The sequence below is a fragment of the Lactuca saligna genome, chromosome 9, assembly GCF_052625555.1.
Source record: "Lactuca saligna cultivar CGN05327 chromosome 9, ASM5262555v1, whole genome shotgun sequence".
Taxonomy (NCBI): domain Eukaryota; kingdom Viridiplantae; phylum Streptophyta; class Magnoliopsida; order Asterales; family Asteraceae; genus Lactuca; species Lactuca saligna.
In genome coordinates, this window is record NC_136425.1 from 30,150,861 (window position 1) to 30,222,949 (window position 72,089).

The 72,089-nt window shown below is 32.9% G+C and overlaps 4 protein-coding genes, 2 long non-coding RNA genes and 1 pseudogene across 7 annotated transcripts; 6 read left to right on the plus strand and 1 right to left on the minus strand.

Annotated features, from left to right (window-relative positions):
- Positions 1 to 1,352: 1,352 nt before the first annotated feature.
- Positions 1,353 to 2,647, minus strand: LOC145017916 (uncharacterized). Its single transcript, XR_013666707.1, has 4 exons — positions 2,461 to 2,647; positions 1,968 to 2,010; positions 1,853 to 1,892; positions 1,353 to 1,722 (listed from the first exon to the last, which is right to left on the minus strand). It is a non-coding gene; the product is annotated as an uncharacterized LOC145017916 (long non-coding RNA).
- An 11,640-nt stretch (positions 2,648 to 14,287) lies between these two features.
- On the plus strand, positions 14,288 to 14,656 carry LOC145016150 (zinc finger protein KNUCKLES-like). Its single transcript, XM_078974554.1, has one exon. The coding sequence runs from the start codon at positions 14,288 to 14,290 to the stop codon at positions 14,654 to 14,656; it is 369 nt and encodes a 122-aa protein (XP_078830680.1).
- A 17,491-nt stretch (positions 14,657 to 32,147) lies between these two features.
- On the plus strand, positions 32,148 to 32,534 carry LOC145016151 (luminal-binding protein 3-like). Its single transcript, XM_078974555.1, has one exon. The coding sequence runs from the start codon at positions 32,148 to 32,150 to the stop codon at positions 32,532 to 32,534; it is 387 nt and encodes a 128-aa protein (XP_078830681.1).
- A 6,141-nt stretch (positions 32,535 to 38,675) lies between these two features.
- On the plus strand, positions 38,676 to 41,301 carry LOC145018677 (heat shock 70 kDa protein 1-like; annotated as a pseudogene). Its single transcript, XR_013667116.1, has 2 exons — positions 38,676 to 38,936; positions 39,532 to 41,301. The product of XR_013667116.1 is annotated as a heat shock 70 kDa protein 1-like (transcript).
- Positions 41,302 to 56,474: 15,173 nt separating this feature from the next.
- LOC145015780 (heat shock 70 kDa protein 18-like) lies at positions 56,475 to 59,131 on the plus strand. Its single transcript, XM_078974256.1, has 2 exons — positions 56,475 to 56,712; positions 57,248 to 59,131. Exons 1-2 carry the CDS (start codon positions 56,496 to 56,498, stop codon positions 58,936 to 58,938), a joined length of 1,908 nt encoding a protein of 635 aa, XP_078830382.1. The 5' UTR covers positions 56,475 to 56,495; the 3' UTR covers positions 58,939 to 59,131.
- A 10,564-nt stretch (positions 59,132 to 69,695) lies between these two features.
- LOC145014539 (uncharacterized) lies at positions 69,696 to 70,166 on the plus strand. The gene is made up of 3 exons (XR_013665558.1): positions 69,696 to 69,761; positions 69,885 to 69,978; positions 70,068 to 70,166. It is a non-coding gene; the product is annotated as an uncharacterized LOC145014539 (long non-coding RNA).
- Positions 70,165 to 71,779, plus strand: LOC145016152 (uncharacterized). The gene is made up of 8 exons (XM_078974556.1): positions 70,165 to 70,169; positions 70,278 to 70,283; positions 70,459 to 70,594; positions 70,676 to 70,872; positions 70,963 to 71,083; positions 71,157 to 71,336; positions 71,422 to 71,481; positions 71,570 to 71,779. Exons 1-8 carry the CDS (start codon positions 70,165 to 70,167, stop codon positions 71,777 to 71,779), a joined length of 915 nt encoding a protein of 304 aa, XP_078830682.1.
- Positions 71,780 to 72,089: the final 310 nt, after the last annotated feature.

The window sequence follows — 72,089 nt, forward strand, 5'->3', positions numbered from 1 at the left end:
TTAATTAATCTCGGGAACACCAATTTTTTTTTTCTTCTCCTTTCTACTCATTTCATTACTTTTCTCTCTTTAAGTTGAACTCAGTATAATGATCTAAACTATTGAAATCGAAGAACCATAATGTTCTCTTGTCAAGAACTTCAAAAAAAAAAAAAAAAAAAAAAAAACGGTCTGATTTTACTCTAATAATTTTGTTGTTATTACATGGGTATGTGGAGAGCAGTTCTTGTTATATATATATATATAAAAATTTTTTTTTGTGAGAATAAATTGTATATTGTTTTTTTTGTTGCAACACTATATTTGAATTAAACAATTATAAGTCAATTGTAATTGTTTTTTTTTTTTTTTTTTTTGGGTAGGGTAAGACGGCAGTCCTATCGGAGAAGACAAAGGATGTGGAGATGGTTAGCCGGAAGTGAAGGAGTCGATGAAGAAGGTAATGCGGTGGGAGTGGGATTGTGGATTGAGGGGATGGGGTAATTTCATACCAAACCATACCAAACCACATGTACCATTCATAATTTCATATAGTGTAATTTAGGAGCACGTGTGTGTGTGTATATATATATATATATATATATATATATATATATATATATATATATATATATATATATATATATATATATACTAGTCGTTTGCCCGCGCAATGCGGCGGCGACAAATATTTTCTTTCGGCAATTATTTCCATTAGGGCAATATGGCTGTGACAATTACTTGTGTTTTAGCAAATAGTTATGGAGTTACGATTACTTTTCTGTGGACAGACGGTATATAGTTTCTTTTCGGCTAATAGTTTCATTTTGAAAGGCTGTCAAGATTTAAAAAAATTAATTCATAAGTTGGATTAAAATTAAAATTCATTCTAATGATACGTCAAAGTTCCAATTTCTAGAAATATATGGTAATAAATCAAATACATAACGTAATTCCAAAAAAGTCGACACCTACTCCAAAAGGGCCACTCACTGCAGCATGAGACCTCATATTATAACATCCAAATCCAATATATTTTTCTTATACTCCGAAAGATAGCAATTAAATAGTTGATGAAACTAATACAATTCCATTTTGAAGCTTCAAAAATAATATTCCTTTTGATCACAGTACATCGCGTGAGACACAACAATAAGCTTTTTTGATGGTTATGAGTTAAACGAAAAAAAAAACAAGTAATTTTACTCCAAAATTAGGAGACTTTGTTGTCACAGGAAAAAAGGTATTGAAGGGACCTACTGGCAATACCTTTAATCTCTATTTGGTTTTCTGTGAAACCTATTCAAACCCATTAATATAACCCATTTTGCAGATGATGGGTAAATATTGCCATTTATGACGATATAATTTAATCAACCAACCTGGCAAAAATGGTCATTTAGGCCAATAGGATAATGGGAAAATTGGTCACCATGGCCTATAAAACAAAATCAAACTTCTTACACTTATGATCCTAACTAACGATATCTATATCTTTATATGGGCAAGTATCACACTTGGTCAGTCTTACTGGCACACATACATAGTGACAACCACTTAACACAAACACAACAATACACAATAGAAATAAGTTAAATAATCACACATACACATCAAACACATAACACAGACATCAACTACCAAGCTAATCGTTTTAAATCATCAAGTAACTTCTCATAAATATGATCAGTTAAAAAAACTAAAAAAGGAGGTTGTGAAACAGAAGAGTTAATTGTGTCTTGCCTGCAAAACAAAATGTCAATCATAACAGCATATAGACAAAAATCAGCAACACATGACAAGTTATATGCAAAAATAACATAAAAGAAAAACATAGTGAACATATTTTTAAAGCAAAGGGTTTAATACCAACCTCTTCGTCCATTTTTCTGTTTAAATCTGCTCATATAAACCTAGCCAAAATCAATGGGAAATCAGAAAAAGGAAATGAAATAGAAGACTGATTGAAAAAGAAAAAAGGTACTAACCATCTGTTTTCTGTTTAGATTTAGGTGTTTGTGGATTCGGTCCCTGCACACAAAAAAACATCAAAAAACCATAAGAACTCTTAGTATGAAGACGGAGATAAAGAAGGGAGAGAGAAAGGGAAGCTTTGGGAGAACAAATCTGGAAGTGGTGTTCCAGTAGAGCAAACTGCTGGTGTGGTGATTGTGCGTTTGTGTCAAAGGTGGTGTTTTTAGAGTTTTCTTCATATCTTGAGAGAGATTAAGTGGTGCACGAAATGGAAAGGGTTAAACATCTCTTAAATCTCCTTATTTTCAAAGATCTGGAAGATATTGGTGAAAGAAAAAAGAGGAATAATGAAAGATATATGAGAGAGCGAGTGATGGTGGTGACGAAACAAAAAAATCAACCTGTGAAACCAAAAAAGAAACTATTTGTGTGCCCAATTACTCTCATGTGCCCAATCACCTGAAACAAAAAACTGAAAAATGATCATTTTAATGGTTAAAATCTTACATGCGTTTGTTTCTTTGAGTATTCAGCAAAACGCCGCCTTTAGCCCTTTACATATATTCGATCTACGGTTTGAGGAGAAGATGATACATGTTGAGAGAGAGATAGAGATGATTTTGAATCTCTGTGTGTGTGAGAGAGAGATACAGAGAGGCTAGAGGAAGTCATGCAAGAGATATTTGTTGAAAACGGGGGATTAAAGGGGCTGGGTCAAAACCCAATTAAAGGGTCAAAACCCTGAATTAACTATAAAATCAGCGAATTAAAGGTGCTCGGTCAAAATCAGGCGAGTATTCAAGGGAAGATTGTATTAATTAATTGTACTTTCTGCTTAAATGTTTGCACGTTTTAAATTATATTATTATTATATTTTGAGTTTTGTTATTATTTTATTAATAATTGGTTGTACTTTAAGCTTCCGGACTTGAACGTCTTAAAAAAATAATATTATTATATTAAAGCTATTTTTAGAAATAATAGGATTTCTTTTATAAGGTTATATATATATATATATATATATATATATATATATATATATATATATATATATATATATATATATTGTTTTGTCAAAAATTCAACCTAGTATAATGTAAATTTTTTTGATTCATTGGGGGCACCTCCCCCTTCCCTTGAAGTTACGTGTGTCCCTACTTTTAAGATTGAGTGATCAGACAACTATATATTTTTTTTCTTGTGTATATCCACAATGGAGTTGAAAAAAAGTTGAATGCGTTGTAAGATGTTGATCGGCAATTTGTTGAATAGAGTGTAAGGTAGCGTTTGGTTTGGTTTGTAGGACTCGAGTGGGTAGAATAGAACAACCATTTTGGAGAGGCGTTAGGGCATAGATTGGACTAGATCACAATGAGATATTGACTAGTCAAATGATACTAATTCTTGGTGACATAATTTTAATTATTTAAATTTGAACTGCATCTTTATTCTTTTTTATCTTTTTAATTATATTATTTCATATTTTTCTTATTTATTTTTTGAATTTCTTTCCGTTAATTATATTATTGGTTTATGGGAAGGTAAGTTTTTATGCAGACTTTTTTTTACCATGTTAAAAATGAACAAAATATATGATAGTTGACAATTCATAATCTCAGACGTTTGATTTTAAACATTGTTAATTTCTTACAATTAGTGCCACATCCGACATGAAACTTCCGACTACAACCCGTTTGTTGATGATGTATGTAAATGTTTGTGTGTTTTATGCAATCATAAAACGACATAAGTAACAAGTTGTGTGTTTTTTGCATTCATAAACCAATTTTCTTTATAAACTAATGTAAATATGATAAAATACAACCTAATACTTTTGATTAAGAATAATTGTTGTTTAGTGCATTTATTTCTATCGTTAACTTGGTTAAGTTGCTTTCTGATAAAATGTTATAATTACAAATCTTTGTTGTCTACTAAGTTAAGTACAAATATCTGGTATCATCGGCCCTAAACCGCTTCGACGAAGGCTGCGACTGCGCCATGGCCGGTCTCGGCTCCCTCATCTGCAAATCAATATCAATTCTCATGCCACCTAGTGGCCTCCTGCATCTCCAACAAAGTATCGTAGCACTGGGTAGAAACAAACTGTCTGATCTCAGTCTTGAGCATGCTCAAGTATTAGGTCATCTGAGCCTGCTCATTTGTAACAAATTCAGGACAGAACATAGCTCTCTCCGTAAACATCTTGGTGATCTCCGTCACCAACTTAGAACCCTGCCTCAAATCCAAGTACTTCCGGTCCAACCTCTCTCGCTCCACTAACGACACATATCGGGAGTGGAACATCTCCAAGAATTGCTCCCAAGTCACAACATCTCTCTGTGCAGCAGAATATAAACTAGTGGCAAGCATCCACCAATCCTTCGCTCTGATCCTCGGGAGGTTCAGAACACACCTGACCTTCTGGTGAACTGGGTAAGAACAGGTAAAGAAACATCCCTCCACATCGGATAGCCAGCTCATGGCTACAATCGCATCCTGAATCCAATCGAAGTAGGGGGCTTCGTATTGTCGAAGTCCCGATACTGGAAAGCCCTCCCAACGCTAGTCCCAGCAGTCGCCATAACTGTAGTGGCTGCAACAGCAACAGTCTCAAACAAAGCAACATAACGCTCATTGAAGTACTCAGTCATAGCAGTCTTAATAGACCCAAACATCTCCGAAAACTAGGCTCAGAAGAGAGTAGCAACCTCTTCATGCATGATCGCCCTGATCCTGTTATCCAATGCAGCCGACTCATTCAGACAGCCAGCTTCTGATCCCGAACCGAATCCTGTCTCAACTCGACGCGTAGTCACCATATTGAAAATAAACCAGAAGGATATTATATAACATGCATATTATAATGGGGAACCAACTCCCAACAAAGCCCTAGGGGTTGTGACTTCCTTGTTACACATACGAGTCCTGTGTTTCCGGTATTACGATCCCATACTACCTTCCACACCTACCCGTATTTGTCTCAGAGGGTCATCACAACACCCTAACAATACTCAATAACATAAACATACACTCAATCCTCACATCCTAGAGGAAGGCTAAACATCTCGATACTGGCCAACTGACCCCACATAACACATCCATGAAACTTTCACCAACCCTGCAACACTCGTGTACGCTAGTCATACATAACACCGGACCCTATAGAAAAACGAATATCTGATCCTAACCTAAGCCCTTCATCAAACAATAACATGAAATAAGGCCAAACCAAACATTCCCAGGCTATAGAGTCTTAGTTATGCATAACTATGATGCATACACTAAGCAACTACAGTAATGATGTCAATTCCATAAAAGAAGAACCTTATACTATCAGGCATCATATAAAATCAGACAATTCTATCATGCAAAATCTTAAAGATCCTTAGCCTACCACTAGCATGATGTTCTAACATATCACAATATCAATACTAGTGTGGTATTTTGGGGTCTACTTACTGGCTCCGACTGATCGTCTACATCGATCCTCCTTTATTATTTTTCAAACCATTTTAAGAAAATCATTTTAAAATCTTTTCCTTAGTTTGATACTGGATTCACATGAGTGTTACTCTAATTCAATCAAACCAAGGCTCTGATATCAACTTGTAACATCCATAAAATTCATGAAATTTTTTAAATTCTAAACAACCCAAAAACCATCATTGTTTTCAAAATGAGTTCAATATCAGAGAAATCCCAAAATCATAAACAAAACATGAGGAGGTGCACGATCGTGCATTTGCCTTCTCGCGATCCTCTGAGGTACCTGAAACATAATCCAAAACTGTAAGTCAAAGCTTAGTGAGTTCCCCCAAAATACCAATACATAACAAATAGCATAAACTACAAAACAACATACTATGGGCCAAATCAACCAACGGGTTGGAATACCCCAGACCCCTCAACCATCGGGTTGGAATGCCAACATACTATGAGTCTAATCAACCACCGGGTTGGAATACCTCATGCCCCTCAACCATCGGGTTGGAATACCAATATATCATGGGTCCAATCATTATCGGGATGAAATACCCTAGGCCCTCAACCATCGGGTGGGAATGCCCTAGTATGTTGGCTTACACACAAAGTAGTGAAGACTTAGCCACTAACCAATCATGTGCACATAATACAAATAACCATGTTATTAACCAACTAGCAAACAAATAGATAGATCTTGTATATCACTAAGCATAACCTCATCCTATCTACCAGGATACTGATCTAACAAATCACTATAACATAACATGCACAATAGGATATAAACCCAAGGGTCGACATTGGTGCCTTCGACCCAAAGTACAATGAGGAAAACTCATCTCACAATGTCGAACCACACTGAAAACCTCCTGTTGTTGGCTTACAAAAAATCCTGAAATATCACGGCAAAACAAACATCTAATTTAAGAATTGCATTACCATCCTTGACAAAGGATTCATACTTAGGTAAATGTCCACTTCACTCTTTCCCTAATCGGGCCGAGCCCCAAGTCCAATTTTTGATCCAAAAGGCCGAAATTACTTGAAGGCCCATAATTGTTCCAATTTCCAAATTGGGCCCAAACTTCTTATTGGGTATTATCATAAGGACCAACTCTCCATATTGCCCAAAACGCTCATACACAGATACTCCAATGAGGGCCCAAGCATTCAAGCCCAACATGTGGCCCAAAACTTGAAACCCAACTAAAAAAATCCAACAAACGGTGTATGTTGGGCGTATATCGGAGGTACGCAAGGCTTACGTAAGCCTCACATTCACCACCATCGGGGTGGCTTACCGAGTACTCGGGGCGTACCCTCATAGATCCCAAAAATACATTAAGTGCTTAATAGCTTAAGCACTGAAGCCCAAGTTACAGATCCAATGTCCAAATGCTCCCTAGAGTCATAAAGTCGGAGACTTTGTGACTTTACACATCCATAAGTTCTTAATACAAGGTCTTAATCCATTAAGATCCTTTCCAAATGCATGAGACATTTCTGGCCATTGGGACCTCATTTTTATGACTAAGGACCCTTCCTAGGGTCTAGAAGGACATCCCAAAGCATCTAAAACCAAGCATGCACAACAATAGGACATTTAGGGACAAAAGAACATCATAAAGCTATCAAGATGAGATCTAAGCAAATCAAGCATAAAGGTAGCAACTTTTTACCTTCTGGAGCTTCCTAAGAAGATGATGATCCAAGATCTACAAGCTTGCTTTCCTTCCTAGGCTCCTTGATGCACTTCCTTCTCCTTTAAGCACACAAGTAACACACTTTAAGCTTAAAACACTCTCTTATGGAGTTAGGGTTTGCTAAGAACGACTTAAGGATGTGGAGATTGAAAGAGTGAGGCTAAATGACCCATAAAGGTGATTAAATACTCTTCAAACCCTAAAAATTAGGGTTTTACCCGGACATTAGTACGCCCGGTGCACATATGTGTATGCCCATCATACTTGGGTGTACCATAGTACACTTAGCGTACCCACATGTACACCCAACGTACTACTCCTACTCCCAAAATTACCATTTTGCCAGTAGGGCTTCTTTGGGCTACATCTTTATAATCCAAGGACCCAAAATGACATATTTAAAAACTAATGGAAAGATCTGAAAACCTGAGATGTTACATTTTTTTTCGTTGGTTTTAACTGTAGGTCACCAGAAGCTTTGAGAATCAGTGATGCGAGTCTTGCACTATAAACACGATGATGTGCTCTACTCTTTTTCTACAAAATGTGATCTTTTTTTTTATTACAATTTAGGTTATGTATTTTTTTGATATTGAATGGTTGTGGGAGAAGAGTAATAGTATTTTGTTGATATGGCATTTAATTTTAAAAATGAAGATTGGTTTATGTTTTCTTATAGATTTTGTGTACATTAACTACAAACAATGTTGTAAGTTGTTTTTTAAGCTTCTTGGTTTTGAGATTAACATTTAATAGTATGTGTTTTTGTATTTCCTTTAGTTTTCATCTTCTAAAAAATATGAACAAAAATATCATACTTTCAAAAAAGAAAAAAAAAATCTGAATCTAGATGTTTCATGTTGCTCATGGCATGCCATTAGAAAATAAAAATGATCTATGGTGCATAAATGTTAGCCATGGATCCTACAAGTGATTACTTATGTATGTTAAGTTGCAATAAAACAAAAGGGTAAATTTGTCATTTTTATCATTCAACACAACCGGTGAGAGAAATAATCAAACAACATAAACTCAGTCAGATGTGGACTCAGTCAGAATTTCTAACTCAGTCAGCTTCTAACCCAATCAGCAACTCATAACTCTTTTCGTTAACTTCCTCCTCGTACCAATTTTAATACCAAAAAAAAGCGGAACACAACTCATAACTCTTTTTGTTAACCTCCTCTCCGTCCCAAAATCTTTTGAGTTTCCCCCTATCTTTAAACTCCGAGATTGAGAAATCCCTTCCCTGATCCCGCTTTCCAAATCACAACTTGAAATCGACCATGTCGGAACCTTTTTCATTGCCATAATCGACCATCGCAAACGACTTCATCCTACTCCCACTACCCTTTTCCACCATCTCGCATGCTCCTGATTTCATTGATCTCCCTCTACCCGATTTGAACTTCATCACTCCTGTTCTAGTTTTCTATGAATATGACCGAATAAATGTAGTTGATCATATGGTTTTTACTTTTTAACACGTTACGTATTCATATCCTATCTTAGGAACTTGGACCTAGGTTCACTTGAAACTATATGTTTAAGTTCAAATAATTTTTATGAATGCATTTATAACTTTCGTTCAATATAAACTATAGTGTTTAAATTCAAATATTTTTATAAATATGTTATAATTTTCAGTTGATTGCTTATATATATATATATATATATATATATATATATATATATATATATATATATATATATAACAAACTAGCTCGTAATGGTAAGATTTCGATCGCAATTTGATCATATATATATATATATATATATATATATATATATATATATATATATATATATATATATATATATATATATATATATACTAGTAGTGTACCCGCGCGATGCGGCGGCGCGAGATAATTCGTTATGGCAGATAGTTTTCATGCGACGATTAGTTTACTTTCGTGTCAGATAGTTCTTTTGAGCGAATAGTTTCAAATTCGGTGTAATCTATTGCTCTAGTTTTTATTTTACGATTAGATTAAATGTAAAAGTATATGTAGCGGTCTTCAATGTAGGATCCGTGAATAGGTTTGATCGACATTTAGTTTCCTTTCATTTCAGTGGTGACGACGATTAGTTTTCAGACAAAATTCATTTCGTTTTGGTTTGCTTAATTTCAACGATTTGTTTGTTTCGGCATATTGTACTAAATCGGTGAATACATATGTTTCGTATATTATTTTTATTTATAAACCATATAATATATTGTTTTTAGGTTAAATAGATAAGAATATTGATGATTTTGGTTACATATAATGTTGCTTTTTTGTGTTAAAAATAAATATATTTTGTTGTTTTGGTTAAAGATAAAATTAAATTGTTTATGAACAATTTTAATAAAACCTAGATATAGATTGTTCTTTAATTCAAAAATAACATCTCATTAATCTATATTGCTTTTATAGTACAAACTCACATTTCACAATTCCATTTAATATGAGTTAAAGACTTCAACTTAAAACACAATATATCCATTATTTTTAACAAATTTATTCTTTCTTTTTTGTGTACATTCAACTTTTTTATTCATTATTTTCTTATAATATAAATTAATAACAATAATAAAGAATAAACGCTAAATGAAGGGAAAAGATGGTTACAAATAAATTGTAGACTCGAGTACTTTTCATATTTTCAAGCAAAAATATACACACCATATTTTTTCTTCATTTCCAATTAAGATTTCACAACCTAGATTTTATTTAAACATACCATTATCTTTTTACTTTTCTTTTATTACATTTATTTTACCTTATATAACCAAAACATAATACATTTATAATTTCAAATAATAGTAACATGGAATTAAACTTTAAACACATAAAATTAAATAATTTATAAACTGCTGTGTTGATTATGATCGGGTTCCAAATAAACTTTTGAAGTTAGCCCAAATTGATTAGGTTAAGCCCAAATCCTTGTTGTTACCCTAATCTTTTGTTTGTCCAGCCGACAAAAGAGAACAAATATCCTTCTTGTTTTTTTTCTTTCAACGATAACCAAAGGAACACAAATAATTTCTTTCTTTCTTGTTCTTTCTCCTTGTTCAAGTCGACACAAACAAAAGAAATCAAGAAATCTTTTTTCTTGTTCTTCCTTTCAATCAAGAGTTTGAAATAAATCAAATATTGTTTTTTTTCTTAATCTATCTTTCTTGGTTCGATGGTGTCGTGAAGTTTGGTTTCCAGTTTGGATGTGAAAAACGAAGAAGAAGCTGCAGGATCTTTGAGGTTCTTGGGTTTTACTGATGAAGTCGGGTTGTCGAAGACGGAGGAGCTCGATTGCAGCAGTGGGGTGGTGATGATGTTCTTCAAAAAAATGGCAACCCAGCAGGTGGTTCTGGTCTCGGATTCTCGATGGCAGCAGTAGGCGAAGGTGATCGTTATCAGTGATGTTCGAGAGGGGTTGATATAAGGTGGTGGTTGTTGGTTTGTTGGAACGAAAACGAAATGGAAGGAAAACGAAAGCAGTAGATGTAAGGCTTATCGGAATTTTCTTTGCTGTCCCATTTCAAATAATTGTTATTTCTTCTTATTTCCTTTTCTTTTGTGGGTTGATGCTGGAAAACGAAGATCAATAGTGTTTGCCTTGGTTGTAAGGCGAAAACGAAAGCAATAATTGTTGGCTCTGGTCTCGGTTGTAAGGTGAAAACAAACGAAATCCTCATTACTTAAAACTCTCAACAATTTAATTTTGAATATTTTAAAGTTAATTTTATTTTATGGATCTGGATTTTGGCTCGACTGGATTTTAATTATTAAGGTTGTGCCCATATGTATTCCAGATGCGATGTGTAATGGTGGTTATAGGCTTTTTAAAGAACATATGTGGTTTTGAACCTTGAAACTTTGTATTAAAATCTATATTTGTCTTCAAAATTAATTGAGAAACTGAAGTGAGTTTGTTTATGGACCAGAATTGTTAAAGGAAATAATATAATAGTACCAAGGATTAAACTCATTTCAATTTCTCACATTTTAGATCTGACCCTTGAAAAAAAATCATTGTTTTCTTATATATTTGAAGATTGAAAATAATTAAAATCATAAATAATAAATTGGGAAAGAAATAGGAAGCTAATGTTACCTACAAATCTCAAATCACAAGTACATTATATGTATGGTTATTAAGCTTTAACTGTGAACTATTCTTGTTTGTCAACAGATGAAAGTGAATCCTTTTTAACATGAGACACAAATACACCAAAGCCACCTTCCATGACACCAAACACCAAGTAGTTATCTTGATCAAGATGAGAGATTCATGCAAACCTATTTTTTTAATATGTCACCATCAAAATTCAGCCCCATAAGAAAACTTGATAGGTTTGCTGTAATGATGTTCAATGAAAATGGTTAACATTATGATATCAAATTCCTACCAGTCAAAAATAAGTATTACTGGTTTAGTTTTAAATAAAGTGAAGAATGAACCTTTTGAATGCTTAAAACATGTACAATAACCAAACGATAAATTTATAGAAAGGTATTGATGTTCAATGAAAATGGATAACATTATGCTACTTTTTATTTTGACAGGAAAAGATGAATGTGAAGAAAGTGCTACCTGGTGGTGTATAGAAAGATAATGAGGCTGAACAAAAAAAAGTGTTCAAAAAAACAGAGAAATAAAGAAAGAGAATAGGGGGCTACGTTTGAGAGAGAGAGAGAAAGAGAAAGAGAGAGAGAGAGATAGAGATAGAGAGAGAGAGAGAGTGTGTGTGTGTGTGAGGGTATAATGCTAGTGCTAGAGTTTATATAATGAAGAGTTTGCTTTTTGTAAATGTTAAACATGTAATCCTATTATTTTGATTGGCTGATTCTTATTCTCAAGGATCACCATCTTAGACCATTCAAATTAGATCCAAATCATGTAAATTAGATCCAATGGCCAACATCCACTCTCCTTGTTTTTTAAGACTTAGTCTTAATTTTGATGGGGCCCACATTTATATACTCTTTATAAGATAGTATAGATATATATATATATATATATATATATATATATATATATATATATATATATATATATATATATATATAACAAACTAGCTCATAATGGTAAGATTTCGATTGCAATTTGATCCTATAATTACACAATCTTATATATATATATATATATATATATATATATATATATATATATATATATATATATATATATATATATATATATATATAACAAACTAGCTCATAATGGTAAGATTTCGATCGCAATTTGATCCTATAATTACACAATCTTATGGAGCAAAAAACAATCATAGGTAAGATATTGATCTTAACAACTTATTTTTTACCTTATATAGTTTGAAATCCATAACATAGCAATGATGCTAAAAGAACAACCCTTTTATAGAACATAAAACTTTATGTATTCTTGACCATCCATAAAAGATGGATGGATGGATGGATTGATTGATAGATAAATAGTGATGAATGGATGGACACATGGATAGATAGTGATAAATGGATTGATGGATGGATAACGGATGGCATAAGACTGATGTTGATGAGCTCAAGCTAGCTTGTTAAGTCGACCTAACTTGTTTGGTTAGGGCCGAGTTTAGTTAATTTGGACAATGTTGACTTGGGATGACCGGTCAACTTAAGGCCTAAACTTTTTTGTAAAAGTTTGTGTTACTGTTTCATAACTTATGAAAACCGCAATTTTCATTATCTTTATCCAATATTTGGACAACAAGAGTATAAATACTTATAAATAATACACCTTTGACTTTTAAGATGTTTAAATAATCCTTACACAACTATGGTACTTTCCTCTTAATTTTTGTCTAAAAAACCAAAGTGCCTTTTATGAATTATCTTATACCAAAATAGTTAATGCATATAACTGAATCATCAATTAAAGACAGTGAACATTACAATATATCCACCAATATATAAAAGTACCTAATTGATTATCAAAGTGATCATATTTTCTGTTAGAAATATGGTTTAGTGGCACTTGAAAATCTGAGAATCGTGATAATCATTTTCAAATCAAAGTATTTAGGTGGTACTCCCAAATCCTCAATTAGATAAAACTCAGATAAAATCAGAGAGAAAAGAAAGAGAAAGTGAGATTGTGTAATTTCATGAGTACCAGAAAAGTGACTAAAATTGGTTATAAACTTTCCTTATCTGAAAAACTATCAAAACTGTCATATAACAGTTTTTCTCAACAGTAAAAATTGTCATAAATCCGGGTTTTGTATAAAGATTAATTCAAAGTCAAAACCAGGTCAAATATTCAAAATTTGGATTTTCTTATGCATTTTTAATACAGCTCGACCTAAACCAGGGGCTGCCACCCCTTGGACTTCGTTCCCAGGGGTGTTGCCCCCGGACCCCCGTTCGTTTAGGGGCTTCGTCTCTAAATGACAGTATACTTTAATACTTGATCAAACTTAAACAAGTATGTACTCCACATCTTCCTTACTTGATTAATATTTATCAAGATCATTTTTAGTCAACAAAATAATCCCTATTACACTTAAATAACATTGATGATAATAAATCACCAACATTTTTCTCTACAATTCCCTAACTAAAATTATTATAAATTCGTTGTTTTCCATTAAACTAAACATATTCGAGTTTTGATTACACTCTAGTAACTAATTAATTAGATATTAAATCTTCAAAGAACAAATATTATTCTTAGACGCTTGTCCTTCTCTTACAAGTTACAACCAGCCATTGTGGTTCGTAAAATATAGTGACATTAACTTGATGATCAAATTATGTTCAATAACGAATAATTTATGTTTGGCAAGAATGACCATGTATAATAAATATGATTTGATGTTTCATAAATACTTTTTTTTTAAGATAACACAATAAATTTAAAGGAAGGTAAAATGTATTAATGTAATTACGCAGTGATGTTCCGAAGAAGTGATCAAGGGTAGTGGAAAGGGGTGTAATGCTGTCACTTTGTTAACAGAACCAATCAGCGTTCAGAAAACCTTGTGTAGATAAAGACAAATTTAAAGAGCTTCAACACCATATATTCACCATGTATATATTTACATGTAAATCGCTCGATCCTTCCAAACCGCATTCTCTTTCTCTCTCTCTCTTTCTTTCTCTCACACGCTCTTACTTTCTCTGTGTGTGTTTGAAGATTAATCAATGGCGGAGCAAGGGCTGTATGACTTCTTAAAGCTGCATTCTCCGGCGGCTCAGCCTGATGCTAAGCAACCGAATCAATCTTCCAGACTCTTCCGTTGCCTCTACTGCCCTCGCCAGTTCTATACTTCTCAGGCATTGGGAGGACACCAGAACGCCCACAAGCGTGAGAGAGCCGCTGCCAGCCGTTCTTGCTTGGGCACCGCCGATAACCACCTTCCAAACACAGTTTCCACCTCCACCGCGGCCTATACCAGCTGGTTCGACCACCCACTTCAAGCCGACGCCACCACCTCTCTGGTCTTCCATCATGTCACTCCTCCACCCACAGACAACACCACCGACGTCCTGGACCTTACTCTCCGGTTGTAAACGTACGCGTAGCATCACTTTATTATTAACACATTCTAATCTTCTTCAACTCTGTCTTACATATATGCGGCTAGCTAAACTAGTGTAGTTGTTCATGGAATCAAATGTAGTTGGCTACAACAATGAGTTGATATATGTTTAATTAGTTCTTTTTAAGTTCAGACATATTTGTTTGCACTCACTAAACTTCTTTAATGATCCATGGAGTTGCTAGGTAGTTATTTCAATTGCTCATATAATTACGTAAAACGTCGATACATCCTTCTCCACTTGAACAATTAATGATCTAATATTGTTTCATTTCTTCTTTTGACAATATAAGTATATCCTTTTAATGGAAACGCTTGATTCTTACCGAGTTTTACATTCTAGCTTTTAATTATGAACATCCATATTAAGATAAAAGATGTATCTCAAAAATTAAATTCATTTTTCTATATCTAATTTATCATTAATTTCCCTTAAATTGACTGTTACGTATCGGATAAAAATTATCATTTCCAAGTTATTCTTACAACCTTTTTTTTTTTGTTTCCTTTATCTTTTCTGTTATAAAAAAAAAAAAGGTAACTATATATATATATATATCTTGTTCCTAGCTAGCCAATAAAAGGGAAGAACCGGGAGTTAAGGCCGACAAACAAAAATGTTTATACATACAGATGGTACATGACATACATGATACATGATCGATGCATGCGTAACCTTTTCTGTTAAGAGCTTGCGACGTCGTATGTCCCGTTCCACTTATCACATATGTACGATCTCTCTCTTCTATATATATGCCAAAACAAGGGGAAAAGAAAATAATCCAAAATTGATCCTTTTAGTATGTATATCACGCACATCGGTATACGTACCCTTTCTCAATTTTATTCATCATTTATATGAATTTGTATAAACCAAGTCAAGCATTAGGCAGTAAAATTTAAAGACATGCATGAGAAATGATCATTTTGTCATTGTCTTCTCTATTTTATTTATCTCATTGTGTCAACAAATCCTAATTTAAAACATCATTTAATAAAGCAAACCATAATCAAGATTAAAACATATTGAGCAAAATGAAGGTCAATCAAAATTCACTATGTTATGATTTTTTTTATGATGACACTTTGCAATCTCCATTTTTTTTTTTAATAAAGTTGGCAGGTAAGTGATGAGAATGGAAGGAATATAGGTATACTCAATGTTTCTGAAGTAGTAATCATTTAAGTTGGAGAGCTTGAAATAGAAATTTGAGTTGAAAAGGTTTGACGTTTATTGATAGATTCACAATGCTAGCTGCTTATAATTAGCTCCATATCCAACTCCTCAACGACCATTGTTTTTTAATAAAAATACTTGTTTTCGGAAAAAGATTTCTGATTTAGCTTTTGCTTTAGTTTAATTCTAATTTTGGTTTTATGATATGTTTATACGTTTGAAGTCTCTGGGCTAGCTTGTTCAAAATAAGTTGAAGGAGATTAAGAAAATGGAGAAGACATGGGCGAGATGATCATTTATAATGAAGTTAACATACAGCAAGAGTAAATTTTAGGGACTACTTTTACAACAAATGAAATATTTGAACAAAATTTATAATCTTTTTGACATATAGTAGAGACTAGAGATGTAATTTACTCAATTAATCTATATAAGCCGATTGAATCTCTGTTTAAACACACACACACAAGTTTTTAACTTTTCCTAATGGTACATCTTCAAGAATAGTGAGCTTTTGAAATGTTTTTGTTTTGTCGTACAAAAAGTACGTTATAAAGTCATTTCAATAGTTAGCTTTGTTAAAAAAAAAAAATACTTTTCAAAAATTAACTAATTTATCTTTATTATTTATATATTTTATATAAGCTATCATTGTTATATGATTTTCCAAATTTCCAATCTACGTCATATGTTTAAAAATAATATTAGCTAATATTAATAATTTAAATAAATAAATAACAATTAAATAGTATGATAAAGTTATATCTTTTAGTTTTTAACATTTTTACCATATTAAAAAATTCCAACTATAGAAAAGATATTTGTGATTAACCGAAAATTGTTATTTTAACTGAGAGTGACTAGTACCACCGGTCCAAAATAAGAATTTTATTATGATTTTGATTCAAAAATACTTGAAATTTTTTAAAATAACATATTTACTCTTTTTAATTTTTTTTTTATTTTCCTTTCATTACAACAGTTAAAAAGAAAATAAAAATAAAATACGACTCTTACCCCCTTATATTTCTCTTTTAACACACAACTCTCCAATTGTCTCCCTCTACTATAGCTGAAAAACATCACTGACCATCACACCCATCACGTTGGAAACGCCGTCGGCGACCATATCATTTTTGCCGGAAACAACTTCGACCATCTCTTCTGCCATATAAACATATCAAAAGAAAGAATCGGAACGCCACCACCACCTGGAAACGAGTTTAGAGAGGCGGACATCTTCCTCAGCAAACCTTAGGTCGTCGCCAACATCTTCCTCAACAAACCCTTCACCGGAGTTCATGCGAACAACATCGTCTTCATGTCACCTTCTCATGCAAACATATCTAAACTAGGAACCAACAAACGGATCAACACCACCACCAGAGTACAACAAACACATGTTTGAAGAGGAGACATCAACACATTGATTCGGGTGGAAATGTATAATGGTGACGATTTTGATGACGATGTATAGGACGACGACGTACAACAGTTGCAATGTGGGTGGGTGTTGCAGATCCGCAACAACGGAGGCTACAAGGCAACAATAGTTTCAAGATGAACAGAACATAAGGATGGTGACGAAGTTAGGGTTAGGTTTCAAGATCAGACCGCCTCTGTCAACTTTAATGATGTTGGGGTACAAGATCGACGAAGTTAGGGTTAAGGTTAAGGTTAGGAGCAACGACGGTTTGATGCATCCAATAGGTGGTTAGTTGAATCGATTTTCCGACAAGTGGTTAGGGCAGCGTTTTAATTTTTTTTATCTATGTTTGTATTTGTCTCCTTCCTTCCAGGGGTGGCTTTTTAGATTTGAAAGAGGTTAGAAAAGAGTAGCTTCGCTGCTGTAATCGACAACGACTTACGGTGGTAATGGTGGTTGTGTTGTTGACCAGTGATGGTTGTGGTTGCTCTCAGGTAAAAATATCTAAACTGAGAACCGAAAAACTAATAACACCACCATCGGACTCCAACAAACACAAGTTTGAAGAGGTGGTGACGATACATCGATTCAGGAGATGACGTATAGCGATGACGATTCTAACGACAACATACAGCGGTGACGATCTAGGTGGGTGTTGCAAATCCATAAGGTATGAGACCACGAGGAGACGACAGTTTCAAGATGAATAGAACATAAGGAATTCAATGGTGATGAATCTAGGGTTAGGATTTCAAGATTCGGCCACTTCTGTTAACTTTGATGATGCTGAGGTATAATACCAACGAAACTAAGGTTAGGGTTAAGGTTAGGATCCGACCACTATATTACCACAAAATTTTGATTTTGACACTGAGTTATTTTTTTCGCAATTATGTAACTATATTTATAATTTTGTTATAATATCAACCAAATAATTGGTTCTCCGTGTTCTCCCAGTAACCATTTTCCCGAATTTCAATAAGTCATTAAGTTTATTAAAATGTCGATTTTGACACTGAGTTTTAGTTTGTAGGAAAGTAATTATATTACCATACAATTCGATTTTAACACCAAATTTATTTTTCTCAATTATGTCATTATATTTAGAATTTTGTCGCAATGTCAACGAATTGACTGATTAATGATATATTATTATGTTTTAGAAGCTCGATTTGTACAATAAATAAATGTTTGTAACACCCGATTCCCCACATATTTAAATTTAATTAATTGTATGTTTTACACTGGGACTCGGCGAGTTGGAGGCCCAACTCATCGAGTAGACTAGACACTTGGACGCGGGTTTTAAGTAACCTACTCGACCAGTCGGAGAGCCCGACTTAGCGAGTAGGACTGTTTGGATGAAAACCCAATATTTAGGGTTTGCACCCTATTTAAGCACCTTATCTTGTCCTAACCCAACCCCCATCGTTCCTCCCAGTCTAGAAAAGTACTATATTGAAACCCTAACCTTGATTAAGTGTTCTTGAGCCATTTTTGTGTGTTTGTGGTAGTTGTGAAGCTTGAGAAGGAAGAATGAGTTTGGGAGTTTAAGTGGAAGCTAGTAGATCCAGAGGTTGTGTCCCATTTCCAGCTCATTTGAGGTAAAATGCTTCAACCTTGACCATCTATCTCTTAGATCTCTAGTTAGGGCTCATTTCCACATTTTCTAAGCCTTTTTAGAGTCATACTCGGGAATTTGTGGTTCTAAGAAGGTATGGATTTAGATCTGGAACCATTGAGGGTTCTTATGGCGTAAAGGTGCCAAATTTATTTCCATAAGCACCCCATGCATCTTGATGACTTAATTTTAGGGCATTTTGTGCCAAATACCCCATGCATGGACGTCAAGTTTAGAACTTTACATGTATTATGGACTTTTGAATATACGAGCTAGGAACTGTTGCATTTGTTGTTATGGACTTTTGTGCCACATACCCCATATTTGTTGTTATGGACTTTTGAATATATGAGAAACTTTTTGTACTAAAGTTCCAAACTTTTTGTAATAAAGTTCCTATTCATTATAGCAATGGAAGGCCTTTTTGCTATAAGTCGGGTATAGAATCTGTTGCATTTGGTGAATGCTTCAACTACATGAAAACTTTTGAATCACAATATCTTCAACCAAATGATGACTTTTTGTAAGAAAAATGTACTCATATAACTACATATATAATAAGAGAATGCAAAAAATTATTGGAAAGTTATAAATATTATAAGTGTTATTAATTAAGGAATATAAAAAGTTATGTAGGTTTCAAATTAGTATGGTTTGAGAAAACAAAATATCTCTAAACATATGATTTTGAATGGTTTCATTTATACTACCGGGATAAAAAAAATATAACACAATCAAACTATGAGTAAAAAATGATACATTCATCAACAACCTTGACTTGTAGAACTCTTTTAGGCACTCCATCACTGCTAATACGTTTTAAAAGAATTCTGCCTATTGAAATTTTTTCTTTTCATTTTCTTATGACAATCTATTTATATGTAAGAGTTTATATAGCATGTTTGGTGTTTAATACTAAATCAATTACTTAGAAAACATTTGAAAAATCATTTGAAATATGAAAAGACAAAGAAGTTTCAAATCAATATGGTGCTTAGAAATATAGTCATTTGAGAATTTGAAAAGACAAAAGGAGTTTCAAATCAATTTGGTACTTAGAAAAATGCGTCTTTTATAAGATACTAGGCAAATGTCCGCGCGTTGCGTAGAAACACATATATAGTTAAAGTCTTTATCAATATATGTTTTTTTTAATATAACAATAACGTTGTTATTAAATTTGATATAATAATTTGTATACTAAATTGATATAATATATTGATTATTTTGAATTATATGATAGTATATACATCTATTATAACTTTATAATCTCAATCGATGGAATGACTTCTACCCGCGAGTTATACATAAATAAAATTAAATATAATATATGGTTTAATGTTATTTATATTTGTTATTATTGTTAATTAATTTTTTAAATTTTATTTGCTTAATGTTTTAATTTCTATCATTATAGTTATTGAAAACATTAAACATTATTTTTTGATTTAAAAGGTAACAATATAAAAATTTATATAGAGTTATTTTTAAGTATTGTTATTGTAAGTTATTTTAAGCTACTTATTTGGAAACTTTTAACGATTATAAAAATATCTTTAGGAAATATTTTAGTTAAATTGAGATTACAATTTAGTTTTTGCATTTTATCACTACAATTTATCAGTTTCAACTATTTACAAAATGTTCTTTGGTTTTTTAAGTGGAACTGAGATTTGTATTTAAGTTGATATTGTAATGTGCAAAAACACTTATATAGTTGAAGTCTTTACAAATATATGTTTTTCTAAATATAATAATAACATTGTTGTTAAATTTGATATAATAATTCATATACTAAATTGATATAATATATTGATTATTTTGATTATTTTGATTATATGATAATATATACATCTATTATAACTTCATATTCTCAATAGTTTGAATGACTTCTACCTGCAAGTTACACATGAATAAATGTAAATATAATATATGGTTTAATGTTATTTATATTTGTTGTTATTGTTATTTAATTTTTTAAAATTTATTTGCTTAATGTTTTAATTTCTATCATTATAATTATTTAAAACATCAGACATTATTTTTTGATTTTAAAGGTAACAATATAATCAATTATATAGAGTTATTTTTAATTATTGTTATTTTAAGTTATTTTATGTAACGCCCGTAGATCCGGGCTAGTCAATTTATAGATAATAGGGGTCGAAAATGACTTTACGACAAAAGATTATTTAGAATAAATAATCTTAACGAAGTTGTAGAATATGTCTCAAGGGTTCCGTATATATAAAGAACGCCAGAATTCGAGTTATAATGAAGAAGTTATGGCTCGTCGAAGTTTTTTGGCGAAACCGACACGACACCAGGAGACGTAAATAGTGAACTTACGATGGAGGACTTTTTAGCCTTAGTGATCTAAACAAAAGTTGTAGTATACGTTAAACCGAGAACATACAAAAAAGAACGCCCAAATCTAACTTCGTATGAGGAAATTATGAATTTTCTAAGATTTGGCGTAACAGTGCACGACCCGAAACTCAAATTTTAATTCGAGCGGTTTTTGGCCTACACGACCTAAATGAGAATTGAAAATCTCATTAATAGGAACTCAACGATAAAAAGACACACGAAAACGGAGTCTGTATGTAGAAGTTCTAAATTTTACGCGAACATTTAACAATATAATCTCCTCCTACTGTTAAATTTAAGATCGGTCGAGAACTAGCCAACAGATTCTGAATAACTGTTGTAGATCTTATTTTTACCTACGTGTTGATATAAAGAACGTCGAAAACAGAGCTCGTATGCAAAAGTTACGGGGTTTAGAAGTCGGCAGGGTGCTGCTGCAAAAAGGGTGACGTGGCACAATATAGGTCACCCATGTTTTGCCACCAGAATGGTGACACCTAGCATGGAATCAACGAGTTGGAGGCCAACTCGACAAATTGAGTAGGAATCCAGCCTATAAATAGAGGTGTCGGGTGAAATTCTTTTCTCACACCTTCAAACCCTTCTTTCTCTCTCTAGAAAATCTCTCTAAGCCCTCCAAAACCCCCTAAAGCCTAGGGTAACTCCCTAGCACGAGGTGGAAGCCCCGGAGCACCTGACGGATTCAAAAAGAACAACTTTTGGCTTAGAAACTCTGCTTCGGCGGAGCCCGGTTTTGTGAAAAACCCGTTGTAAGTGAGCTACGCCTACCCTATCTTTAGTATAGCTTATGTTCTAATATAGTAATCTTATTAGGACCTTATAATGAGTATTTGGGTTATTATTATGAGTTATATAAGTGTCGTTATAATATCTTTTTAACCACCCGCGGTACGGGGGAGTATGGTCTAAAGGGCCGCATAGGGTTCTTGAATTTCAGAAGTGCTATATGCAAAAATGGTCCTGCCCTCCGATGTTTTATGTCTGGCCACTGTCTGTCTATAGTGGTTGAGAAATATTGTTTCGTGCTTATATAATAGTAATAATAGTAAGACTATTAATTAGTTTCAGTGAATATTAGACTAAACTCTAGTGGTAATGATACTAGGTTTTGTCAAAGGAAAATTATGTTAAGAGTAACGAAGTGTTGTCCGAATGTCGAGTCACCAACTTATCAAGTGAGTGCATGATCCCTTTCATCTTACACATAGATACGAAGTATTTTATAAAAACTACGTGTTATGTGTGCATATTATCAATATACTTGCTATCTATACTGGATGAATAATTTTAAACAAGTTTTATATGATTTAAATTGTATATGTATTTTTATCTCCATAATATGTTGGGTAAAGCATGGGTAGATGAAATATGAGTTGGATGATGAAGTTGAGAGGTGATATAGACTATGAGGTAAGGGTGAGAGGTGGACGATGTGAGAAGCCTTGTTCCCAAATGTCAGTCCTGTCATCTAGCAGAGTATGGATAACAACCACAGACTATTCTAAACAGTCCAATGGAACACTAGCAGGCTCACAACCTGTAGTGTTGTGAACGATGTGTTCACTGGTGTACTCTAAAAACCCATTAACGTGTATTGCGAGTGGAATCTCGAAAATGATACTGTCAATAAACGAGATAACCCTTGCAGCTGTGCCGAAGGACAATACCGGCAGCTGCGCCTTATAAAGAATGTCATAATTCTGACAGTTGCGCCTAAGTGATAGAACTAGCAGCTGTGCTTGACAATTGTGTCATTGACAACGATGGAATGCGTACCCATTCCTTAGGATAATCCTTAGGAATGAATGAATGAGAAATAGCTGATTCTTAGGGTAGATCCTTAAGAGTAAAGAAGATAATGGGGATGGGTAATTGGGTTAACTGTTTGATGATTAAACATAATAATTATATTGTTGTGGGTTGAAAACCCTATGTACTCATCAAGTTTCCTAACCTGACCCACTCAGTTTATTTATATCACAAGTGTTGATATTAAGTCACATCACACTGAGAGATTAAGGAGATATAAATCACTAGTGATAATGAATGTAAGTTCTGTTTATGCTTATAATTCTGTATTGACGATGACATCCCAAATGTTTTAAATTGAATAAAAATACTTTTCTTTGAAAATGCTTTGATAACGTATTCATCATGTTTTACTGGGAACAAATTCCACAACATTTTTATTAAAAGAGATACTCTGATTTTTATAAAGCATAAACAAAATCAGTCTTTTCTGGCCGTGAAAATGGGATTGTCACGGTTTAAGCTACTTATTTGAAAGCTTTTAATGATTATACAAATATATTTAGGAAATATTTTAGTTAAATTGAGATTACAATTTAGTTTTTGCATTTATCAACACAATTTATCACTTTTAACTATTTATAAAATATTCTTTGATTTTTTAAGTAGAACTGAAATTTATATTTAAGTTGATATTGTAATGTTATATAAGTTAACAATTTTAGTATTTTTTCCAAACTGTTCAAAAGTTGTAGCTTAAACTAATAATGGTTTACATATAACAATATATTAAATCTAATAAATTAACTATAACATGTTAAAAGTTAAAAGACTTATAAGTAGAAGTAAAAATATTATTTTAAAATTGAAATTTAATTTATTTATGATTACACTTTAGGTTTGATATTTATTTAACCTTATTAACCAACGTATAATAATTATTAGAAAGACACTACAATTTATCACTTTTAACTATTTACAAAATATTATTTGGGTTGTTTAAGTTGAACTAAAATTTATATTTAAGTTGACCATCTAAGTTATATTTAAAGTAATCATTTAAATATTTTATACAAATTGTTCTAAACTGTATCTTTAAATTGATAATGGTTTACATTCAACGATCTATTAAAACTAATAAATTAACTATAATATATTAAAATGTAAAAAACATAACTTTATAAGTAGAAGTAAAGATATTTATTTTAATATTGAAATTTAGTTTATATATGATTACACTTTAGGTTTGATATTTATTTAACCTAATTAACCAAATTATAATTATTATTTGAAAGAAATTGAATTGTCATGGTAGTTTCAAATGAATGTGGTGAAAGGAAAAATGCATGAGAGTTTCAAATGAATGTGGTGAATGGAAAAATGTTTCTTTTATAAGTATACTAGTCGAATACGCGCGCGTTGCGCGTGAATATAATTATTTAATTAAGATAATAATATTTAACAAATTATGATTTAATATTTATACATGTAAAACCAATGTCAATAGCAAAACAGACTCTCTAGTTAGCATATTTATTTTAATAAATTTATATCATTAGATATTTCCCTATTAATTTATAATTTTATATACCATTTTATGTTGTGTAAATTATATAGTAGATTGAAAAAAATAATTACTACAACTTTTGATGATTTTATAGAGCATTTTAATTTGTTTAAATTTAATATAAAACGCATGCTGATTTGTATATAAAACAAATAATAAGTAGTTTGAAAAACACTGTAACTTTTAATAAAATAAAAACACTACAATATTATAACATTTACATCAAACAAAACTTATTAAACACTTATAAATCATTCAAAATGAATATATAAAAAACAATATACATTTGATATATAGAAACATTGTTATAAAAAAATTGTGTTGAAATAAATATTGATGCAACAAAACTTTTTTTTTCAACACTTTCATTTTGAATCACAAATCTTTTCAAACATATGATTTTTTAATCAAAACTAAATTATATACTATTAATATTAGCTACAATGTGTATAATAAATAAGTGGAAAATAAAAAAACATTCCACATTAATAATCATAAGTTTAAAACTTTTGAATGTAGTGGAAAATATAAAACCAAATTACATTAAATTTGAAATCATAATTACATTTAAATAAAAAACAATTGAATTATGGTGGGAGTTTTAAACTCTTGATTTGTGCCAAATAATGTAATATAAATATTAACAATTATATATTATAAATACAATATTATAAGTATTTAATATTGAAATAATACTTTTTATACTAAGTTGTAACTAATATCATAATAATTTTCAGTATACAATAAGAAAGATATAAAAAGTTTTGTTTGCATCAAATTTAATTAAGTTTTTTTATTTAAAATAAATTTAAACTATAGATATTTGTAAATGATTTATAAATAATTTATTTGAATATTATTTATTTCCTATATTATTATTATTATTATTATTATTATTATTATTATTATTATTATTATTATTATTATTATTTCAAATAACACTAATTTTTTAATGTAATATAATATATTATTTAGTTTTATGTTATTTTAAATAATTATTACTTTCTACTAATTAAAAACCGCGTATTTGAAAATTTTCATTATTATATTTAGAAAAAACTATCATATTTTTTTATTGTACTTTTATTTTCTTCTTTAAAGCTATGAAATATTGGAAGAGAACGAATGATCCAAATAAAATGATGATTTGAATTTCAAAATTATAATAATTGTTACGTATTGCGACAAATCTTTAAAAATATATATGTTAAGAGTGAGTTAGAGGAGGAGGAGTGCTATATTTGAGGTATAATTTTATCAATTATAGTTTCTTATAAAGATATTAATATTTTATTTATTTTACTTTTCCTTTACGATAAAGAACGAATAGGGAAAAAATTAACAAATGTAATAAGATAAATTATTTTTATTACTATATAAATATTTAATATTTGGTAATCCATATATGTTTTGGTAGAACATAAAGAGTTCATTTTTATAACACACATAATTATTGGTTTTCAACAATAAAATCATATCATATTAAAAATCATTCGTTCTAATTCGTCATTATCACAAACAATTTGGAATAATAATTATAAACTCCTTTCATTGAAATCAATTATAGAAAAACTCCATCGATGTTATTTACATAAAAATAAGCGATTGAAACTAACATAATATATATATATATATATATATATATATATATATATATATATATATATATATATATATATATATATATCACTGTTGTAAAAATTCCGACTACGTCCCGGTTAATCTCTGATTAATCCCTAGGCGTTACTCAACCGATTAGAGTGCGCCTAGCGATTAATCATTGCATACATAATGAGTGAAACATTATAAAACGATGAAATTTTAACATTTTGAAGAAGTTTTATCTCAATGGAAATTATTTGAGGCATGATTAGTGTTGTATTAATCATATTAACCTATTTTGTTATTATATTTGTGGTATTTACGAACTTTGAAAATTAAAGTCATATACATATATATATATATATATATATATATATATATATATATATATATATATAAAGTATTAAATATCATATATACGATATTAAATTGTAATAAATACGTTTTTTTTCCTTTTTATTTTAAAGTTATATATTAAAGAATATTTTTTGTTTACACTTTAATGCTTAATCTTTTTTAAATCAACTCGTGTAATACATGAGTTTCACAACTAGTTCTTAATAAATGAAAGTTTTTTTTGCCACATGTCAATCTCTCATTAGTTTTGATACTTGTCATTTTGTGATATTTTTGAAATAAATATTATTCACTTGTCAATTTTTGATTTGTTTCAATTTTTAAAATTAAAATCATATACTTATATATGTAAAGTATTAAATATAATATATATGATATTAAATTGCAATAAATATGTTTCTTCCTTTATTATTTTAAAAGTTGTACATTAAAAAATATTTTTTGTCTACACTTTAATTTAACGTTTAATCTTTTTTAAATCAACCCGTGTAATACACGAGTCTTACACCTAGTTTTAGAATATAGTAGCTATATATTTAAAGCATTTGTAAGAACTTTATTGTAACAATGAAAGTTATTTTTAAATATTTTAAGACATATGATATGACTTACCAATAATATTTTTTACTTTCTACTTTTTCGGTTTCATTTACATAAAGCATCACATGGTTTTCGGTTCTAGATTCATCACTGGATGCAATGACATTATTTAGTTGTCAACTCAATATTCGGGATGTGTATACTAAAAACAATAATGGATGGACACGGGTAAGTCACTCGGGGTGATAGGTGTTGATTTCTTATTACTATCACTTTATTTGTTTGGTTTTTGTTTTTGACTTAAAGAATTGAATTATGATTTTAGAGGCTCATTGTACTTAAATGGTATTGTCCGGGACAATTTCAAATATTTGGAACAATTTTAAATAAATTTATTTATTTCATTAGCAACTTACAATATTTATGTTTTGTTGTGGATTGTATATTTTCTTTCGTAAGGAAATTTGGTTTATCATGTTTGGTGCAAAAATAGATTAATGATAAAATTGTAAAGTTGTTAGTTTCATTGATAATGGAGCGCCAGGTAAGGCTGGCACGTAAGAGCTGTTTAGACCATGCTAATGGATCATATATCATCAAGTCCCCCCAGTCCAATGTCATTGGTATATATGCAGCCAATGACATTGGACTGGACTCGGTCATATAAATTGTGTGTCATCAGGTGTAAATATAGATTATAGATAAAATTCTAAAGTTGTTTTTTCTCTTTGTATTTTTGTAATCTCGGAAACACAATTTTTTTTCCTTCCATTTCCTTCAAACTTGGAAATGCGAAAGTAGTTACTCTTTTTCTTTTTTTTCTCCATATTTTTCTTTTTATTAAAACTGGGAAACAAAGTGTAAGGTCAATATTGAAGTGTTTTGAGGTATAATTTTAGATGATTAATTTTTCCCCACACCACACTTCTATTAACCATGGACCTAATCAGTGGATTTGTTTAATGGTTTGTTTGTGGTTTTTAGTTTTGTTCCACTCAAATCCACTTTATTTTTATGGAACTAAAAATTGTAAAATCAAACGGACTTGGTCTTTGTGAGTTTGTTCCACTCAGAGATTTTTCATCCATCCATAACATATATTCAGATTAAAAATGTTTTGTTATATTCAGTCAAGTTCTATTCCCCGTACCAAATCGATACCTAAGATAAAATTGATATCGGAATAAAGTTAGTTGGCTTTATTAGCATTTTCGGGTTGTACATAGAGTTTGACATGGTGTAAGTAGCTCTTAAACACAATATACTACTAATTTATAAAATATCAATTTCCTGTAAAATAGATAAGTTAATTAGATTGACCAATGTTATTATCTTATATAAGTTTGGGTGAAAAGTGAAAGCACACAGATTACTATATTTTGAATTTTAATTTGAACGACAGAGGAAACAACACACCGGCAATCGGCATCGACCTCGGAACAACCTACTCATGTGTTGCCGTTTGGAAGCATGATCGCATCCAAATCATTCCCAATGATCAAGGCAACAGAATCACACCTTCTTGTGTTGCTTTCGTTGATGTCGAACGCCTCATCGACGATGGCGCCATGAACAAAGCCGCCATGAACCCTGCTAACACTATATTTGGTAAACTTTTTTTATCTAGTTTTTTTTTATTGAATAATGTTATTCTTATTAAGGAATAGCAAGAAACCGGCCAATATTTCATGAACAAAGGTTTAGCTTTCATTCCGTTCGGATCTACTTCAATTAATGTTTGTTTACGTATTCTACTGCATATATATATATATATATATATATATATATATATATATATATATATATATATATATATATATATATATATATATATATATATATATAATCATGGTTTAAAAAATGACCATTTTACCCTTAGGTTCAATTCTCCAAAGATGGGAACTATCTTTGGAAAATAATGAAAGAGGCAGAGGTAATAAGAAGAGGAAAGGAAGAGATGAGACTCCTTATGACAGTAGAGGTTCAGATCCAGCATCTTGGAAAGTTCCTCAGGTAGTGTCTATTATAGCTTGTAAAACTTGCAACCAGGTTGTGGCTATGTTCAAGAAACATAGGAGTATGAATCAGTTTACAATTCATGATTTGCAGATCAGTAATTGTGAAGTTAAGTAAGCTAAATAGAATAGATATTACAAACTTTTGTCTTACCTGAAGAACTTACATTGTTTCTGACTCTAGATAGAAATTGAAAATTTATGGAAATGAAAATAGAGTCCCTCTGATGTTCTTGACAAGTGTCATTGTCTGGTTGTAGGTCTCTTGAAAAGGGAATACAGGATCGCTAAAACAGCTAACGATCCAGACCCGGCTGCCATTCCATAGAATAGGGACTGCCAATCATTTGATTCTCGGGATTTTGGTGGTAATGATACTGCCACTGAAGTTTTGCAACTTTTATTCAGAGGAAACCCACATAATCCCTTGTTTCCTCCATAGGAATCCCCATCAAAAGTCTGAAACTGGGAGCCTGTTGGGATTCTTCCTTTTAATTGATTGTATGATAGATTAAGAACAGAAAGGAATGGAAGATCGGTGAGCTCTGATGGGATCTTTCCAGTTAGTTTGTTGGAAGACATGTCCACATTCAATACTTTCATATATTTGTTTATTATATCATCCTATTTCCTTTCATTAATGATGATGTTTTACTTTTGAAGCTTTATATTCTTTATTAATGACAATGTTTTCAAATATTCATCTCTAGATTTCATCTTTGTAAGGAAAACAAGGATACACAAGAGGCATTAGGGGTAAATATTCTTTTTGTATCATTTGAGTTTTTACATTTTCTCTCTATCTATGAAGTCTGACTTTATGTGGCACTTGCACAACGTAAGGAAGACAGAAGGGCAAGATTGCAGGTATGTTGAGACTTGAGACATATGTTCTTACTTCTTATGCAATATAAACATTTTTATGACAATTTTGCCCTTTTTGTATATAGGCACAATTCTCACAGATGTGTCCAATTGCAATGGCGCCAGCTGTAGCACCACGTATGCCAATGTATCCACCTGGTGGGCCAGGTTTAGGTCAACATATATTCTATGGTCAAGCTCAGCCTACATTCATTCCTCCACAGGTAATAACATCAGTTAATAAAAATTATTCTTTTTATTATAATCATGTTTCAAGATTTTTCATGGTGTTGAATATTTTGTTCCTGTAAAGATCTTTTCAAAACTAAACAATTTTTTTTTTTTAAAATCATGTACAACCTGGATTTGGGTATCAACAGCAACTCGTGCCAGGTATGCGTCCAGGTGGCGCCCGAATGCCAAACTTCTTCATGCCAATGGTGCAGCAAGGTCAACAAGTTCAACACCCAGGTGGCAGGCGTGCTACTGGTCCAGGTCAGCAAAACCAGCAGCCCATACCCCTAATGCAGCAACAGGTTAGAATTCCAATCTCTTTTAAAAAAATTTCAGTGATATTAATAATTAAATTAATTAATTGAGATTGATTACAACAAACTAATAATAGATGATGTGTTGAGACACTGGAATCACAAATGAATTCCAATCTTTGTGGGAGGATGTACCGTTATCCCCTGGACAGAATGTTCCGGATGGTTCCATGACCGGAATTGGAGGTGGGGGAATGGTTTCTGTTCCGTATGACATGGGTGAATGGCATTGAGAGACACTGGAATCACACAACCCATTCCGATTGGTGCGTTGGCTTCTGCACTTGCTAATGCTTCCCCCACAAAACAGAGAACGGTATATGCTGCAGTTGTGAAACACTTGGAAACTGTCGCAGGGGTAAACCTGTCATTTTATTTACTTGTGGATTAACTTAAACACTGCAAGTGTATATATTGACTCAGAATGTGTTTATATGTGCAGACTGAAGTAACTTCCATTAAGGAAGAAGCAGTGAGCATGATTCTTCATCCAAGGGATGGTGATATTCTTTTAGTTTCTGATATCATCATTTAAATTTATTTTTATAAATTGAGACAGAAATGTCATATGATTATTTGTTTTCTTTAATGTAAGTTTTTTATTACATTATATTTTTAATAATATAAAAGTTATTAATTATATTTGTAATAATGAAGTGTTTTGAGATTGTACCATTTTATCTATTTTGTAAATTTACTCTTTTAGCAATTTTGTGATATGAGAACTGGGAAATTATAGAGAAAAAAGAGCAGCTATATGGGCATACCTATAGAGACGACATGTTGTTTCTATAGGTGGATCTATAGAGATGCATCTACCACCACGACATGTTGGCGCTAAGGGCTAAGGTGAGTCGACTATATCTCTATCTATGGAGACGACATGTTGTGTTTATGCATATACCAATAGAGACGACATGTCGTCTCTATAGCTTCATTTATGGAGACCAACAACGTATAGCGACGAACCAAAACAGGACGACATGTCGTCTCTAAAGGATACCTATTGCGACCATATTTATAGCGACGACCAAAAATATCTATTGCGACGGGGCTATGAGGACGAGAGCTGTAGCGACGACATTTTTAACCTATAGAGACGACATTTGTCGTCCCTATAGGTCCAGTTTCTTGTAGTGCGCAGCTGCAATTGCTTATGGTCTGGATAATAAGACTGGCATTAATGGCAAGATCAATGTGCTCATCTTTGATCTGGGTGGTGGCACTTTTGATGTATCTATTTTGACCATTGCTGAAGGGGGTACGATTGAGGTGAAAGCTGTTGCAGGTGACACTCATTTAGGAGGTGAGGATTTTGATAACTGCATATGGTGGATCATTGTGGTCAGGAATTCAGGAGGAGATGGAATAAAGACTTGAGTGAGAACAAAAGAGCATTGGGGAGGTTGAGATTTGCTTGTGAGAAAGCAAAAAGGATTCTCTCATGTAGTACTCAGACTTCAATTGAACTAGATGGCTTGCATGAGGCCATTGATTTCTCCATGAAATTTAGTCGAGCTAAATTTGAAGAGCTCAACATGAGCTAAATTTGAAGAGTTCATGATTTCTGAAATACCACCCGCTCCAAAAGGAGTTATAAGCTTTATGGACACCTTTGAAATAGATGCGAATGGTATCCTCACAGTCACATCGGAGATAATATCAACTGGTAAGACTGAGAAACTCACGATTACTAACGAAAATGGAAGACTCTCAAAGGAACAAATGGAGAAGATGGTTAAAGATGCTGAGAAGTACAAACAGGAGGACATAGAATACAAGAAGAAAGCAGATGCAATGAATGCATTGGAGGATTGCATATACAACATGAAGTATAAGATAAAAAATATGACGAGAGGTAAGAAGTTGAGGAAAATGGAGGTTGCCATTGCTGACACGACCAAGTGGATCGAGCACAATGAAGCTGCATCTGTTGATGAGGTTCAACGCATGAAGGATCATCTGGAGTCTCTATGCATGGACGAGTTTTAGTCAATAAATCATGGTAATGAAACTCGTGTATCTTCTAAAGTCGTGTTTTGTTTTCATTAGATGATGTTTAATAGTAATTAAGGGGAAATTTCTTAAACCAATAAAAAAATGTTAAACCAAGAACCTTTTTGTATTTGTCTGATAAGTTGCGAAACAAAAGCATGAATCTTGGAATGCTATTTCAACTGCTCATGCAAGGTACTTGATTTTGTTAGATTTTTTTTTTTGGAAAATTTTGATTACCATCTACATGTGTTGATTGTTTAATTTATAATATTTTACGCAACACACTTGGTTCTAGACTTTCAAGATTTATGTTTCAACTCGGTGTGCTTTAATGTTCCAACTGAGTTCATCATGGCCTAACAAGTCAAGATGATCATTTTTTAGATTGAGCGAAGACTACATTTTTTTCCTTGTGCATATCCACAATGGAATTGAAAGAAAGTTGAATATATTGCACTTCGGGTATTCGGATTCGGGTAGAGTGGGTTTTAATTCGGGTCAGGTATATCCGGGTATACCCGAAAATTACCCACAATTTTTTTTGAGACTTTTGGGCCGGGTCTTATAAATTGAATGAAATTTTTTTATAGAACAACCTGTTTTTATATTATACCACCTTGTGCAATTGCCGTACAAATAAAAACTATTGAATCTCATTTGTGAACTCACTACAATCAATAATAAACTAGTAAAAAACTCCACGAGGATGATGTTTTTTCTGCATTGTTTTGGTTAGTAAAACAAATATATGAAAGTGTTTTACTAAAATACAAAGAGGAAGTCTCACAATTGATTGTATTTTACTTATGATTTTAGTTAGAAAGAAACTTGCAAATTTGGAGTGTAAATACAAGACTTGCATATTGCAGATTTTAGGTGTAAATCTAATTACTGAATAGCAAGAATTGTACAACAATACCGAAAGCAGATCACCATGAGATTTGGATAAAGATGATTTGAGAAGTTTGAAGCTTGAATGTGTGCCACTTGACCAACCACAACTACTATCAACTTCATGAAGTATGAATTTCCCTTTTATCCTCAACTATTCCGTATGTAAGTTCAATCTGCAACCATCAACTTAAATGCAACCATTTTTTAAGCTGCGGTTGTAGGAGTGTTACAACGATTTTTTAAGCTTTGGTTTGGCGACACAACTCCCCTCAGACTTGAGTGATTTAATATAGAAATAAAGTAGTACATTTTATTTGTTGTTTTTATGGAAATATGGGAAGCTCTACACTCAGTGTCGTCACTATACAACCATCACCCATGTCACTATACACCCATCGCTCAATGTCAGTATACACACATCACCCATGTCAGATTACATATCAAAATATAGATTTTTTTGTGATGTAACTTGTTGTTTATTATCTATGTTTATCTTTTGATAATAATATATATACAGCCATCACCCACTCACTATACACCCATCGCTCTGAAACCATGTGTTAACAGGTAATTGAAAACCCTCTAATTGAAAACCCCCTAACCCAAAACGTGGTCAGCAGAGCAATATATACATTAAAGAAATTTGCAATTTGCTATACAAAGAAATAAAGAATTGCAACAAACGACAAACAATAATAAATGAAAAATAATCAATTTATATCAAGGTTGCAGAAAACGTTAGATGTTAGCTAGTCGGTGGACTAGGATCTAGGGATTAATCGGCTAGACGGAGATTAATCGGGGACCATTAATTATTAAGAAAATTATTCAAAAATTTATAAATCTAATTTTAATCGTAAGAATATAAATAAATTTGCTATACAAAGAAATAAAGAATTGCAACAAAGGACAAACAATAATAAATGAAAAATAATCAATTTATATCAAGGTTGCAGAAAACGTTAGACGTTAGCTAGTCGGTGGACTAGGGTCTAGGGATTAATCGGCTAGGCGGAGATTAATCGGGGACTATTAATTATTAAGAAAATTATTCAAAAATTTATAAATCTAACTTTAATCGTAAGAATATAAATAAATAAGCATAAAAGTTTAATAATAAGTTTAAGGGAAAATGACTCTTGAGGGTAATTAACTTTTGCGTTTGTACTCATTTGGTCCTTTTTTTTTTTTGTATTCAATATACCATCGAACTTGTTGTTGGTGTTTACCATAGCCCTTTTGACCGGCTTTTGACCTGTGATAGCCGGTCAAAGGGTTATGGTGAACACAAACAACAAGTTCGATGGTATATTGAGTACAAAAAAAAGGAAAGGGACCAAATGAGAACAAACGCAACAGTTGGTTACCCTCCTGATTCATTTTCCCTTTACTCATTTACAACAAATCCCACATCATCTCCTACTGATATTAATGATTTTTTTAGATTCATTCTTGCTTCTCTTCAAAACATAACCTACGAAAGAACATTATTCATGCATGTACAACTTTGTAATGCACTTGAATATTTATTAGGGGAATATTGACTAAGCAAACGAATTTCATGACTACATTTACATTTTGTAACACTCAAAAATTTAAGCCAAATTTAAACTTTCAAAAACACGTCGAAGTCGTCAAAACATTACAACTTTGTTTTCAAAATACATTTATATCATAGTTTTCCCATAAACATAACACAATAGGAGGAGTTGTACGATCATGCTTTTGCCTTGCTGCGATCCCCTGAGGTACCTGAAACAATAAAATGAAACTGTAAGCCCGAGAGCTTAGTGAGTTACCCCCAAAATACCGATACACATACAGTCCACATAACCGTGTCACACGTTAACATATCGTAACAAACTGAGCAAAAAAGCACATAACCATAGCTTTACAGACTGGAATACCCCTAGGCCCACAGTGTGAGTATGGAATACCTACCGGGCCCTCAGCTCACATCTGGATTGCTATCGAGCCCTCAGTACGCGTCTGGAATGCCTACCGGGCCCTCAGCTCGTATCTGGAATGCCCCCTAGTCCTCAGTATGAGTCTGGAATGCTTACCGGGCCCTCAGATCATATCTGGAATACTTTAGGGTTTGTTGGCTACCGCACGGAGCAGTACAACCTGAACCCATCCCACATAACATATCACATGTAACAGATAATGCACATACCGGAAATCAATCAGTATCACAGGTAGTCCTACAGTGCTACCCTCAAGCGTATCAAACTAGCATGCATAACTAACTTCGAATCAACATAATACAACTACTAGGATATCATCTCCAATGGGCCGGCCTTGGTTCCTTAGACCCCCTTGGGAGATTTATGAAAAAGGTTGTGTGGTACTTTTAGGTGGTGGGGTTCGTGTTGGACCCGAGAGTTGAGCTATCTTATTTTCGACGACAGTTTCGAGGTGAGTTATCCTCACTATACTAAGGGGGTCTAAGGCACCAAGGCCGGCCCATTGGAGATGATATCCTAGTAGTTGTATTATGTTAATTCGAAGTTAGTTATGCATGCTAGTTTGATACGCTTGAGGGTAGGACTGTAGGACTACCTGTGATACTGATTGATTTCCGGTATGTGCATTATCTGTTACATGTGATATGTTATGTGGGATGGGTTCAGGTTGTACTGCTCCGTGCGGTAGCCAACAAACCCTAAAGTATTCCAGATATGATCTGAGGGCCCGGTAAGCATTCCAGACTCATACTGAGGACTAGGGGGCATTCCAGATACGAGCTGAGGGCCCGGTAGGCATTCCAGACGCGTACTGAGGGCTCGATAGCAATCCAGATGTGAGCTGAGGGCCCGGTAGGTATTCCATACTCACACTGTGGGCCTAGGGGTATTCCAGTCTGTAAAGTTGTGGACCCGTTATGTGCTTTTTTGCTTAGTTTGTTACGATATGTTAACGTGTGACACGGTTATGTGGACTGTATGTGTATCGGTATTTTGGGGGTAACTCACTAAGCTCTCGGGCTTACAGTTTCAGTTTATTGTTTCAGGTACCTCAGGGGATCACAGCAAGGCAAAAGCATGATCGTACAGCTCCTCCTGTTGTGTTATGTTTCTGGGAAAACTATGATATAAATGTATTTTGAAAACAAAGTTGTAATGTTTTGACGAATTCGATGTGTTTTTGAAAGTTTAAATTTGGCTTAAATTTTTGAGTGTTAGAAAATGTAAATGTAGTCATGAAATGCGCCTACTTAATCAAGATTCCCCTAATAAATATTCAAGTGCATTACAAAGTTATACATGCATGAATAATGTTCTTTCGTAGGTTATGTTTTGAAGAGAAGCAAGAATGAATCTCAAAAAGTCATTAATATCAGTAGGAGATGATGTGGGATTTGTTGTAAATGAGTAAAGGGAAAATGAATCAGGAGGGTAACCAACTGTTGCGTTTGTTCTCATTTGGTCCCTTTCCTTTTTTTGTACTCAATATACCATCGAACTTGTTGTTTGTGTTCACCATAACCCTTTGACCGGATATCACAGGTCAAAAGCCGGTCAAAAGGGCTATGGTAAACACCAACAACAAGTTCGATGGTATATTGAATACAAAAAAAAAAAAAAAAAGGGACCAAATGAGTACAAACGCAAAAGTTAATTACCCTCAAGAGTCATTTTCCCTAAGTTTAACAAGCACAACAATTTATCATCTAATTAATAAGAAAAGTTATTCAAATTTTAATATATCTTAAGAAAAATAAATTTGGGTATTTGTATATTTGAAAACATTGAAATTTTGAAAATTTTGGAGAAAACTTTAAATTTTAATTTTTAATTTTTTTTTTATATATTAGTTGAACATTGAAATACTATGAACTTTTGAAATTTTGAAAATTTTAAAATAATATTTTAAAATTTGAAAATTTGAAATTTTGCCCGATTAGGCCGCCTAGGACCGATTAGAACCGTCTAGCTCCGACTTTGACCCACTTTGACCAAAACCGATTAAGCCGACCGATTAGCCTTAATCCTATTCGGTTGTAGATCGCCTAGCAATTAATCAGCCGTCTAGATCGATTTTTACAATACTGATTTATATTAACATACATTCACTACAAATAAAATGGTAATTAGTGGCACAGAAAAAGTGTCACTAAAAAAGCAAGCTAAGACGAAGGTGACAAACGAGATATAGGGCATCGTTGTGGAGGCTGAAGGTGGCAACGATGATGCATGATAGAGGTAGAGATGGTAGTAGTTGGCGTAGTGGCTAGAAAGAGATCGAAGGCGGTGGCTAAAAAAAGGCCGGCCACAAAGGCTAGAACTAAAGGTGGTGGTTCTTTAGGGAGAAAGTGGAGAAATATGGTAACCGTGAAGAGAGAAATTTGTGGAAGGTGGTGGATTTTAGGGTTAAGATAGTATATTTCTAGTAAGTATAAATTATTTTAGAACTTTGAAAAAAAAAAAGGTTTAAACATAGAAAAAATAGGAATTTCAAATCAAAATTATTAAATAAAATTAAACCAAAAATCCACGTAAATAATGTTTTTCTAAAAGTATACTGAGGCCATATTCAATGGATTAAACCTATGAAGAGTTGTATGGATTGCTATGTAGGAAAGAGAATATATACATTCAATTTAATTATTAAAAAACTCATAAGTTTTCAATACAATTCTATTGCACCGTTCAATAGCTATTAAACTTACACTCTCTCTCCTTTATATTATATTAGGGATGAGCAAATGGACCGGGGAACCGGCCGGAACCGGTACCGGAACCGGAACCCGATGGAACCGGTCGGGCCGGGACTGGGACATTATTTTTGTGGATTTTTGGAACCGGGAACCGGTAGGAACCGGAACCGATAGAACCGGAACCGGTAGAACCGGCAAAAACCGGAACCGTATTATGCTATTTTTCAAGGATCGGTTCCAGCATTTGAAGACACGACAAGAACCGGTAGAACCGGAACCGATAGAACCGCCGGGCCGGTTCGGTTCTTGATTTTGGTCGAAGCCGGTTCCCGGTTCCGGTCCGGTTCAGGCCGGTTCCAGCCGGTTCGATCCTTTTGCTCATCCCTATATTATATTCACATTTAATCTATTAAATTCTCATACAACTACCATTGTGGATGGCCTAAATACACAAGATATATTAATGACAAACTAATTTTTAGCAACCCAATGTATAGTGTAATTTTGTGTAAACCCCTTAACAAGGTAACTAGGAATTTTGTCTTATCCTCTTCACAAATACTATAAGTCACTGTGAAACCTGAAAAGTGAAAGCTCACAGATTACTTTATTTTGAAATTTGACTGTAATGGACGGCAAAGCAAACAATGCACCGGCGATCGGCATCGACCTCGGAACAACTTACTCATGTGTCGCTGTTTGGAAGCATGAACGCATCGAAATCATTCCTAATGATCAAGACAGAACCACACCGTCTTCTGTTGCTTTTGCTGATGCAGAACGTCTCATCGGCGATGGCGCCAAGAACCAAGCGACCATGAACCCTGCTAACACCATATTTGGTAAGCTTGTCTAGTTTTTCTTGAATGCTGTTATTCTTATTATGATTAAGCATACGAAACTTCCACATTCATCAGAAGGAATAGTAAGAATCATACCAGTAGATTAGAATCGTGAAAACCGGAGTTCGATATTCCGAAAATTGTTCCTGAATAACATTTCTGCAAAGTAAACTAGATTTAAATCTAGTGAACTCTTTGATCGTTGTTATAAACTAATTTTTAAAGCAAATTTACCCCAATTTCTCCATTTTAGGGTTTTTATTTTATTTTATTTTATTTTTCGGTTTGGATGTGCATGATTGTGATGAAAACTAACTAAATAACACCATGAACTGCTTTTTATTTGGAAATGGTGGAAAGTCTCGGTCGCATTAAGCACAAGGTTTAGCTAGTTTAGCTTTTATTCCGTTAAATTGAGATATCTACTAAATGTTTGTTTGCGTATTCTACTACATATTAGTTTGTCTTTTATATGTCAACCAAGAAATATACTCCTAGAGCTGTTTTAGGTAATCAAAACCCTTACTGATTTAATATTATAGTTGGTTTTCTTCATTTCACTTGGCTATTTGCTTAACTAACTGTGGATATTCAGATGCTAAGAGGTTGATTGGAAGGAGATTCAGTGATTCCAAAGTGCAGGATGACATGAAATTGTGGCCATTTAGGGTCATACAAGGGCCTGTCCATACACCAAAGATTGTTGTCACCTACAAAGGTGAAGAGAAGGAATTTTTGGCTGAAGAAATTTCATCGATGATTCTTGGGAAGATGAAAGAAACCGCTGAGGCATACCTTGGAAAAGTTGTAAAAGATGCTGTGATAACGGTTCCGGCTTACTTTAACGATTCACAACGCCAAGCAACAAAGGATGCTGGAGCTATTGCTGGACTTAATGTCATGCGAATCATCAATGAGCCAACAGCAGCTGCAATTGCTTATGGTCTAGACAATAAGTCTGACATTAATGGCAAGATCAACGTGCTTGTCTTTGATCTAGGTGGTGGGACTTTTGATGTATCTATATTGACCATTGCCAAAGGGGATACGATTGAGGTGAAAGCTGTTTGTGGTGACACTCATTTGGGAGGTGAGGATTTTGATAACCGCATGGTGGATTATTGTGCTCGGGAGTTCAGGAGGAGATCGAACAAGGATTTGACCGGGAACAAAAGAGCATTGGGGAGGTTGAGATTTGCTTGTGAGAAAGCAAAAAGGATTCTCTCATGTAGTACTCAGACTTCAATTGAACTAGATGGCTTGCATGAGGCCATTGATTTCTCCATGAAATTCAGTCGAGCTAAATTTGAAGAGCTCAACATGAGTTTCTTTAGTAAATGTATTGAGATTGTGGAGGAATGTTTAAGGGAAGCGAAGATGGAGAAATCATGTGTAAATAAGGTAATTCTTGTTGGTGGCTCAACTAGAATCCCAAAGGTCCAGTGTATGTTGGAGGAACTCTTTGGCAGGAAGGAGCTGTGCAAGAGCTTGAACCCTGATGAGGCAGTTGCATATGGTGCAGCTGTTATGGCTGCAAAGTTAAGTGGTAACAATCACAAGAGTTGTTGTTATTGGATGTCACTCCTTTGTCTCTTGGTGTGGACATAATAGGAGAATTATTTAGTGTTGTGATCCCACGAAACACTCCAATACCTACAAAGCAATCAAAATATTTTTTTACAAGTGAGGACAACCAAACTTGGGTAGATGTTAACGTGTATCAAGGTGAGCGAACCAGATCTACAGATAACCATTTGTTGGGGACGTTCATGATTTCTGAAATACCACCCGCTCCAAAAGGAGTTATAAAATTTATGGACACCTTTGAAATAGATGAGAATGGTATCCTCACAGTCACGTCGGAGATAATATTAACCGGTAAGACAGAGAAACTAACTATTACTAACAAAAATGGAAGACTTTCAAAGAAACAGATCGAGAAGATGGTAAAAGATGCTGAGAAGTACAAACAAGAGGACCAAGAATACAAGAAGAAAGCAGATGCGTTTAATGCATTGGAGGATTGCATATACAACATGAAGAATAAGATAAAAAGTATGAAGAAAAGTAGGAAGTTGAGGAAAATGGAGGATGCCATTGTTGACACGGCCAATTGGATCAAGCACAACCAAGCTGCATCTGTTGATGAGGTTCAACGCATGAAGGAAGATCTCGAGACTATATGCAAGTGAGAATTTTAGTTCCCAAATCATGGCCGTTGTTTCAGTTTTATTAGTTGTGAACGAGATCATGAAATCTGTAGTGCTATTTCGGCTGCATGTGATTTTGGTACATTATGTGGTTGTTTAATTTAATTATTTTTACATAACACACTTGATTATATACTTTTAAGGTTCATTTTTCTTTTTTTTTGAGTGGAGGTGCATAAATGGACCTAAGCCTGGAATGATTTTGTAATTGGTTGGCTGATTTTTCCATAGATTTCTTAAAGAATTGTCGAAACTAATTAAATCTGGTTGTTGCGAAATTGAAGCACAAGTGTTCCATCTTCCACCTTAAGAACACAAGTTTTACACCTTTTTTTTTTTTTTTTTTTTTTTTTTTACCGTTATGTGTGACCCTTTTCAAATTGCTATTTTTTGAATTTTGACATTTCTTTTAAACAAACTACCATAAATACCATACTTTGTATCACACATTTCACACCACCACTACATTAAAGTTATACAAAAACTCAAACCGTTGAATTTCAAAAATGAATCCGAACAAACCTCCTTCCAATCTTTCACCCCCAAGATCCGGTTGAAACAAATTGTGTGCAAATATTTGTCCTCTGGATCGGTTAGTTTATTGACCCGCAACATGGATGATCTCACTGAAACGAGTTTGATATGGTTTCGAGGTTAGATAGGAAATCATGAAAAAAAAAAAAAATCTTACAATTAGTCTTATTTTGTAGTGTTTTTATTTAATTATCGTTTTAAATTAAATTAATGGATAATTTATCTTTTATTATTATAAATATGTATTTTAAATATTTATATAGTTAATAAATTAAATTTAAAAAAGAAAAAGAAAAAAATGTGGTGAAGTGCGGTACAATTTCTATGAGTTTTATGGTGTGAGAAGAAAATTATACAATTCTAACATGGCAAACCAAAAATATAATAAAATATGGTAACATTCACGGATCTGAGGTAAGATTTGATGTTGACTTTAACAAGAAGTTTGATCGTTGATAAATTTCTAAGTCAAACTTGGACTTGGCAATGGATGAATTGAAGAAAGAACTTGACTTTGATAGTGGCGAGTTTAGAATTTAAACAATATGATTCATTATTTTTTATATATAAACTTTTCTATACAAATTCAAAGTTTTTTTTTATAAATAAAGTAGGTCCTTAAATTTTTTTTTTCTTTTAAGATAGGTCCCTAAAAATTTTCTATAGAAATTATAGATAAATAATAATAAAAAAAAAAAAGATAGATATTAAGACCGACCTTCCTTATACCTAGGTCCCTAAAAAAAAAAAATTTCTTTTAAAGTAGGTCCTTAAATTTGTTTGTTTGTTTGTTTGTTTTTTTTTTTTTCGATCTTCACCATCACCTCCAACGTATCTTTCCATGTAAATATATCTTATCACGCTTATATTAGTCATGCATAAGAGATAGATATAAGCCTAGTTAGATCTAAGTCCAAGTTGTTGATCAATTAATTGAGGAGAGTAAGAGCAATGTAGGAAAAGATGGGCATCACTTTATTTTGTAACGCAGTTCCATTTTTTTTTCTCCTTTATGGAACTTGAAATTGAAAAACTAGTAAAATTGAATAGGTCTTTGTTCCACTCATTTCTTTTTGTTTTATGTATCAAACAATGCCTAAGAGACAAACCCAAAAAAAAAAAATGATATGATTAGGGGGTGTTTGCGATTATTTTTTAAAACAACTTATTGATATTATTTTGAGAAGTTAAGAAGTAAAAAAAATGTTTGTCTAACTCAAAAAGATTTTTCAAAATAGTTTTTCTATTAGCTTTAATAAGAGATTTTAGACGGTATGTAAAACCTGATTTTTATAATTGTTTTTAGCTTTTTAACTATTACAGTTCAAAAATGACAACTTATAAGCAAAACACCTTTTAACTTCATGACTTATTTGTTTTTGTGGTGAAAAGCTATAAAAAAAAACTCTTTTTTGCTATCTTAATAAATCAATAAATACTTTTGCACAAAAACATTTTTTGAATTAAAAAATGAATCCCAAGCACCCCTTACGCAGTACGGATTTATAAATATCAATTGCAATAGATAAGTTAGTTTAATACTTTAAATTGACCATTGGTAATATAAGTTACGGTGAAAAGTGAATGCACACAATTACTTTACTGAGAAAATGACACTTACGTCCTATAAAATTTCTAATCCTTTTAGTCATTTAAGGTTTTTCATGGCTTTATGAAGGAACCAAGTTGTGGACAACCTGTCCTTTTAGTCCCCTTAACTTGTTTTAGTCGGTTTAAGGGACATATAGACAAGATTTGGGGCCCACCCATCTCTCTCTCTCTCTCTCTCTGGGTAAACCTCTTCTAAACAAAACCGACAGCAACCCCGTTTGCCGCATCGCCTCTAGTCGCCTCCCATCTTCCTCTCCTCAGCTGAAAACAACCACTTTAACCACCACCAGCTCTCACCATTGCAAGTCGAACCCAGATCTTGTTGCAATCGAGCCACGCCGTCTTCTTTCTTTTGCTCTTGCATTTATTCCTGAGGTCGTTACTGCAACTTTGAGCTTCTTGAGCTTTCTGCAAAGCGACCTCCAAAACCAACATCCTGATGATAATTAAGTAAACTGCATGATGAAGAGATTGCATGTTGTAACGTACTTACGTAAGATGCATATTTTATATGCTTTCACTCATAAATCGTCTACTTTACTTAACTTAGATCATAGCATTATGTGTAAACGTAGATAACATGTGTTGACTATAACGTATATATAACAAGAAAGATTTAAGGGACATATAGACAAGATTTGGGGCCCACCCATCTCTCTCTCTCTCTCTCTCTCTCTCTCTCTCTCTCTGGGTAAACCTCTTCTAAACAAAACCGACAGCAACCCCGTTTGCCGCATCGCCTCTAGTCGCCTCCCATCTTCCTCTCCTCAGCTGAAAACAACCACTTTAACCACCACCAGCTCTCACCATTGCAAGTCGAACCCAGATCTTGTTGCAATCGAGCCACGCCGTCTTCTTTCTTTTGCTCTTGCATTTATTCCTGAGGTCGTTACTGCAACTTTGAGCTTCTTGAGCTTTCTGCAAAGCGACCTCCAAAACCAACATCCTGATGATAATTAAGTAAACTGCATGATGAAGAGATTGCATGTTGTAACGTACTTACGTAAGATGCATATTTTATATGCTTTCACTCATAAATCGTCTACTTTACTTAACTTAGATCATAGCATTATGTGTAAACGTAGATAACATGTGTTGACTATAACGTATATATAACAAGAAAGATTTATGATTGATTAAATGACTGGAAAAGAGAAGAATCGATTTTATCGACGGTTGCAAAGCTATAAGTTGTGAAACCGCCGCCGACACTCCGGGAACCAGTGATAATGGTGTATCTAGCTCCATCACCAAGGAACATGATATTATTTAGATCATTTACCATCTCGATGTTCTCCTTATAAACTCCTCTCTTTATGTAGATGATATATCTTTTGTTCCGACGATTATAACCTGCTGCATATTTTAGAGCCGATTGAATGGTTCAGAACTTACTCCCACGGGCCTGAGACACGACCAAATTAGCCTTTGTGTGAAGTGAACCTGTCTGTAACAATTTTCGGTCGCCGGGTGTAACCCAAGTCGTAAAATCATTATCTAGCTCCCGATCATCATCACTCGCTGACTTTTAAATTTGCTTCAAGAAAAACTGGTTTATTGCCAAAATATTGCTTATCATCTCAGTAAGGTTATGCGATTTGAGTGGAGAGACAAAGTTTGTCAAATTTAAGTCTTGAGAACCCGAAAACAAGTTTCGAGATTCGTGAGAGCAGCACTGAGCCATGTTTGAGCATCAAACACATTGACAATACATGTAATTTACTCAAACACATTTAAGTGTTGAATGTTGTAGATTACCTCAAACACATTGACAATACATGTAATTTACTCTTAAAACTTGCTAAGGTGCTAATCTCCGACATGATGAAGTTTCCGGTGAGGAGGCAGACAGCAGGGAGATTGATTGGAGTTGATCCTTTGAAAGCGGGGCTGTACTGACTGAAAAAGATCTCGACTGAGCCTAGGGCCCACTGGAGGACTTGGTTTAGACGATCCGAGAGATTGATTGGAGCTGATCCTTTGAAAGCGGGTCGTTTTGGCATACAGTATGTCGACCTCCATCCACGACAACAACAATGATAATGGGTGGGTGTGGGTTGTGTTGGCAGCCCAAGAGAACATGATGGTGGGTGCTGGAGTCGATTACAATTCAGTGGGAGGGAGGGAAAAGTTGACTTTCACAAAGTCCAAGTAATCCATAGAAAAGTTGACTTTCACAATGTGTCAAAGAAATAACCGGGTGACTCCTTCATTTTGGCCAAAAGGATGTAATCGACCCGACAAACACAACTTCGTTCCCTTATAAGGCCACAAAAATTGTTTAGGGACTAAAAAGATCAACCCTAGAAACTTTATAGGGCGTGTGTGTCATTTTCCCTTACTTTATTTTGAATTTTGACTTGTAAAATGGAAGGGAGAAGAAGAGGAAAAGGGCATACTATTCACCAATCCATCGTTACTATAAGCAATGGCTGTAAAAGAGCAAACACACAATTGCTTTCTTAAGATAATACAATGGATCATGCATAGTAATGTTATATCCCTAGATCTATAAATGTAGCCTTCAAAAGAATTAGTTTACCATATAAAAAAGCATAACGACGCAACTTGTTGCTCATTTGTCATCTCACTACGATGATAACTAAGTCTTTATTATTATAATTTTAAAATTGCTTTGATTCGCATTTTGACTGTAAGGCTGATGGGAGTGGGTTTGACAAATGACTCGGTATGCTTGGCGAACACCGGATCGAGGCATCAGCATGCCGAGCTCGGCTTGAAAATTCGGTGAAATTTTACTGATAAGAGAGAAGTATTCAATACCTATTTTTTTTCTTTTTACCATTTACTCAAATTCCTTTTTTCAAAAAATATCATCTTTTCAAAAAGATACCCCCTTTTCAAAAATATAACTGTTTTTTTTTTCTTTCAAAATTTTAAATTTTAAACCGTAAATCATCAAATATAAATACCATCATCCTTATTCATTATTTACCATATTCAAATCTTCTTAATTCAATTCACCTAACTTGCTTATTCTCCATCTTCTTCAAAACCTAATCGCTAATGGCTCGTGTGGTTCGTGTTTCGTCCCTTAAATAAGAGATGTCACTGGCTCTCATGGGTTGATGTAACAGAAGACCCGATCCACATTAACCTCCCTACGACAACTTTTTGGAGGAGAGTCACCAAAAAATACAACCGCCAAGCCCTTGTAACTTGACGTAAATAAGAAATCTACTCTAAAGGGAGGCAAGCAAACACACTTGCAACTCAGTTTAACAATGTATTTCGTAGGGTGATGCATGATGCCCAAAATTATGAAAATGAAAGTGTCATAAAAGACCTTAAGTTTTCCAAAAAAGTGTCGGTTTTACCCTTGGATGAGTTTTGGGGGTAATAAAGCCAGATACTTTCACTAAATGTTTCAAATATCTCATTTAAGAGGTTGCACCCTTAGTAGTCGGTTACCCATGTGTTGGTTTGGTACTTAACTGAGGAGTTGGTACATCCGTTTACATGGAGCAGTGTACCTATCACTTACCTCAACTTTTTGCACGTAAACGTACACTTTCTCTACACTTTCTCATAATCCTTCAGAAAATCGACATCATTCATCGTAAATTTAGGGATTTTTGAAGAAGATTACGTTATTGGAGAAGATCAGGTTATTAGAGAGTCGATTTCACAGGGTATATGTAATTTCTTTGAAGATTGTGTTATTATAGTTCTTTGTTCTTCAGTGGTTAAGGAATAACGATAATGTGTGTTTTTTCAGGTTGTTTTGATGGATTGGGATTCAAAAGACAAAGACAACACATACCCTTTTATTGGTTTACACGAGCCTTTCTCTAATCTTAATGAGATGGAATTTGAGGTTCACGGCATCTACATGGATCATGAACCAGACGAAGAGTTCATTACTCCACTGGACAAGTGTAAGGATGCGTTTCTTAATGTGTTACTAACTGATGAAAATATTAGAAACTCTAGTTTGACTAATGATGTAAGAGCACAAATGTATCATGGTGATGAATTGAAAACTGATGAAGATGAAGAAGAGCAAGACCAGTTGAAAAACAAATACATAATACATGATCCAAAAACAAGATGGGACAAAATGGAACCAAAACTTAGTGACATTTTTGAGAATGTTACACAGCTGAAGTTTTGTATCCAAAACTACACAATCCACAATTGGTATCAACTCTACCTTGAAAAGTGTGACAGTAGCAAAATACTTTTAAGATGTGGGAAAAGAAATGAGGATAATGCTTGCCCTTTTAGACTATATGCCTCATGGATGTTCAATGAAAGATCTATTCAAGTCAAGACTTTAGAAGCTACTCATGCTTGTGGTAGGAAGTTCAAACTTGGCTCTATGGTTACTCCTGAATGGATAGGTGGACACTACATAACTGAAATTGCAAATAAACCTAAGGTGAAGCTTAAAGAGATTATTACTGACATCAAACAAAGGTTTAGGTGTAGTGTATCTATAGGCCAATGCGTAGGGAAAATAAATGGGCCAAGGAGCTAATTAAAGGTAAATTAACTGAACATTATGCTAGAATATAGGATTATGCACAAGTGTTGTTAAGATCTAATCCAGGCTCTACATGTAAGGTGTGTGTAACTATCAATCCATATGGGATAAACTATTTTCATAGGTTTTATATTGGTTTCAAAGCTATATGTGAAGGTTGGAAAAGAGGGTGTAGATGAGTTATTGGTTTGGATAGGTGCTTTTGATGGGTTTTGAGCACTATAACAACCCTATGGTGCACATACAACCCTAATGCTTTGGATATAAGTTTTCTCAAGTTATACATGCAATTTTCATATTATCCAAAGCATGGACCCTAACTAGCATACAATTTTGAGATTTACAACATAAAACAAGTTAGATTAATACCTCTATGTTATAGCTTGTAGAACTTGGCCTTTCAAGAGCTTAGTACCTCAAATGTGATACCTCAAATAAGTCACAAACACCAAGAACAATGGAGGAATATGAGATAGAGGCTAGGAGGCACCCAAAAATCAGCTAGGGTTTCTTCTTGGAAGTCATGGCCGATTTTAAGGGTGTCAGGGGTTACATTTATAGTGTGGAATTCCTAGGGTTTCTTATATAAAACCCTAATTTACTTAAGCCTTTAAGTATTCCAATAATCCATATGATAGGCCCTTTGGACTAACTCTTCATATACTCTCACATAGATTTAGTCCATCCCTAGTCAACATGGATCATTAGCCCAAACAATAAGTATTACTGATTTACCTAATCAGTCCCTATAAATTTAATTAGTCTCTTTTGATCACTAAATTAATTCCAAATTAATTATTGATCAATATCAATTAAATAATATGATTTCACAATTAATATATTATTATTATAATATATTAATAAATCACAAATAACCTCTTTCTGAGATATCCATCCTATTAAATTGTTCCGGTGAAGGAAACCCAAAAGGACCATGCTACTATCAGGTCAAGTACATGCCGCTTATAGTTATGAGCTTAGACACCTAATCCAAAAGTCACTACAAGAAAAGACCGTTTTATGACGTGCAAACCACGACACTCATTGATTTATGTTACGCAAAAGAGAGTGACATTAAAAAAGTGTTATCTCTTCAAAAAATTTAAGGATTTAGGTCACACATTATTGTGTGCCCTTAAATTAGTGTCTTATGTAAAAAAAATTAAAAATACAAAGGGCACTTGTGCGCCCTCTGTGAATGTCGTTTTATATTTTTGTTTTAAGTAATGCGCATCTCCTTAGAGGGAAAATGAAATCCCAAATTTTTAAAACCCCCGCCTTCCAAATCAATCCTCACACTAAATGGTTAGGCGACTATAACTCCTTTCAATTGTAGCGGAGATCGATAGCTACGACCGTCAATCGAAGCTACCAGTTGAACAACCCCTAATCGACACATCCACCATATCGTCCATCCTTCTCCACCAAGGTTCTTTTACGCCTGGAAATTTTGTAACTTATATTTTTCTTTACCATTTTATTTTACTTTTTCCATAATTATCTCACATGAGAAAACCCCCCCACCTGTTTCCAAACACTTCTTCTCTCTCCAATGACGGACATCATCGGCAACACACCTACTGTTGGAAAATGTATCTACTATTCAATCGTGGATCCTAGTCTCAAGAATAAATGGAAACAGTGGACGCATGCGTTCCGGAAGTTCGAACCGAAGGTAAACCTGCTGTTGCAGAGGAATTATGGAAAAATGTTGATCAAATCATCGTGAAGGTTGATGAGGTACGCTTTTTGTTTCTGAATCTTCGTATAATTTTTCCCAGTTTATATACACTCCATCTTCTTAGGTTACATAAGAATGACGTATGGTTGAGTCAAATAAAGATTTCTTTTAACAGATTCAACAATAATCCAAATAAATTCATCTTTTTACTAGAACGCTCCAGTCAACCAAGCATCAAATTATCATCAGTTCACATTGTAATCATATTCGATAGTGATTTTAATCCAACAAACGATAGTCGAAAATTATCAATCGATTCCAATTCACAACAAAAACAGATAATGATTTTTCGTTTGTATTCCAAGAACACATTAGAAGAAAAGATCTTAAAACTTTCTCAACAAAATGTTGTTGTTGATAGTAAGTTGAGTAGGTTGACTTGTGATGCTTTGTTAATGTGCGGTGCGAAGAGTTGTTTAAAAACTTGGAGAAGTTTCATAGTGAATCTGGAAAGGATATTTCATCTGAAGGAAACTTGTTAAAGGATGTAATGGAGGAGTTTTTATATATAATTTCCAGCAAAGGTAAAAGTAAAGCTGAAGAAAAGTCAATGATCACTAAAGTTCAAACCTGTGGGTATTATGGGAATAGAAATATGCCCTGTGGTGAGATTAAAAATCAGTTGCTTGATGAAGAACAGCTACATGTTTTTTGGAGAAATTTATTGGAGGGAAAATACCCTCAATGGAAATTTGTACATGTGTCAACTTCAAGACAAAGAAAAAGAACACAATATTATGGTGAAACATCCGACATAATTTCCCCTGTTGCTCATGCTGTAAAGAAGCGTAAGAAGTCTCCGGCTTCAAGGCCTGTAGAATGGGGGACCGGAGGGGCATATGAAGGTAAATTAACAATATTTTAATTTATTTACGTGCATTGGGTTTTATAATAAATAATTCAGATCTTGTTTCAGGTATCAATGACGAGTCTCAATCATCTCCTAAGCTTCTACATCCCATTGTGCATGAGCTTTGTAAAATCCTAAAGTTTCAGGTAGGTTACTTTTTGACAATAATACAAATGTAACATTTTTAATTATATTTTCTTGACTAAAAAAATAAAAATACAGGAGGATGTCAAGAACAAAGTGGACGGATTTGTTGATTTTGTTGTCAAGAATTATAATGTCAGTAGGGAAGATACTTCTACTCTACAGGCCTTCATGATATCACTGGTACGAACTTTTTTTAAAGCCCTATTTTTTCACATTATTAATGTATTTAATTTTAATGAATTCATTCATCGTTTCAGTGTTGGATTGGGGCCTCACTTGCAAAACATGAAGGGAGTCTTTTGACCTTGCAAAAAAGCAATTGAATTTTAATTGTAAGGAAGAACAGGTGAGTTCTGTTCACTTGAAGCTTAAATCTTTTATTTCCACATGTTTCTCTCTTGTCTCTATTTTCTTTAAGCTATAAGCACAGAGTCAAAGTCAATCGAGCAGAAAATATCAACTGAAAGTCAACAGAATCAAAATGTTGAAGTATCAATTGCAAAAATTTTGGAATCTACTGAAAATCTAAGTGAAGGGAAGGAGGAGTTTAATACGGAATGGGATGACAGAAGGGCATATTTGGAAAATGAGTACAAAGTGGATCAAGCTATTATTCGTTATTTGTATAAGAACCCTTCAATAAGATCAGAGAAGTTAAGATTATTAGACAAAGAATTTGTGAAAAAAATTGAAAAACATGAAAGAGATAAAGATCACTACAAAAAATATGTCATTTAGTGATGTGCAGTGACTTGGAAAACTTCCAAACAGGAGACGGTGGCAGACTCTACCTTTGAGTCTGAGTACATTGCTACAAGTGATGTCTCTAACAAAGTTGTTTGGATTACACACTTCTTAGGATACCTTGTAGTTGTTTCGAGTAACAAAGAATCGTTGAATATATTATGTGATAACGAAGCTGCAATCTGTAACAACCCAAAAATTTTAAAAGAAATTCAAACTTTCCAAAAACCATCTTTACACAATTAAAAGTTATTCAAACATCAACAAGTTCTAATTGTTTCCAAAATGTTTTCATATCAGAGTTCCCAGAAATCCAGAATCATAAAAACGGGGATGTGTACGTCACGCCTTCGCCTTGCCATGGTCAACTGATGTACCTGAAACAATAAACGATAACATGTAAGATCGAAGGCTTAGTGAGTTACCCCCAAAATACCAACCTCTAGCATCCAATACAAAAAGAATAATAATTAACAGCATGCATAATGAGCATTCAGCATGACTAGACCGACTCCTACGGGCCTACAGCCTATCTGGACCGCTCTCGAGCCTTCGGTATGACCGGACCATCTCCTACGAGCCTATAACCTATCCGGACCGCTCTGGGTATGTTGGCCTCAACCGCACAAAGCAGGACACTGCCTCAACCCAACCCATCCATATATGTCGATATATATAAATGTTAGAAAAAGGGATGAATAGATTGCTTGGATTCTCTGAAAGTCGTGATTCACTATCAAATTGAAGTATTTTGATGGTACAGATCGAACACTCAATTGGATGAAATTCAAAGAATGAAATTTGAGAATGTATATGAAAATGTTCTTCAACATGTACCAGAATATTGACCAAAAAACGGATATATCAATCCTGTCTGAAAACTGTCAACAGACAGTTACAAACTGTCATAAAACTACCAAACTGTCATTAAACGGATGTCATGGAATAAAGGGTCAACTTTCTGAAATTGGATTTTTGATGCAATTTTTAATATAGCAACATAGTAAAGATCGAACACTCTGCCCCTTGGACCCCGCCAAGGGGCGCTGCCCCCGGACCCCCGTTCGTTTAGGGGCTTCGCCCCTAAATAGCAATGTACTTTAAATCCTGAAAAACTTGAACAAGTGTGCACTCCTACACCATCCTAACTTGTTCAATATTCAACAAGATCACTTTTTGTCAACAAATTTAATCCTATTACACTTAAATAATATTTGATGATATAAAATCACCAACAATAAATAGCACATAATCATACAATAAACACAGATCATACTAACGGCTAACATAGTAGCACCAAACGTCAATTGTTAGATTTTGATGTTTTTTTTTCCAGATTTGAAAGTTTTTTTTAGTTTTATTCTTTAATAATAAATGTAATTCTTAGCAATTGTTACATGTATTCTATAAGAATTAATGTAATTTTCTTAATTCTTTAATTGATGGTTCGAGAATTTTATTATTCTACAAGCAATTTTTAAAGTCATGATCAAGAAATATGTTCAAAAATATTTTTATTATTTTATGGTTCAAGAATATTTTTATTTTTGAACATAGTCAAACGTATTCTGTCAGAATGTCCGAATTAAAAACCTTATAATTCGTAAAATCTAATTTTTAAAATTAATAGAATCTATGATGCCTTAAAATATGCAAATTTCCTTTATTAAATCTGTATTAATTGACTAAAATACCTTTCTAGTTAAATTAGATGATATTTTTCAATTATATTTAATTCAATAATAGGTGTTAATCACTTTCGTAAAATAAGTAAAATGATTGGTCCATATTTATGCATACAATAACACAATAATTACTTTGAATATAATAACCTAAGCCTATATATATATATATATATATATATATATATATATATATATATATATATATATATATATATATATATATATATATATATATATATTAATTGATTTGTATTAAATGTTTGGGAAAAATAAACAAAAAACGAGGTATGGTATTCAAAACTTAAAATTATATTGAATGCGTTAGTTTCGATTGCGTATACGGGTGCACGAATGTGTATATTAGCCATAATTTGGTAAATATATAGTAATTGATGTGTAATTAAGGTGTGAGGAAAATAAAAGCGGAAAACACGATGTTTGGTGCTCAAAAAATGACAAATTAGACTTGAAATGTTGGTTCCGATGATGTATACGGGTGTACATGTGGGTGTATTAGTTATATTTTGGTAACTATATCGTAATTAATGTATTATATAGGAGTAGGAAAAATAATGCGGAAAAAACGATGTGTCTTCGAAAACTAGAAAATTAGAACTCTTCTGTCGGAAATTCGTTGGTAATTTCTGATGGATTAGCAGATTATCAGAATCCGTAGCTAATCTGTCGGTAATTACCGACAAATTTCCAACAGAACAATTATAATTTTCAAGTTTTCGAACATCATGCGCCATGTTTTCCGTTTTAGTTTTCTCACAACTCTATTATGCATCAATTACTATATATTTACCAAATTATAGCTAAGATACACATACGTATATTTGTGTACACCATCAGAAGTAACTTTTCATTTCTAATTTTGTAAGGTTTTGAGCACCAAACGTCAATTTTTATCCTTTTTTTTCTCACACCTTTATTATACTCCGGTTAGTATAGATTGAGCAAATTATAGCAAATATAGTAAATACAACCGTATACACCATTAGTATCCCATTTATTAATATGTATTTAAATGTTAAAAAGCATAAGATTAGTACAAATTAAACTCCAATGTTGTGTACAAGTGTCCGTACATATATATTAGCTATTATTTGGTAAATGTATACTAATTGATGTGTAATAAAGGTGTGAGAAAAATAAAAGAGGCAAACCCGATATTTGGTGTTCGAAAACTTGAAAATTAAAATTGAAACGCTGATTCTAAGGATGTACATGGGTGTATATATGAGTGTATTAGCTATAATTTATTAACTATATCAATTCATGTATTATATAGGTGTGAGAAAAGTAAAGCAGAAAAAAACAACATATGATGCTCGAAAACTTGAAAATTAGAACTCTTGTGTAAGAAATCTATCTGAAAATCTATCTGTAATTAATGGACATGATTATTGCTACAAATAAGGTAGTGTACAGTGAGTCAAAGAACGAATGAATGAAATGTTTCAAAAGTTGAAAAAACCATACCGCATGTACCATTGCGTTATGTATTGCTAATAAACAATATTTTTGGACAATGAAGTGTTAGTAGATCAACTATCTGTGACTTTTGTAGCATGAGTGAGATAGGCTCATAAACGAAAGGAGTAACTAATTAATATATATCAACACTAAATATGACATACGAACCAAAACATGCTTAGGAACCTAATATGGATTATGGAAAGTTTTGTGAATAAAGGACTTGGCCATTCTTTCATTAAATCAAAAAATTAATTATATTACATTATTAGTTGAATTGCCAAATTTTTTAGCCAAGTTGTGATAAACAGAATAATTCGGTTTAATGCCAACCAAAGAGTTTTATAAACCTTACACAACTAAAATTTAAGTTTATGAACCAAGTATTGATTAGTAGAACCTTGTGCAGGTTAATCAAATTGAGGCTACTTCATACTTTATGCTGTGGAGATTTTTGTACATTTTCCATCATGTAAATTTTCTCACTATACTTTATACTCTAGTATGGATAATCTGTATGTTAAGATGTTAATATGTTGTAATGATCCGCTAGACAGGTATATGTGTTAATAATTACTTGTGAATGTTTGTTTGGTAATTGTCTGTTTGGTTTTTTCTCACACCCCTAGTAATATGTGTTACCCCTTTCAACCAACTATTTCTGTCAATGCTTACATCTACATCTTTTGTCTACTACGAAACTTGACCTTTAACCTCTAGCTCATTCACATCTATTTGTTAACTTCCGCTACGCCAAAATCCCTTTAGTATAGAGGAAAAGCGTTTAAGCGGAAACTTATTGTAATTAAAAAAAAAAAAAAAAAAGGTAAATCTCACCATCTGAGCGACTCACGTCAACCTGCTTTAATACACACATAGGAAGTCAATTGCGGAACATTAACAATATTTTAGATGTACAAGGATTTGAACCTTGGACTTCGTAAGTGAAATTTCACTCATCCACCGTTTGACTAATTGACCAAAATACGGTTAACTATTACTTCTTTCATGCTCATGGACCAAAATTCACAACCGTGCTAATTTACATTTAAATTTTACTATACACTGTTTTAATTAGTCATATATGTAGCTTTTATTGTAATATCTCACAAGCTGGATTCCTTTCCTGTGATCGGTTTTATAAGTAAATGTTATTTTAAAGGGAGGGAAAATGATTAAAAAGCCCAACGAAGTTTCCAAACTGTTCAAAAAACCCCAATCATGTTTTGTCTGTCCAAAAAAACCAACGAACTTAACATTTTGTCTAAAAAGCCCAATTAAGTTATATTTTCCTAAAAGTCAAATAAAAGAAATAGATTACGTGACTTATTACCGTATGGGGAAAATGACTTGTTAGAGCAACAAAATTTTCAAAACGTTTAAAAAACTCTAATCATGTTTTGACTATTCAAAAAAAACCGAATAAACTTAAACAAAACAAAATTGGGATTTTTTGAACGGTTTGGAACTTTGTTGGACTTTTTAGACAAAAAGTTAAGTTTGTTGGGTTTTTTTGAACGTACAAAACATGATTGAGATTTTTTGAATGGTTTGAAAACTTTGTTGGGTTTTTAAGTCATTTTCCCTTAAAGGGAAGTGATATTTCTAATAGAATGGTACTACTGGGTATTATAGTGTATGTGGGTATTATAGAGGTTCACTTATTAAGCTAAGGTTTCCGGGGAATTGAGAGCATGTTATGTCCTTGAAAACTGACAGCAATATATATTTTCTTTACATTTAGGCAGTTTATAAATATATACTAAAAATAATAAAATTGATCAACAACAAGGGCTCGCATTAAATAAGTAAAGAAACTACATAACTAATGCACATAATTGTCTAGATATTTAAAATATGTTAATTTAAAAATTATTAAAAAAAATATTAAGATTCAAATTTGGATAATCTGAAATTCTGAATATCCTTTGAACCGGATTTTCGGATAGTAGTTCGGAATTACGTATCTTTAAAGACCCTATATCACTTTAGAATAGGGGCAGTTGGGATATACATAATCTTCCATTGTGAAATCCAAGTGACTGACTGTAATGGACGTCAGAGGAAACAGCACACCGGCGATCGGCATCGACCTCGGAACCACTTACTCATGTGTCGCCGTTTGGAAGCATGATCACATCGAAATCATTCCCAATGATCAAGGCAACCGAATCACACCATCATGTGTTGCTTTTGTTGATGGAGAACGTCTCATCGGCGATGGCGCCAAGAATCAAGTGGCGATGAACCCTGCTAACACCATTTTTGGTAACTTCTGTTTGTTTTTTTTTCTTTCTATTAATTGTTTATAGAATGTTGTTAATCTTGTTATGATTAATGATTTAACAATGTTAAGTCGGCCCATTAGATTTGAGAAAATCGTTCCTAATTAAATGAATTTTTTGCAACGTATTTAAATCCAGGAAATCTCTCTCATCCTAGTTATAAACCAAACTTTTGAAGTAATTAGTGTAGGTCTTGATCAGGAGACTGATGAAAAACCATATTCAAAAAACTAAATGCACCATGAATCCATGGCTGGTGGAAATGTAATATCAAAATAGATAAATGTGTGGTTAAATTAATAGCTTAAATGGTTGAAAAATAGTAATAAAATATAAGAACAATTAAGCTCACATAGTCAAATTGAAGATGTTAATTTATTACGCTCTTTCATTATGTATCCGGCTTCATATTACTTTTTTTAAATAAAAAATCCACTCCTAGGGGAAATCACAATCTTAATTTGCCGACATAGTTGGTTTTCACTTTGGTTATTGATCTAATTAATTTTGGATATCAGATGCTAAGAGGTTGATTGGGAGGAGATTCAGTGATTCCAAAGTTCAGGATGACATCAAGTTGTGGCCTTTTAAGGTCATACAAGGGTCAGCCGATACACCAAAGATTGTTGTCTCCTACAAAGGTGAAGAGAAAGAGTTTTTGGCGGAAGAAATTTCATCTATGATTCTTGGGAAGATGCAAGAAACAGCTGAATCATACCTCGGAAAACCCGTTAAAAATGCTGTCGTAACTGTCCCTGCTTATTTTAATGATTCACAACATCAAGCAACAAAAGATGCTGGAGCCATTGCTGGACTTAATGTCATTCGCATGATCAACGAGCCTACAGCAGCAGCAATTGCTTATGGTCTTGACAATAAGTCTGATATCACTCGCAAGATCAATGTGCTTGTCTTTGATCTGGGTGGTGGCACTTTTGATGTCTCTATATTGACAATTACTGAAGGGGGAACCATTGAAGTGAAAGCTGTTGGTGGTGACACTCATTTGGGAGGTGAGGATTTTGACAACCGCATGGTGGATCATTGTGCTCAAGAATTCAAAAGGAGATGGAATAAAGACTTGACAGGGAACAAAAAAGCATTAGGGAGACTGAGATGTGCTTGTGAGAAAGCAAAAAGGATTCTTTCATGCAATACTCAGACTTCAATCGACGTAGATTGCTTGCATGAGGGAATTGATTTCTCTATGAAATTCACCAGAGCTAAATTTGAAGAGTTGAACATGCTTTTCTTCAATAAGTGCATCGAGACTCTTGAGGCATGTTTAAACGATGCAAAGATGCCAAAATCGTGTGTTAACGAGGTGATTCTTGTGGGTGGCTCAACTAGAATACCAAAGGTCCAGTGTATGTTGCAAGATTTTTTCGATAAGAAGAAGCTACACAAGAGCTTAAACCCTGATGAGGCAGTTGCATATGGTGCAGCTGTTTTGGCGGGAAAGTTAAGTGGTAACAATCATGAGAGCTGTCGAAATTTGTTGTTAATGGACGTCGCTCCTTTGTCAGTTGGTCAAGAAATTAAAGAAGGAGTATTTAGTGTTGTGATTCCACGAAACACTCCAATACCCACGAAGAAATCCCAAATCTATATTACAACTGAGGATAATCAATCTTCTGCACTTATCAAGGTGTATCAAGGTGAAAGAGCAAGAACTACTGATAACCATTTGATGGCGAAGTACACAATCTCTCTACCACAGGCTCCAAGAGGAGTTACCCGATTCAGGGACTACTTTGAAATAGATGTGAATGGCATCCTCACAGTCACATCGGAGATAATTTCAACTGGTGAGATACAGAAACTCACAATTCCCACCAAAATTGGAAGTCTCACAGAGGAACAGATCGAGGAGATGATAAAAGATGCGGAGAAGTACAAACAGGAGGATCAAGAATACAAGAAGAAAGCCGATGCATTGAATGCATTAGAGGATTGCGTATACAACATGAAGAAGAAGATAAAAAATATGGCGCATGGTAAAAGCTTGAGGGAAATGGAAAACGCCATTACTGATATAACCAAGTTGTTGGAGCAGAAACAAGCTGTATCTATTGATGAGATTCAGCGCATGAAGAAACATCTGGAGTCTTTATCAAAACACAATGACATGGGTAGCACATGGAGAAAATTACACTATACCAGGAATTTTTTCAAAAAGTTTCTAACAACCCAAAAAATTAGCCCGTAGGCAACCATATGCATGGAAGCGTTTCAGGAACGAAATCATGGTGATGACCCTAGTGAGACTCTCAGGTGTTCTTCTAATTAAGCCCCTTTTTTTATTTTCATTAGATGATGTTTAACAATAAGGTGCAACTTCTTAAACCAAGAACCATTTCGTATTAATTTGGTCTCATAAGTTGTAAACCAAATTAAACATGAATTTCGGAATGCTATTTTAGCTGGTTAGTTTTGTTTTTAGACAATTTTGAGTACCATCTATATATGTTGGTTGGTTGTTTAATTTATATTATTAATTTTACGCAACACACTTGCTTCTGATAATATACTATCACAATATTTCCCTTGAATCATTCCATGTATTGAGAAGCAATGTATACATGCAAGAACAAGACTAAGGCCCATGATTAGACATGAGTACATACAAAATACAAATAAATATTTGTCACTATAAGACTATGTATGCCTAGGAAGCTTGGTTTTATACGGCCTTGTCCATTTTAATTAGACCATGTTTATTGGGTGATCATATGTTCGAACCGGTCGAATGTAATTTTGGTACAATTCAGTTAAATGTAAAAAGCAAAATACATCATGACATCCACTTGAAGAAATGAGTCCTTTGCCAACCTATTTTCCTGATGTAGATTTTCTACATATTTATTAAAAATTATAAAAAAAAATACATCAAAATTCACAATTTTTAATTTCATACACATAAACTATAATATTAATATATTTTTGTATCTATTGAAACTTTCAAATAGAATATTGTAGTTTTTTGTTTGATAAACAATAAAAAAGTAGAGATTGATTGATAGTATTTATTGTGTTTATGGATAAAAGTAAAGATTGGTTGATAAATTTAATTGTGTATGTGTATGATTAAAAAATAATATGGAATATTTGACATCCATGATTTTATTAGTAATTTTTTGTGATGCAATATGACTTTTGATTTTTGTAATGAACCTAATTGTGGAAAATTTATAATTTGAAAACTATTGTTAAGACTTTAGAGAATTATATATTTTTATTTATTATGTTTCATATTTAACTTTTACACATGTGCCATTTTATGTAATTTTATACATTTCAAAAAATTAAATATCCTATAAACATAGGGGTACAACATTGAATGGAAACATACGGAAAAGATTAGGGCTGACAATTCTCGACACGACACGCGACACGACCCGCGACACGATACGAAATAAATGGGTTTGGGTTGAGTTTTTCAACCCGCCAACCTGCTAACCCGTCAACCCGCCAACCCGTTTATTAAACGGGTCATATATGGGTTTCTCAAAAAATAAACGGGTTGACCCGCCAACCCGTTTATATTCATAATAAAAAATATTTTATATTTTTAAATGTATTTATGTATCAAGTATTAATATTTAATAAGTATTATATAATATATACAATTTATTCATAGACTATTTGATTGTTTTGACATTATTACTCGTGGTAGATAGTCTAAGGTCATAAGTCGTATCCTATAAAGCTAAGTCTGTAACATGTTTCTATGAATGTTTTTTATTTTCATTTGGATGTTTAAGACTTAAATATCTAAAATTTGGACCCACGAACCCAAATCTGACCCATGAACCCGCCAACTTGTGAACCCGTAAAAATAAATGGGTTGGTGGGTCATATATGGGTTTATGTTCCAAATCCGTCAACCCGTGACCTGTATAGTTAAATGGGTCGTGTTTGGGTTGGAATATTTTAACCCGCCAACCTGCCAACCCGCGACACGCCAACCCGAACACGACACGATTGCCAGGCCTAGAAAAGATGTATGTAAGAAATGGTTGCATTTTGAAAAAAAATGAATGGGTAAAGCTAGAAATAGTTATCGCTACTGCAAAAGCGATGGAATATTTATATAAATAGTGCTTCAAATGGATTTCTTCATTGTGATGCATTTATAACCCCATAGCATTTTGTTTAGATGTCGGTTACAATCCAAAGGTTGTATTTTAGGTTGTCAAAGTTGTTTTATAGATGCAGGTGCCATTAAAACTTCAAACTTTCGAGATTCAGGAAACATAAGGTTACATTCAGACTTCAAGCTTATACAAGTGGAAATGTATCAATATGGATGGTTGGAGACATGGTATTTAATGGAGACTATCATTAAACCAATGACGGAATGTATTATATATGTATGTTTAGCCCAAGATGTAGTGTATATCATATTTAGACCTATGAACTTCATATGAGTTTTATAAGATGCGCGCAGGTGCCTTTAAAACTTCAAACTTTCGAGATTCATGAAACATAAGGTTACATTCAGACTTCAAGCTTATACAAGTGGAAATGTATCAATATGGATGGTTGGAGACATGATATTTAATGGAGACTATCATTAAACCAATGACGGAATGTATTATATATGTATGTTTAGCCCAAGATGTAGTGTATATCATATTTAGACCTATGAACTTCATATGAGTTTTATAAGATGCGCGTAGGTGCCTTTAAAACTTCAAACTTTCGAGATTCATGAAACATAAGGTTACATTCAGACTTCAAGCTTATACAAGTGGAAATGTATCAATATGGATGGTTGGAGACATGATATTTAATGGAGACTATCATTAAACCAATGACGGAATGTATTATATATGTATGTTTAGCCCAAGATGTAGTGTATATCATATTTAGACCTATGAACTTCATATGAGTTTTATAAGATGCGCGCAGGTGCCTTTAAAACTTCAAACTTTCGAGATTCATGAAACATAAGGTTACATTCAGACTTCAAGCTTATACAAGTGGAAATGTATCAATATGGATGGTTGGAGACATGATATTTAATGGAGACTATCATTAAACCAATGACGGAATGTATTATATATGTATGTTTAGCCCAAGATGTAGTGTATATCATATTTAGACCTATGAACTTCATATGAGTTTTATAAGATGCGCGCAGGTGCCTTTAAAACTTCAAACTTTCGAGATTCATGAAACATAAGGTTACATTCAGACTTCAAGCTTATACAAGTGGAAATGTATCAATATGGATGGTTGGAGACATGATATTTAATGGAGACTATCATTAAACCAATGACGGAATGTATTATATATGTATGTTTAGCCCAAGATGTAGTGTATATCATATTTAGACCTATGAACTTCATATGAGTTTTATAAGATGCGCGCAGGTGCCTTTAAAACTTCAAACTTTCGAGATTCATGAAACATAAGGTTACATTCAGACTTCAAGCTTATACAAGTGGAAATGTATCAATATGGATGGTTGGAGACATGATATTTAATGGAGACTATCATTAAACCAATGACGGAATGTATTATATATGTATGTTTAGCCCAAGATGTAGTGTATATCATATTTAGACCTATGAACTTCATATGAGTTTTATAAGATGCGCGCAGGTGCCTTTAAAACTTCAAACTTTCGAGATTCATGAAACATAAGGTTACATTCAGACTTCAAGCTTATACAAGTGGAAATGTATCAATATGGATGGTTGGAGACATGATATTTAATGGAGACTATCATTAAACCAATGACGGAATGTATTATATATGTATGTTTAGCCCAAGATGTAGTGTATATCATATTTAGACCTATGAACTTCATATGAGTTTTATGCAGAAAAATTCGATTATTTTGGGATTTTTTTTATTATTTTTTTTATAAAGTTCTAAAAAAAATTTCATAGACAAATCCCGATTATTTAACATTTTGCCAAAATTAACGAAAAAATTATTTTTTGTATTTTAACAAGAAATGACAGATTATGTAATTTTCCCAAAATAATAAAACTTTTTTGTTAAAAAAAATTTAGTATTTTATCAAAAAAAATTTCCAAAATAATGGGAATTCTCTGCATAAAACCAAACTTTATATTTTTTATATATACTTGTATTATATCATTATATGTTTGGAAAGAAACAAAAGTGATAATCATTCAACTTTAATAGAATATCAAAGTGATATCCCTAAAATCTCTCCATTCTATTCCCTTTTCAATCTCCTTCTCGTGGTAACTTTCTTCTCTATCTGTAAGTGTAATTTTTCCTTCCAAAACATTTGGGATTACAAACATCATGGCTCTTATCCAACTATTTTAACCTTGAAAGATTAAACTATGACTCTCGGAAGGAGATTTTCTCAACTCACTAAAATGGTTATGATGTAACCAATCGTATCAATGCATTATATGATCATCCAAAACCCGCACCAGTTAGAAGGGAAAAATGTGGATTCCATCGTGAATATGTAGATATACACCACAATATTCCAATGTCTACTCTAAATGATCTTGAAGAGATATTCTTTATGTCACTTATCTTTTAAGTATATTCAATATGGCACTAAAAGTTTTTCTCACTACTAGAAATCTAACCTTCAGCTACGAAATCAACGACGGATTCTATTCATAGCTAATTAGTGACGGTTTAGTGAGGGACTAGTAACAGAAAGCACAAATAGTTCAACCAAAATAATTATAAAATTTTAGAGAGGTATTAACGAGGGATCAACGACGGATTGGTAAGAATTTATCGACAAAAAAATATTCCCTCACCAAGACCATCTCCAACCCATCTTAATTTTTTCTCCCATAAATGGAGTAAAAATAATTATAAAATTTTAGAGAGGTATTAACGAGGGATCAACGACGGATTGGTAAGAATTTATCAACAAAAAAATATTCCCTCACCAAGACCATCTCCAACCCATCTTAATGGAATATTTTTTTGTCGATAAATTCTTACCAATCCGTCGTTGATCCGTCGTTAAAACCCTTTAGCGATGTAACTGCTACCGATTACTAAAATCACATGTCTTTTTCCCCTTGGCCCCCGCCAATCGCTTGCAAAAAAATTGACGTCTCCTTTTTTTTTTATTCCCCGCCTTTCCTTATTTTTCCGCTCCCTCGTTTTATTTTCATTCCCCTTTTTTTCATACCCCGTTTTATTTTCATTCTCTAGTTTCTTCCCAAAGCTATAAACCATTTCCTCCCAAAACCCTAATCGAACCTCTGTCGATTCAAATCCCTCCTCTGCCTGAAAATCACTTCGGCCACCGTCCACTTGCATTGCCCATCCATGAAGTATGCTTGAAGAGTATTGGAAAACCTCATAAATCACATCCTCGTTAGCATTCATCTCGGTCCGTTGGTCTAGCTTTTTTACTCTCACTACTAGAAAAAAGGCCTTTTATGACGCTCATTGCGCGTCGTAAAACGCTCAGACGACGCGTAAATGCGCGTCAAGGAAGACCCTGTCATAAAGAGAGACGACGCGCATTTACGACGCGCATTTACGACTCGCGGTTATGACACGCAATGCGTATCAAGGAAGGCCCTGTCATAAAGGAAGACGACACGCATTTGCGTGTCGTAACTTTACGACGCACGTGTTTATAACACGCAATGCGTATCAAGGAAGCCTCCGTCAAGAAAGGCCATGTCATAAATGAAGACGACACGCATTTTTGCGTATCGTAATTTTAATATTTTTTTAAAAAAAAATATATTTATATATTTATTAATTTATAAATTAAATTTGCATTTAATCTCTCATAATAGAAATAAAATACCATATACAAAAAATACAATCCATTGCATAATATTAAATAAAATACCATATACAAAAAATACAATCCATTGCATTTAATCTGTATGTATAACAAAGACACATGTGTTAAACTTGTTACCATTAACATCTAATCGTATGGACTCGAGTGTTAAACTTGTTACTATTAACATCTGATTCATAAGTCCTTTCTACAAGATTGTTACCTGCATAAATGAAAACAAACAGGAACATTAACAGCCCAGCTATGACTCTTTTTGTCCCAGAATCTGAATTAAACCACTAGTGATAGCATTAGGCATTAGGCATTAGCATCTGGTTTAGCATACAAATGTCTTACCAACAAAGAAACACAAAGCAGTATAGCATTAAGCATTAGCATCAGTGTTGGTCAAAAACTCTGCATCAGTCGAAACTAAGGCAATTAAGATAATCCATAGTAACATTAGAGTTTCCCAGCACCAGTCAAAAGTATCCCCTATAAAGGATCAGGTAGAAACTCTATTCTCACGTTCAAGAGGTGAAAAAACTCTTCAAGTTCAGATAAGCATCACAAAAATCTGCTTAACTATTTAATTCCCAGCCAAGGGTTAAATACCCCATTAAGAGACCAAAATAATCGGAACCAGTGGTACAGTTAAGGATTGCCCTCACAATAAAAGAAACACAAAAACAGGTGGTGCTATGCCCACAATTACTAAGGAGAAATAAAAATAAATTAATAATATTCTAAAGCACAATCGACATTATGCAATTATAAGTGAAGGCAACAATGTGACATTCAAAAGTATGCTTTCCCATTTATGCTAACACCTTAAATAAACAAACACAGAGGCCTAAGATCATGAAGCTTCAAGGAAGATGCATACCACATGGTAATATGTTTTTCAGCCAAAACCACGTTCTTTGTAAACTATGATCATGAGCCAGTCATTTACTAGTTCTCTATCTTGGATATCCATATCCTGACAAAGTAAAATAAGATCTCAGTTAAAATGATGAATACAATAATTATGCAACCAGAACCATAGATAAAATTCAGTTTGACAATTGTAAGAACCACCTGTTTTGTTTTGAGAACAAGGGCTTTCCAAAGATGGCTACTAAAGCGGGGGATAAAAGATAAAAGAACCTGACTGCATATAATCAAAAACCAACAATTCAAGAATTATTTGATATGCGTACAGTAGTTAATTAATATGTGTTAGCAATAATTTAATCGGTCAGAGCAAGATTTCTTGAATACAAGATGTTACAAACTGTGAAAGAGAAACCCTCTGTCCACTTCCACCATGAAAAGTGGAAAACCAATCATTATATAGCATAGACATCTGGTTTTACAAGAATGAAGTTAATAATGATTAGATTGATAAATTAAGGAGTTAAAAATGAAGAAATATGATGTAATAAGATGAGAAAAATTATTAGGTAATAGGTTAAGAAGATATAAATGCACCATCATCATCCTTGTTGTGTTGGACATAGAATAGGATGCATACCAACCAGCTTGATGAACAACAAATCAACCTCCAAAAGAGAGATAACATCCAAAAGAGAGATAACATCCTCAGATTCCTCATTGGAATGATAATATCAACCTCCAAAAGAGAGATAACATCCTCAGATTCCTCATTGGACTTTGATGAAGCACCAACATTTTCATCTGCAATTTCCATCAGATTATTAGTAAATAAGGAACAACCTAAAAGATTAGATAAAACACTAACCAGATTGTGCAGCATCAAGAAGTTCCTCAAGTTCAAAAATCCAATTAACACCACCAGACAGTTCGATGAACTTTCTATGCAGCTCCAAGATGTCACCAAAGGCCAAGAAGCTTTGAGATACAACTGATGCCAAAAACCGCAATGCATGTGCAAGCTCACCTGCTAACAAAAAAACCCACTCACATCCAAACAAAAAAAATAAAAGCCTACATTTCATTAGGTTCAGGTAATCGATTCACAACTACTAAACTATTTCCAATTGTGGTAAACAAATGTCATGATGAATCGGAATTGAGAATGGGAATTGACCTTGAGTGGAAGTCAATGAACGATCAGCTTTTTGACCTTTTATTCGTTTATTTTTTTTAGCATTTTGTTTGAATAACCTTTTTTTTTAATATTTTTAAAGTTTTGTTTATTATAATCTTGTTGATATTTTTAAAGCTTTTTGTCCTTCATCTGCACCCAAATGACGGGTTTTGAGAACATCCCATGTCCTTACCCATGATGGGTTTTGATGAAGGAATTCGGGAGGCGAGACTTCAAACTCTAATGGGATAGTTTGAAAATCTAAAGATGAAGGACCAAGAGGTGATAGACAACTTTGCTAATAAGTTGTCCGAGTATGCTTCTCGAGCCGCCTCACTAGGATCGGTTATGGAGGAAACAAGATTGGTTAAGAAATTTCTTAATGCGTTACCGAAACATTTCATTCATATGGTGGCTTATAGAACAGGTTGTAGATTTGAAGACCATCAGTTATGATGATGTTGTGGGTCGACTTAAAGCTTATGAAGAAATGATTAAAGTTAAGGAGATCCAACCCGAACAAAATCAGCTTTTATTTTCAAATTCAGATGAAAAAGCAAAAGAAAAAGAGCATAGGTGTGAGAATTGTGGTTGTGGAAACTTGAATCGTGAAGACTATGGGTGTGGCTGAGGTGGAGGTCGGGGGTCCGGGAAAAGTCAAGGAGATGGTCGAGTACAACGGGACAAGAGTCGCGTGAAATGCTACAAATGTAATGAGTTCGGGCATTACGTTTCGGAGTGTCCAATGTGGGAGAAAAAGGAGGCGCTCAACTTGAATCGGTCCGAGGATGATGGACCAACACTATTGTGAACAACGAAATAAACGATTAAGGGGGTGAATGTTGGAGTAATCGTTTATTGGATGATGGGTCATGGGTCAAGTTTTGTTTGGGTCATAGGTTAAGTTATTTACACATGCTTTACTTTGAGTAAAAAAGACTTGGTAAAAGGTTTAACCGGATTTTATAATGTGCACATTGGGCAGTCTTCATATTTACCTAGTCTTTAAGGGCATAGTTTAGTATTTTTAATTAGTTTTCTTTTGTTCACAATAGATATTTTAATGGGCTATATATAGTCATTGTTTAATATGAATATTAGGCTTTTCTTCTGCAACTTTGGTACACTCTTTTCACTTCATATTAAGAAAGTTTCTTTTCTTATTTTCTGCAAGTTTATTTTTATTATATTCGTGAGTTTCAAGTTCTAAGTTTATTTTTATTATATTCGTGAGTTTCAAGTTCTAAGTTTTGTGGGGCCTGAACTCTGATACCATAAAAAACCTTTGTAATTGAAATAATATCTTGTCTTTCAAGAATCGATATACAACAATATATATATATATATATATATATATATATATATCCTAATTCTAATAAATAAGTAGAACTCTGCCACGTGTCAATCTATAAGACCTCCAAAATAGAGTTTTCCCGCTCATTTTATTCATCTATATTTACGTAAATGCCATACAATCCAAATTCAATAATTCCGGAAAAATCTGCAAACAAATATGTTAATCAATCTTCAGATTCGAAAAACACGCATTAATTTTGAAAGTTTGTTTATTTTGATTGCAAATTAAATCCCTAAAAATCTGTAATATTTATCTTTTTCAAACGTAATCTTCTTAATTCTTATTCTTATTTATTCAAACGTAAATAGCATTCATACGGTTATTTTCTTTTTACCATTCTGCTCCAGACGAATTCTGCTCCATAGTAATATTTGCAAACGTATTCTTCTTCATTCTTCTTGATTCTGCAACGCTTCAAAATTTATAATATCAGGTTAGTGTATTAAAATATCAGCATTACTAATATTTCTAACCTCTTAATTGTCTGATTTACCAGTTTCTATCATTTTTCATTTTATTAGTGATGTTCTTCTTCTTCCTTTTGCTAATTCTTCTTAATCATGTTCTTCTTCTACCTTTTCAGTTTAAAAGACGTAAATGTTAATGAAAATGATTACAAAATACGAAATTAGTAATAAAAATGAGAACTTTATTTTCTTTAAAAAAAACTGTTCTTCAAAGCTTTAACTATTACAATATGTTTTTTTTGTATTGCTGTTTCATTTACTTTGATTTGCTGTTAATTTAAAAGGTTGCTAATTTTCGCCCCAATTCCAAAATCAAATAACAGATCCTTCGTGTGATTCATTTAATAACCAAGGCTTTTTTTACTTCAAAATGACCATATTGCCCCTAACTTGATAAGTATTTCATATATCGCAATTAACAATTAAGACAAATCAATCAATCAATCAATTTGTATAATAAAAATGCGAAATTCTTAGCTTTCTTTCCCAATTCGCATTCTCTGTAAAATTCACATTCTTCATTCACCCTCTTTCTTCGCATGTTCCAGTCATTTTTTTTTAGTTCATTCGCATTTGAGTTGTTTGTCTCACCAAATACGAAATGAATATTAACCATAATCACCTTCGCATCTTTAACCCCAATCCATACAACCTCATATGCGAAACCCAATTTTGATTTGTATTACCAAATGCGAACATTTTTGCTTTTACACGTGAACTGCATTTGACTCCAATATGCGAACATCTTTAACCCCAATCCATACAACCTCAAAGCTTTAACTATTACAATATGTTTTTTTTGTTTTGCTGTTTCATTTACTTTGATTTACTGTTAATTTAAAAGGTTGCTAATTTTCCTTACATTTCTATAATGATTAAATTTATTGCAGAAAATGGAAATAGGAAATAAGGTTTACCTAAATAACATTGACCAGATAGATGAAAAATCGCATATCAAGGTTCAGGTGCTTAAAATTTGGAACTTTGTCAGAAATAATAAAGTTTGTTCCATTGAAATGATCATCATGGATGAGGAGGTTTGTTGTATTTGATATATTTTTTATTCATCATTCAATATTAGACATGTTTCATGAACATAATAATTTTTAATTTTTTTTTAAACAGGGTACACAATACCAAGCTCGTGTCTTCAATCAGAATTTCTCCAGATTTCGTCATCTTTTAAAGGAAGATGAAAGTTATATAGTTATAAAACCCAATATGGCTGCTGTTACTAATGGTTTTAGTTATACAAGTCATAAACAGACCTTAACTTTGGATTAGAAAAGCATCCTAAAAAAATGTGATGATTTCTCGGGTCCAGTCAATGGATTTATGTTTGTTGACTTTAATTCTATCATAGAACAAACATGCCCAAAAGACACATTCTTTGGTTAGTCATAAAATATTAATAAAATCATTTTTTATCATTTGTTTTTTTGGTTATACATTTTATTATTTAAATATTACGAATTTAATCCTAAACTTTTATTTTTTTGTGGTATCTGTTGTGTAGATGTTATTGGACATATCGTGTCATTTAGGCCTCTTGAAACTTCAAATCCAGTACCATCCAAGCATTATATAAAAGTCACTCTTAGCAACCTAGAGTGAGATTATATTGTATTATTTATTTATTATTTATTATCTTTAATTAATCACAAATTAATATTAATATACTATTTTATGGTTTATTTAGTTCTGTACATCTGAAGGTTACTATTTTTGGAAGTCAAGCATATCAAATTTCAGAATACCTAAAAAATAACCCGACTGTTAATTTTGTTGTTATCGTGATGCAGTTTTTGAAGCTAAACATTTGAATGGTTTGTATTCAGTCTTTATATATAGATGTTTATAATTACTATTTTTATATAAATTTTAATAATTGGATATACATTTTTTACAGGTCTTGGTGAAGCTAAAAGTCATTTTGAAGTAACGAAATTGTTCATAAATTCTGATATTTATGAAATAAATGAGTTTAAAAATAAGTTAGTTTCCAATTGTTTTTTATTTTTTTATAATGTATTTTAACTTAAAAAAAAACACAAAACCTAATATTCATGAATCTAAATTAAACATTACAGGTTGAAATGTCATGACAATTTCGGTATAACTGAAAAAAGCATAACTACACTTCAAAGCTACTCTTCTTCATATACAGATGACTTTAAGGGCAATTTTCCATTAAGAACAATCTGTGAGATCACCGAACCAATTAAGGTATATTGCATTATTTTATATGTTTTACATTTTATTTTTGCATAATTTATTTTAATAATTTTTACATTTTATATGATACAGGAAATGAAGTTTTTATTAGTTGCTTCCATTGTTAATATAAGGCAGAATCTACCATGGTATTATGAAGCATGCAAAAAATGTGGAAAAAAAGTTATCCCTGTTCCCAAAACCAATCATTCGTATACCAACCCTGAGGGAATTTCCGAAACTATGGTTGTCGAGTGTACAAATGCACAATGCAAAAAATCTGAATTTCAGTCAGTTATAAAGTATAGACATATTTATTTCTATTAATTTTGTCAATCTTAAAACAACACTAACAATGACATAATTATTTTTTGTTTTAGGTATATAATTCCAATTAACGTACAAGATTGTACTGGAACCATTGGATTGACTCTTTTTGATAGGGAAGCAAGCAGGTTGTTAAATATAAGTGTCTACGAGTTGAAAAAGATACATGATGCGGTATATTATTCATACCTTTAAAATCAGAAAACATGTACTTAATTTTTTTAATTTATTAAAATATATCTTACAGGCCGGAGACAGTGATGCCCTATTTCCAATGCAACTTAATGTGTTGAAAAACCGCAAGTTTGGTTTTGTTGTAGATATTACAGAATACAATGTCAACAACTATAATAACATCTACACAGTTCTCATAGTTACAGAAGATATGTCCATTGTTTGTGAATTGGAAAGTAAAATAGAACTTATGGTATGTAATTTTTTATTGTTGAAAATTTACAATTCTTTAATGTTAAAGTACATAACGATTAACATATTTCCATTTTATTTTTTAGAGTAATCAATCTGTCGCCTTAAATCAAGTTGCTTTGGAATCCGATGATGTTGTACAGCCTGTTTAAAAGGTTTTTCATTTTATTTTATAAACTTTTAATTATATTAGTTATTTTTTTTAGGAATCAAACATTTTTTTTTTAAAATTAGGATGTGATCTCACAAACAGACGAAAGTTTTACACCCTCAACAGTTGATAAGTCAACCGCAACAAGTCCTTGCAAAATATCAGGTGATTTGAAGCGCAACCTCCAAGAAATTTATGATGTTGATTCTGGATATGATTTAAGTTCAACTAAGGCTAAAAGAAAGTCAACCGCAGAGGAAACTCCACTCTTGATTCCAAAAATTGAAAAGTGAGTGTCTATCGGTTATAAGACACATTTAATATATTTTGATCATTTGTTTTGGTTATAAAGATATTTTAATTGCTTGGTATGATTTTTATTTTGGGGTATTTAAGATGTCAAATATTATTGGTTTTGAATATTTTTGGATACTTATATTGTTTTAAATTGGACAAGTTAGTTGATTTTGGTTATAACTCAAATAAAATATATTGCCCCTAACTTGATAAGTATTTCATATATCGCAATTAACAATTAAGACAAATCAATCAATCAATCAATTTGTATAATAAAAATGCGAAATTCTTAGCTTTCTTCCCCAA

Coding starts and splice junctions, on each gene's coding strand:
- LOC145015780 (XM_078974256.1), top strand. CDS start 56,496: ATGGACGTCAGAGGAAACAGCACACCGGCGATCGGCATCGACCTCGGA. Junction 56,713..57,247: donor CCCTGCTAACACCATTTTTG/GTAACTTCTGTT, acceptor TTTGGATATCAG/ATGCTAAGAGGTTGATTGGG.
- LOC145016150 (XM_078974554.1), top strand. CDS start 14,288: ATGGCGGAGCAAGGGCTGTATGACTTCTTAAAGCTGCATTCTCCGGCG.
- LOC145016152 (XM_078974556.1), top strand. Junction 70,873..70,962: donor TGCAAAAAATCTGAATTTCA/GTCAGTTATAAA, acceptor TTTTTGTTTTAG/GTATATAATTCCAATTAACG. Junction 71,084..71,156: donor TGAAAAAGATACATGATGCG/GTATATTATTCA, acceptor TATATCTTACAG/GCCGGAGACAGTGATGCCCT.
- LOC145016151 (XM_078974555.1), top strand. CDS start 32,148: ATGGACACCTTTGAAATAGATGCGAATGGTATCCTCACAGTCACATCG.